The sequence below is a fragment of the Dermacentor silvarum genome, chromosome 7 (genome assembly GCF_013339745.2).
Source record: "Dermacentor silvarum isolate Dsil-2018 chromosome 7, BIME_Dsil_1.4, whole genome shotgun sequence".
Lineage (NCBI taxonomy): Eukaryota > Metazoa > Arthropoda > Arachnida > Ixodida > Ixodidae > Dermacentor > Dermacentor silvarum.
In genome coordinates, this window is record NC_051160.1 from 58353043 (window position 1) to 58425131 (window position 72089).

General features: G+C 47.3%; 1 protein-coding gene and 1 long non-coding RNA gene across 2 annotated transcripts; both read left to right on the plus strand.

Annotated features, from left to right (window-relative positions):
- The first annotated feature begins 12243 nt into the window (after window positions 1-12243).
- Window positions 12244-36696, plus strand: LOC119458891 (ecdysone 20-monooxygenase-like). Its single transcript, XM_037720752.2, has 2 exons — window positions 12244-12568; window positions 36455-36696. Exons 1-2 carry the CDS (start codon window positions 12376-12378, stop codon window positions 36694-36696), a joined length of 435 nt encoding a protein of 144 aa, XP_037576680.1. The 5' UTR covers window positions 12244-12375.
- Window positions 36697-52256: 15560 nt separating this feature from the next.
- On the plus strand, window positions 52257-57378 carry LOC125946521 (uncharacterized). Its single transcript, XR_007467639.1, has 3 exons — window positions 52257-52369; window positions 52491-52548; window positions 57277-57378. It is a non-coding gene; the product is annotated as an uncharacterized LOC125946521 (long non-coding RNA).
- The last annotated feature ends 14711 nt before the right edge of the window (window positions 57379-72089 follow it).

Consider the following 72089-nt stretch of genomic DNA (forward strand, 5'->3'; position numbering starts at 1 on the left):
TCGGCAAAAACAGTCAATTTTGATTCGCGGCTGGAGATGTGGACCAGAATTTCCTGCGTCTTTTTCTCTTTTGTCCTGTTGCGAAGGACTGTTCACGATAAGTGCTCGGAGAGACCATCGAGGAAGATCCTCGTGACTCAGTGAAGTCGTGGCCTTGAACTTGTGAACGCTTCCGGAGCACCTTATCCTCAGAGACAGTCAATACTGCAGCATTTTTGGCAGCGCAAAAAAAAATACAGAAAACAGACAACGCAGTCACTGGAATGTTGCCCGTGAGCAGATGTAGACAGCTTTCAGCCCTAACAGCCGCATTTTTCTAATTGACTCCTTAACGTGCAGACAGACTTAAGCCTAAAAATTCAGCAGTACAACGTTTTACTATTCCGTCTTTCGCAAATGCGGGCCTCTTCCTTAAATATTCCTAAAATACATTGGTACGCCACTAAAGGGTACACTTTAACGCCGCTCACGCGGCGGTGCACCTGATGAAGCCGAATAGTGAAGGTGCCATGCCCCCGGTAAAGGTAGCCTGTCCCGTTGGTAGCCGGACGGGCGTTCGTTATTCTACGTGCTAAGGGTGCCGTCGCTAACACTAGCACTGAAATACAGATACGCTCGTGCGCTACAGTGACAGCGCTTACATTCAAAGACGTATTTACTGCGGTGGCGTTCGTGCGTTACAATGCCATTTCGCCAATGCTACGAAACGTATCCCGCATTCGTATATGTAAGTGTTTCCCACAGCCTTCTCGAAATAGGTTGAAGTTTCGTTACCAAGCATAGATTTGATAAGAAAAGAACGACCGCTTAAACTATGCGATGACAATTGCAATAATGCAACTAATAATGACACTAGGCTAGCACAACGTTCACGTCGAGTGTTTGAAGTACGGTAAAACGACAGAGTTATTTGTCGCAACGCAACAAAAATACGGGTGTTTAATGATCCAGAATTGCGGTGGCAAATATTTTGCCGGGTTCGCAGGCGGAAGTTACACGGAGAAAGAATTCAGTGCGCAAAGTGACGCACACGCTCAAGTACAACAACGTTTACCGTTGTTGTAACTAACTAACTAACTAACTAACTAACTAACTAACTAACTAACTAACTAACTAACTAACTAACTAACTAACTAACTAACTAACTAACTATCTAATTACTAATTAATTAAGTAAATAACTAATTACCTAACTAACTTAATTTACTAACTGACCAGATATGTAAAAAAAAATGTCACAGTTTCGCCCTAAGGGCGAAGCAATGAATGCGATAGCAACACAGCAATGTCATACGAAGTAAGGTGAGCGGCTTTGGTAGCAACAACACGCAGAACTGTTGTCGACGCCATCGGCGTTTTGCCCGCGTTAGCTCAAAATGCGTGCGGCGTTGGTGACTGTTGCTGGAGCCTCTGATATAAATAGGCACTTGGTGCCGCAGCTAAACGTCGCCTCCCTTCCCTCCCCCTCCCCCACGGCCTCTCGCGCGTCCGAAGAAGGCGCGTTTGCTCTACATATATGGTGATTGTAAAGGAGAAAAGAGACGCCTACTTCTGCAGCCCTTAAGCGAGCACGGCGCAGAACGCGCGTTTGTTCTCCGCCGAGCGTTCACTCCCCGTGAAAGACGTGCCCCTCGCGCCCTTTCACTCGCACATACAGCGTTCGGCGCGCGGCGACGATTTCATCTCCAAATGACGTCATACGGAACCTCACGGCGACGGCGACGCCGACGGCGACGGCGACGCCGACGGCAGAAATCTGCTTTTGAGTGTCCATATAATTGCTATCGCAATAATAAATAAAATAAATACATTCATGTAAACATCAGATAAAGCCAAACTTTCTTCACCTTAACGAGCACGGTACAACGACTTCCTACTCGAGACATCCCTGCGTCGATGGCTCACAGTCCGCGTCCACCTCATTTGGAGATTGCATTCCAGCATAGCTTGTGAATGGCGTCGTGAGTATACGTAAAAACAAAACTTTCGACCTGTCCGTTTCACCAACAAACATTGCACGATATTACGCGTTGCATAGGATGAAAATAAACACACTTGTACGCGTCTCATTTAGCTGCATTGCATTTAATTCCCCACTTGGGTAAAGCTTCGCTTCACATAGATTCCAACCTATGCGTTGGATTTGCATAACATATTAATTTATTTTCTTTTTTTGCGACAGTATGCTCTGCGGCATAAGCTATACATCAAGCCGACATGTCTCCTTAGACGTCTCTGGGGTGTCATCTCGCACGTGACCGTTGTAATGAATCAACATAACAGATAATTTGCGATTCAGTACAGACAAAGATTAGTGGCACACCAACTTTGCAAACGAGCCGACGCCGACTGCAACTCCAAGAAGACAAAGAACTGCTCGCGCTGTGGCAGGCTTTGAGGATAGAGCTACCTTAAAAATAGCACTACGGCCGAGCGCGCTGTAAATTGAGAGGCTTGATTAGTTGATTGATTGATAAAAATGTCTGTGGAAATTTGGGGAATTTTATGCCATAATCATCATCATCATCATCATAATCGTGATCCGCCTAATTGGATGTTCATTGCAGCACGAAGGCCTCTCCAAGCGATCTCCAATTACCCCTGTCTTGCGCTAGCTGATTCGAACTTGCGCCTGCAAGTTTCCTAATTTCAACACCCCACCTAGTTTTCTGCCATCCTCGATTGCGCTTCTCTTCCCATGACACCCATTCTGTAACTTTAATGGTCTTCCGGTTATCTGACCTACGCTTTACATGACCTACCCAGCTCCAATTTTTTTCTCTCCTAATCTCAGCATTGTATGTAGTATTGTTTAACTGTGTTAACTGTTGCAACGTTTCACAAGCACAACGCTACCCTTGTTCGCGAAGGCACATAAGAGACGCGTAAAGCATGAAAAAGTAGGCTGTAGAATAACTGGGGGCTACGACGAACACTGTGGAAGTCACTTCTCGAGTGCGACTATAGTATAATAACTGCTGCGTGAGACTCTTTCGGGCGGCGGCGTATAGCAGGCCGCGCACGCAGGAGCCTCGAAGGAACGACGCTCACTCGTTGGGGTTCGCTTCAAGACTAAGTTTATTGTACAAAAGGCAGATAGCAGAGAAGAGAAAAGGAATAGCAAAGAAAACACAAAATGTAAGTCCCCAGTAGGCCACACCGACGCTTTCGTCCCTCTCGGAGGCGCCGGCGATTCCCACTCAGCAGGCGGTCTGCCGAAAACACGGGCCACGGATCAGGTTGCCGGTCGAGGCGCCGGCCGGGACGCCAGCCCAGCGGGGCTTCCCTCGTCCGTTCGCCGGCTCCCTCACTCTTGCGTCGCCGGGCCTCCAACCACGGGTGCCGCAAACTTGTGGTAGTCGCTTGCAATTCTCAACAACCTCCCCCGCAATGAGCGTCGGCTCATTCCGTCCCTAGTTCAAGCGGGTAGAGTGTCTGGACCGGTCGTCTCAGCAGCTTTCGGTCTGGCAGACAAATCCTGCATGCTCGTACTCGGCCATCCCTTCCTGGAAACGTTTCCACCACCCGGCACAGCTTCCACATCTGCCGCGGAACCTTCGCCTCCCCGAGGAGGACAATGTCCCCCTCTTTTATGCTCCTCTCTTTGCGCTGGGCTGTAACATGGGCAGAGCGAAGTTCTAGTAGATACTCCTGCCTCCATCTTCTCCAAAAAGAATCCACAAATGTCATGCGGTGTTGCCAGCGCCTTGTGAGCGCAGCCTTTGTAGATTCTGCGGAAACAGTTTCTCTGGTGTTAGGCAAAGTTGTTATTCTGCGCCCTATGAGGAAGTGCGATGGCGTTAGGGGTAGAAGCTCCCCCGCGTCCGAGTGAAGGAACGTGAGCGGGCGGGAATTGACCACCGCCTCGATCCGAGTGAGGACGGTAGTCAAGCTGTCATACTGTAAGGCACTTCTTCCGAGGACCTTTCTCAGCCCTGTCTTGACAGTTCGCACCATGCGTTCCCAAAAACCGCCCCACCACGGTGCTCTTTCGACTATGAACTTCCAGGCGATGCGGTTGTCGCCCAAGTAAGCTTGCATCTCGTCTCCCCTTATAGCGCGGAAGAGCTTTTCCAAGTATCTTGATGCTCGCTTGAACGTTAGAGCGTTGCCTGAATAAAATTTCTTGGGCATTCCTCGCCGGGCCACGAACCTCTTGAAAGACATAAGAAAAGATTGTGTCGTCAAGTCCCTTACGAGTTCCAGATGCACAGCTCGTGTGGTGGCACAGGTGAACAGGGCTATGTAGGTCTTGTAGGAATTTCCACGCTCGGTATAAAATATCGGCCCTGCGAAGTCCACTCCCGTAATTTCAAATGGCTCTGATTCGCGGATACGGTCGGATGGTAGGGGTGCAAACGGCTCCTCCGCGGGGCGGCTACTTTGTATTTGGCACTGAACACAACGACGAATGATTTTCTTCACGGCTTGTCTCGCTCCATTATCGTTCACAAAGTTGAGTCAGAGTGTCTCTTACTCCAGCGTGCAAAAGCCGCCTATGCTCCCTGGCCACCAACAAGCATGTCAACGGATGCACAGCGGACAAAATGACTGGGTGCTTTGTCTCTTCTTTATGTGCGCTATTCTGCAGCCTGCCTCCAACTCTCAATAGACCGTCGCTATCAATGAATGGTTTTAGACCCGCGACGGCGGACTTGCGCTGAAGTGTATCGGAAGGGATTAGAGAATGGATGTCATCCCCAAAGGTTTCGGTTTGTGACACCTTCAGCCAGTACTTCTCGGCTTGTGATAGCTCTTCCGCCGACAGGCTTCCTTTTCGCCTCTCTGTCACGTTTTGTGTGTTATGAAGAAAGCGCATAACCCAGGCGGTGACACGGAGCACCCGCGTCATTGAGCTCTTGTGCTCAAGATCCATTAGAGGAGTTTGTTCCACCAGCGTCACGGTGTTAAGCACCTGAACGTTCCTGAGCTCTTCAGTGCAGAATTCGGATTCAGGGACGCTTGAAGGCATCGCGTCGTACGTTTGAGTACCTTTCAGCGATTTAGGTCCCGTCCACCAGTTCTCGCTGACAACCAAAGTGGAGGGAAGTACGCCCCGTGTCAGCAAATCTGCTGGATTTTCTCTCCCTGGGCAGTGGTTCCAAACAGCAGGATCGGTTAGTGTTTGTATCTCCTGTACCCTGTTGCTCACAAATGGTTTCCACTTCAGTGCAGAGCTCCTAATCCAGCTTAACGCGACGCTAGAATCGGACCAGCAGTGTATATGAATTGTTGGTATGCCTAGTCGTTCAATCACGTAGCGGGCTAGGCGTGCGCCGATCAAAGCGCCCATGAGCTCCAGCCGTGGTAGTGACAAACGTTTCAGTGGGGCCACTCTTGATTTAGCCATCAATAGAACAATGTTTATTCCCTGATTCGTCCTCGATTTAATATAGGCAACTGCACCGTATGCTTTGGGGCTCGCGTCGCAAAAACATGTAGTTCCGACTGTGCGCTGTCATTCTTTATGTCCTGACCCAATTTTCTAGGAACGGAAATTTTTCTTAAATCAGGAAGCTGCTCACACCACTTGTTCCACGTTTCGAGGATGTCTGACGGAAATGGGTCATCCCATTCAGCACCGCGTTCCCATAGGCTCTGGAACATAATTTTAGTTGTGATAGAGATCGGCGCAAGGAATCCAAATGGGTCAAATATGCGAGCCGTCGCTTGTAGAAGGAATCTTTTTGTGTCATGACGTTGCCTGAAAAAGTCAATCAGGGAACTCATTTCGAATGTGAATTCGTCTGTAATTGGTCTCCACTCAACGCCAAGGATCTTAGTTACTGCCTGTGCTGAAATTCCGTGCTCATCACCTAGCTCTCCTGACCATTTTGCTGCAAGGTTTGGGTCATTGGACTTCCATTTCCTCAGATTCATACCTGCCACCTGAAGGATACATTCGGCCTCTTTGCATATGCGCATTGCGTCTTCCAGAGTATCGGCCCCTGTGACCAAGTCGTCTACATATACGTCGTTGCCTAGCATGCTTGCTGTCTCCGGAAAAATGTCCTTTGTGCACTCGAGATGGAGCTTTAGCGTCGCGGCGAGAAGGAACGGACTGCATGTTGCGCCGAACGGTACCCTCGTCATCCGGTACTCTCTGATTGGAGGGAGCGCTTGTCCCTGTTTTGGTGTACTTTCGTACCAGAGGAAACGAAGGGCGTCGCGGTCATCCTTTCTAAGCTCAATTTGCAAGAATGCCTTCTCGATGTCGGACATGATCGCCACGTTGTGTATTCGAAATCGCGTTAAGATATCCGACAGATTTGGGTTCAGATTAGGTCCTGCGAACAGGACGTCATTTAGAGAAAGTTTTTCTGGCGCTTTGGATGGCGCATCGAAGACGACTCTTAATCTTGTAGTCTCACTGCATGAACGGGTCACGCCGCGGTGAGGCATGTAATAAACGGGCCCCCTTGGGGACTCACCCAGTTCGACGGCTTCCTCCGCGTGCCCAGCAAGCATGTAGTTTCGAACCGCCTGGTCATAATCGCGCATAAGGTCCCCGCTGCCCATCAATTTCGTCGTCAATGACCTGAGCCTACTGAAAGCCATGGCCTTGTTGTCCGCCAAGTCGGCCGCATTATCTTTCCAGGGAAGGGAAACTTGATATCGGCAGTTGCTCCTTGAGACATTCTCGCGAAATTCCCGCGAAACTCCGTCGTCTTCCACGTCGGCCTCTCCTTCGTCTACAATGCCAATGTGCTCGAGTTGCCAAAACGATTTAAGTTGAGCAGCAGTGTCGTCTTGATCTTGCTCGTCGATGACAGCCACCCGCAACACTCCCACAGTGGACACGTACGTTGCGGTTGATTCTGTGGTGTGCGTTGGTCCCAGCCGACGTCGGAACGAACTGCTTTAAAAGCGCTAGTACGCTTTTTGAAAGAAACAGGACTACATGAAAAACTATAGAATAGTGCGGACAGATGTGTTGTTTTTTTTGTTCTTTTTTGTTTTATTTTTCTTCTTTTTAATCTTTTCTGGTTTTCTCATCTTTTCTGCCCTTGCCCCATCCCCCCGTGCAGAGTAGCCAACCGGACACTTAACCTGGTTAACCTCTCTGCCTTTCGCCTCTTATTTTCCTTCCTTCCTTCCTTCCTTGTCTCCTGCATGGTCCAGCCAAAGATGGTCTCTGCAGCTACGAAACCACTGTCCAGGCGCCTGACACTACCGGTTGTGACCTCCCAGTAATAATCGGATCCCAGCAGCAGTCCTATTTCTGCTTCATCTTGCGTACCGTCGGCGACTTCGAGGCCTTGCTCTTCGAGGTAGTTGATGGTAGAAACTTCCGGTGCTGGCACAATGTCACAGCAGATTTGTGGAATCTCGAGCGCCTCGACACGGATCTTTCTGTCGCTGTGTCGACTGCAGAGCCACAACTCTACTCGACGGCACTTCATTCCTGAAGACGGCTTGTCGTTTCCGAATGTCATTATTTTCAGGGTCTCCTCTCCCAATACACGGAGTTCCATCTGCTGTGAAACCTCTTTCTTGACGAAGGTACGCTGACATCCGCCGTCAATCAGCAGCCTGACCATCGCTCGCTTCTCCCTGCCCTGAACCCACGCTTGAGCTGTCTGCAGAAGGACACGAGTTCTCTTCTTGGTGCCTTCGACTTGCAGCGAAGACTGTACGATTGTCTCAGTTGGTACAGTGTTCTTTTACGACTTTCCCGCTGCTGATAGTCGATTCAGGTTACACAGGGCTGCTACGTGCCGGCCGGAACATCTCTTACATTTAAGCCATCTTGCGGTGCGGCATTCGTATGCTCGATGACCTGCCTTGGCGCACCTAAAGCAGAATCCTTTCTCGCTGTACAATTGTTCTCTTCTGATCAGCAGGTAAATCAACGTCACAGTCGGCGATTGAGTGGCTGCTTGCCTCGCATAATTTGCACTGTGTTTCAGCTTTCATGACGGCAGTTAAAACCGACGCGGACGCCCTTTTTTCAGGAATGTCCTTGCGGCTCGGGCGACTCAGTCTGTCGGTGCTCTGCTGCTGGCGGGTCCCACACTCGGCCCTCTCTCGACTTTCTACTTCAGTCTTCAAGAAATTGAGGAAACCTTGAAGTTGATATCCTGGGGCGACTGCAGATGCTGTCTTTTGTCTGCAGTAACTAAGGCAAAGCTCATTCGGGATGCTCTTTCGGAGGACTGTCAACAAAAGCACTCCATAAGTGTTCGACGCCACACCCAATGCCTCGAGGCTCCGAACCCCCGTCTGGACCTCATCATAAAGGGTCCACAGCCTCTCGGTGTCGAAGATGGTATGCACAGGTCGAATGTTGAGCAACCTTGACATGTGTTCTTCTATGATAACGTCGTCCTTTCCGAATCTTTCGACCAATGTTTTCACTGCAATTTCATAATTTCGGTCACTGAGTGGTAACCCGTCGATAGCTGCTGCTGCTTTGCCGGAGAGATAGCTCGTCAAGTACTGAAATTTGTCAATTGGATGTAGAGCTGAATTCTTGTGGATGGTCGATTCGAACTGGTTCCAGAATCTGTGCCATGAGCGCAGATTTCCGTCGAATTTGGCGATCTCCAGCTTCGGGAGCCTTGTCGTTGTCGACGGTAGCTGAAGAGTCGTCGTAACTGCATGCTCGACGGAACCTGGTTGCGCAACTGGATCCGAGTTATTTCCTATTTCTGATGGCGCACTTGACTGCGCTTCGCTCGCGGCTCCACACCTCAGTGCCCTCTTTATCCTTGTTTTCATAGTGCAAGTTTTCAAACTGTACGCAGCGCACTCTGTTAGCACGGTGTCGAGCTCCTGTAGATCAACTTTCTTTTCTAGGGCGTCGTTGACTGCTTTAAGCTCTTCAGCTTGATCGAGAAGGATATCCAAATGTTCTTCGAGCTCAGCGATCGGTGCTTCTGTCGGTTGAAGTAAGGTTCTGGCCGCTGCGATGGTAACGTCGATGGCTCGTCGCAGGGCCGCTTGCTTCCTTTGTAGTCGCTCCATGATGTAGCAGGCGAAGTTCTTTCAGACTGTAGCACTCCCGGGTTTCGGCACCAGAAAATGTAGAATAACTGGGGGCTACGACGAACACTGTGGAAGTCACTTCGCGAGTGCGACTATAGTATAATAACTGCTGCGTGAGACTCTTTCGGGCGGCGGCGTATAGCAGGCCGCGCACGCAGGAGCCTCGAAGGAACGACGCTCACTCGTTGGGGTTCGCTTCAAGACTAAGTTTATTGTACAAAAGGCAGATAGCAGAGAAGAGAAAAGGAATAGCAAAGAAAACACAAAATGTAAGTCCCCAGTAAGCCACACCGACGCTTTCGTCCCTCTCGGAGGCGCCGGCGATTCCCACTCAGCAGGCGGTCTGCCGAAAACACGGGCCACGGATCAGGTTGCGGGTCGAGGCGCCGGCCGGGACGCCAGCCCAGCGGGGCTTCCCTCGTCCGTTCGCCGGCTCCCTCACTCTTGCGTCGCCGGGCCTCCAACCACGGGTGCCGCAAACTTGTGGCAGTCGCTTGCAATTCTCAACAGAGGCAATACAACTTCACTCTTAGCCGCTTCGGCCGATGACTGGATTTTGCACGGCGAGTCACTTTGTTCGGTTTATATCTGTCACGGATAGATTTCGGCGGCAGGAAATTGTGGCGCGGCATCGTGTTGTTTTGGATGGAAGACCTCGGAAATATACACACTGTTACCTACAAGCGTTCGCACAACAAACAAACAAACAAACAAAACAAACAAACAAACAAACAAACAGACAAGCAAGCAAGCAAGCAAGAAAACAAACAAAGAAACAAACAATTAAGCAAGCAAGCAAGAAAACAAACAAACAAACGAAAAAAAAAGAAAGCACGCAAACAAACAGATAAGCAATTAAAAGAAATTAGTTAATAAAACAAAAGTAGTCTCTGATTTAGCTTAACGTGTGTCTGAAATAGGAAAAACAAATGCTTTCAGAAAGTCAGCATGTTTAGAAACACTTGAAGCCTCTGGAATGTCAGCCTCCAACCCCCTCCAACTCTTAGCAACAGTAATCATATCAGTAGTCTGCCGCCTGGAAGATAAAGCCCGCCTGGAAGGAGCTTTCAAATTCTTTCTTCCTTAAAGAAACAACAACAACAAGCACTTTTGTTTTCGAGAAGCAGAAGTGGGCGCGCACTTGCCGAGTTTTGCACCGCCTTATACTATAGTTTGGTTGTCGTTCTTAAGGCTTTCGCAAATCACAACGCCGTCTAAGATGATGTCAGATTTCGCGTTAGCTCATGTTGGAAAGCACCGGCTTCTTTCGTTCCAGCCGAGTTTCAGTACCGAGTTTTCTGTTTACGTAATCTTTAGCATTTGTTTGTGGGTGATAAGTGCTTTCAAATATTCAATCAGCACCCCGTCCTACCCACCCCCCTCGCTGAAAAAAAAAGAACGACAAAAAAAAAAACACCCAAACAAATCAATAAAATAAAATAAAATACCATAAAAAGGTGCGTCAAAAATGTGCCCTTTTAAGAAAGTTTTTTTTTTTTTACTTGATTTACAGTATTTCAATTCGGCCACGCTGGGCGTCAGGAATAACTAAAGGGGTATTAAGGCACTCTTTTACACTATATTTCAAAAGCGGCAAGAATTTAGGATGCTTCGAAAAGCACTAGTGACTTAACAAAGCGTTGTTTAATCTGTTGAGTGCTTCAAGTATAAGTTCCTTAGTGCGCAACTTATCCTTTTATTATTGGGGAAAAATACAAGCGCAAAAAAAAAAAATGCAAACAGATGTTTTGACTTGCGTTGTCAAGTGAACGTAGTACACGAGGGCCGAAGTAACGGTGACAAAAGGGGACACTATCAAGACTTTGTTTCCAGACATTAAAAGAAACATGAAACAACAAGCGAAAAGAAAACAGTAAGACAACCATACGAGGGAAAATTGGCACCCACACCACTGTATAGCGCGAAGCTCCAAAGGGAACCAAACACTGTTTTTTTTTTTCAGGAAGAAAGCGTCGCAGTTGAAGAAAAACGCACATGAAGAAAACTAATTTGCCGACACGACAAACAGAATGCGCCACAAAACCACGTCAATAAATTCAAAACTATGCTCCGGTCTTCGAAATTCTAGTTCAAGCATTATAAGCACTTAATTTCTCCATGAGCTATTTTCTAACCTCAAAATTTTGAAAGTTATACAAACAGACTTTAAAAGCTCAAACTTCGCAATTGTCTGTACCTAAACTTAGGTGACAGGAGGGACCAGTGATGAGTGTGATATTTGCAAGCTAGGTGACAGAAATCTACTTTCTAAACTAAATCACACTTGACTTGCGTATGTTAAAGATTCCCGTCAAGTCTCATAAAGCGGACCACTGGGCTAGCTTTAATATCGACATTTCACGCATTTCCCTCGCTTTTAAGAAGTAGGAAAAAATTAAGAGACGGCGAAAGACGAAAGGTACCATCGTCCTACCTGTCCTTTCGTCTTTCCTCCTATATTAATTTATCGTATTTCTTTAAAGCGCCGGAATTGCATAAAATCCCGTGAAGTCATTTTTGTTTTTGGGCCTGATTAAAGGCAGGAGCGGTGCTCCGCTTACGTTATCACTTGGATTGGCAGGCTGTGAGTGGGGGATAATAAGAAAACAATAGAACAGAGCAGAATGAATAGAATATATCCGCGTTTACTTGCATCTGCGATGAGATATTCGCGGTAGTAGGAAAACGCGCTGCTTCTCTGTCAGTTTCAAGTTCGTATGGCCTTCAGGAATGCTGATGCTCTATAAAAAAGTAGACAAAAATGTGAGCAGGCTAGAGCGCATACAAAAAATGCAGTAATCTTCCGGTTCAGAATTACATTTCATAAGGACAGATCACTTGCAAGAGAGGAACGATTAAGCTTGTCGAGTTTGTTGGGAAACTTTGGAACGCCCCACTGTGAAATGACTGCAGAACAGAAACGTACAGGTGGGCTCCTGACAGGAAAAAAAAAAAAAAGCAACAGCTGCAGCCTTTACGGAATTAGTAAGAGCCGGGCATCACGTGCTCTACGTTTCAATCTGCCTACGCCGCTCGCACTTTTCTCAGTATGTTTCTCGTTCCTGTAAGTGGCTATAGCATCATGCTATGCTCCCATCACTTCCGAGCATTACAACAGCTATGAGCCATTGACGACAACCTTGCAAGCGGTATCGGCATCGCAAACAAGAGCAGTGAATAGGAGACGAAGCCCTCGAGCTGATAAGGCTGACTATGGACCGGAGGTAACCTCCCTGATAAGTGCGGGCCACGCGAGGACATCTTCCGCCTGATAGCAGAAGCGAGTCCGTCGTGTGAATGACTCGGTGCCGGCAGGATCTCTCTGCCGTAGGCTCGAGACTCGCCGGGAGCCGTCAAAATTTTAAGAGGGTGCCGCTCTAAACTAGGAATGAAGCTCCTAAGTCCATCGTTAGGTGCGGGGCGCTACGCGGCTGCACTCGCGAGGCCGTACTCGCAATCCGTCGTCGCTTCCGTGGAAGATGTGAAACCGACAAGTGTCAAGCCTAAGCCTTTCAGCGAAGTTCCCAGGGTTCCCTCACTGCCGTTGGTTGGAAGTTCATGGATGTACTGGCGTCTTGTGGGTGAGTGCTACTATTTTTGGTTTCACCGTACCTTTTCGTGCAGTTGAACGTAAGTTTCTATGTCATGATGCGTGGAAGATGCTGAGGAAGGACTTCATTCCGCAAAAAGGAAAAAAAAAAGACTCTGTGCGCTATCTTATAATTCACGAGTCTTCATATAATTCGACTCACCGTTAACATGGTCATTCACAGCGCATCAGTAATAAGGCATCTTATTCTCAGCGACACAAACAGTGTCGTTGAGAATGCCTGTCAATCATGGTTTTGCACGAAAATGTCAAATCGCCTGGGAGATGGTTTCTGTACTTTACATGCCTAATTATTATGACGAGCCCTCGATCAGGCTGGAAGATTGCTGGACAGCAGATATTTTAAATCTTTAAAATAACAGAAATATGCATTTTGTTTCTTTACGCAATTTGTTACCTACATTTTTCCAGCAGAAACCAAGGCCATGTTGTTTTACCTGAGCGTACTTAGATTGTACTAGTGAAAAAACTAGCTTTTTAACCGCGCTACACTCACGCCACTCAGTGCATGCCATGCTAGGCCATACATCTGAATCGCTCAAGCATACAAAATCGTTTGTGAGTATTACTACACATGATAGTACCCTGTTCTCGTTGGGGAATGTCCTGAGGTTCAATCGAGTTCCACTAAATCACCTATAGTATTCTTGCGTGATACAGGCCTCAACGAGAATCTCTAAATAACTTTTGTGTTAGTGCATTTTGTGTGCGTGCTGTGTTAGCGTGTGCGTGATTTGTTGTTTTTATCTCACTTGCTGTTTTTCATCCCTCATATTACCCTGAGAAGCCTGTCGCTGGGCTAACCTCTCCAGATATCATTAAACTTTCTCTGTCTCCGCCGGTCACATGTATAGAATGGGTAATACTAGCTCATGTCATCTTGTTACGAAAATAAGTGTTAGTGTTCTAAGCAACAGTATAAGCCTAGGTGGTGTAGATAATAGCAGTACTTATACTGAAACAACACATGTACACTCAACGGAGACTTTCGAGAAAGAGCATCGACAACCACTGTTTTTCAGTACGAGCATATCGCTCATATTTCACTTGTTTCAGATGACAGCAGAATTTGTGTTCTTGGCCAGGATTAAGACGCTTACCTCGATTCCTAAGCCGCTACAGGCTGCACTGACAGATGCTTTTTCAGGTTGCATATGATTCATGCTGCTTGTCGACACCCATGGAGGTTTTCATCAATCACGGATAATCACACACGATGTAATATTAAACGTTATTCCAACAATGACTTGGTGTTGCAGTTCCCAGCTTACCCATTATTGCACATTTTAATGAAACCCTCGGTTAACGCTTGAATAAGATATTATGTTGCCGGCCAGATGCGGCAGTTATGAAAGCGTCATATCCTCCTAAGACCCCTTGCACAATACAGTGCACATTGCCTTCAACTTTTTTTTTTTTTGAAATTCACTCGTAAGTGATTACGCAAAATATTTATTCTGAGTACGAAGACCGCTTAATGTGTGACTGTAAAGATGTGGTTAACTCATATTCTTGTCATCCGCTTTCGAGAAATTTGACACTAAACTGATCTAGACCTCCGTGTCGTCCTAGACGGCCGGAAGCAACCTTGAGGTATGTTTCAAACTCATTGAGACTGTGTGGAAATACCGGATGCAGCAGCAACCTCCCAATGTACTACACGTAGTTCCATCTTCATCTCTGCGTATTAGCATTGAAATGCAGTTTTTACCTTAGTAAACATGGAGACACAGCTTTAGGCATTTAATCGTGGCTTCTATAAATTCTAAACATTGTTTTTCAATTTCGTCACATAATAGTAAACAATGGAAACCACATTGAAGAACGATTGTGTTCGGGTCCCAGGAGGGTATGGTACGGTTATTATCGCACATTATTGCCTTGAAGCGGTCAGAAGCAAACAGACATAGCTGTTAAATAATAAATATTTTTATAGGTGCCTTCTTAAGCAAAGCTATGTCTCGGTCTGCATATTCAGAGCAATCGACACAACACGCATACCCTCCAGACACTCCAATCCACCGTCGACAACACTCTCAGACTGCTCGGCCGCGACTGACACGGTGGTCTGCGGGAAAATGATCTTCTCCGAGTAATACACGCCTTTGACATCACAAAGGTAACTTACACACTCCCATACTTACACCTTCTCAGAAAGGAGACTGACAAGGTCAACACCCTCCTTCGCAAAATCTATAAATTCGCCCTAGGCCTCCCACTATAAACACTTGAAATCACAAACAAAACAATCTGGAACGGGCAGGGATGGTGGAAACAACTTGTCATGCATATTGACACGTATACATGTTTATCTTTCACCGGTGGCCGCTTTCCACCGGCTAACAAATGTTAAACGTTATCGCTCGGCGCAGGACGCGCCTGTATCGGAAGTTTATAGAACGTTATCGATGCTTCTTTTCGTTGCCTGTTTTCAGCGACGCTTATGATATCTGATTGTGTGACCGACGCGAATTGTCTAGAACTTTCTGGAAGACACGCGGGCATCAGGGATTAATCTGGAACCTTCGATGACTCAGGTATAAAAGCCGACGCGTCTCGCCGCTGATCAGCTTTCGACGACCACCGACTGTGTTCGCCGCTTTCGTTGTGCTTCGAGTGTAGCTTGCTTTTGTGGGCACAGGTTCGCCCAATAAACAACCAGTTTCGTCATACACAGTTTTACTACTGTTTACTTCAGCGTCACTACTACGTGACATCTGGTGGAGGTGCGGGGTACGTTCATGCAGCGAACGCCCCCGCAAAGCCGTGATCCAAGCCCGAAACCGGAGGACAGCGCCAACGTCGCCAAGGACCAGCGAGCTAGCCGTAGGCAGCAAGGACTTCTGCCGGAGTACGGACTTCTTCCCGAGAAGACCACAGCGACCAAGAGGACAAAAGTCACCACCTCGGCAGCAGCTACCATGACAGCCCCTGCGCCAACATCTGCAATCGTGATGCAACAACCCAGGGAGCCGCCGACTTTCCGCGAATCGCCATGTGAAGACCCCGAAACCTGGCTCGAGACATATGAGAGAACCGCGACGTTCAACAAATGAAGCGACGACGACAAGCTGCGCCATGTTTATTTTTCATTGGATGACGCTGCTCGGACCTGGTTTGAGAACAGAGAGACCACCCTGGTGACGTAGGACCTATTTCGTGAGAACTTCGTGAGGACCTTCACGAATGTCCTGCGAAAGGAAAGGGCCGAAGTTTTATCAGAAACCAGAGTGCAACTGCCGAACGAGAACATCGCGATCTTCACGGAGGAGATGACTCGCCTCTTCCGCCACGCCGACCCCGATATGTCTGAGGAAAAGAAAGTTCGGTTCTTGATGCGGGGCGTCAAAGAAGCATCGATAACGTTCTATAAACTTCCGATACAGGCGCGTCCTGCGCCGAGCGATAACGTTTAACATTTGTTAGCCGGTGGAAAGCGGCCACCGGTGAAAGAAAAACATGTATACGTATACATGTATATATCTACAAGGCAGTACAATTTGCTTTTTAATAAGGATACCAATATAATCGTCTTTTAGGACCTGCGGTGCATGATGCACAAAGGCTTCAGTTTGGCTGAGGAATGCATATTCATATTTAGGTCAAGGATAATTATTCCTAACTATAGAAACATTGCTAGTAGAATCATCACAGAGTTCTGCGATACACAGATGTAGTTCTGTAGATCTCCGATCTAGCGAACTCTCGGTTTTGTTATTAAAATAATTAGACTGCTATCAGTAGGAAAAAAGTGTTGCTTTATATAGGATTGGTGTGGGAACATATTGCACTAAACATGTGAAAAAAAGAAAAAGCCGTTAGCCGTCGTATCAAAGTACAAGAAGACAACGACTGAATTAGAGAATCTTCAACAACCGTAATTCCAGAGCAGACTCATTTCTCTCACTTGTTTCGGTGTCATAATTTTTATAAAACGGTGGGGCAGCTTTTCCTTTTCGCGGTAGTTGTGATGAGTAAGGAGTTTCATTAGGTCGGGAGGTCACCTTTGAGCTCGCCTAATTATTTACGTCGTCATCCAGACAGGAGGTCAGCTTGTATTCTTACCTGCGCACTCAATGTTAAAACGAAACACGAATGTAAATGCTTCTATGATAGACATATGCTATCATCGTCTTAAGAAAATATATTGGTAATAACTAACGTGGCCGACATCGGCGTCTTGAAACGTTCCCTTCTAACCGCAACACACAATACACAGCTATTGTTTATTGTGTACAAAATGCTGGAGTCGTACAAACCAAAGGGACGAAACAATCTGTACATAAAGCTGCCTCAAAAAAAAAAAAAAAGCACAATTAACGGAGTCACGTGACGTACATGCCCACTTGGACTTTCACCTTAACCTTAGTTTCGCAATCTACCCCACTGGTTGTTCCAGCGCCAGTATAAGCCAGGTAAAGGTATAATAATCGAGGCTCCACTATGTTATTGTGCGCCAATTTAAACCTTCTCGTTTTTCTCTCTCATGCAGCGCTGAACGTTTCGAGACGCGATAGCATCGACAAGTGAACCACTTCAGTTACGGATGCTGATTTAGATATGATTGCAGTCATAGTCATACTCTGGCTCACTTAGAAAAATACATGCCTCCCTTGCAGCCGTACATATTGCTTTCTGTCGCTGTCGAGAGGTCACAAGGGTAATATCAGGTTGCTTCGTAGGTTCATGAAGGTAAAGGGCTCTATGCCTAAATCATGATTGTCCGAAATTTAAAAAGCAAGAAGTTTTCTTCGTCCATTGTTTGTTTCATGTATGTATGTATGTATGTATGTATGTATGTATGTATGTATGTATGTATGTATGTATGTATGTATGTATGTATGTATGTATGTATGTATGTATGTATGTATGTATGTATGTATGTATGTATGTATGTATGTATGTATGTATGTATGTATGTATGTATGTATGTATGTATGTATGTATGTATGTATGTATGTATGTATGTATGTATGTATGTATGTATGTATGTATGTATGTATGTATGTGTGTGTGTGTGTGTGTGTGCGTGTGTGTGTGTGTGTGTGTGTGTGTGTGTTTATGTGTGTGTGTGTGTGTTTATGTGTGTATGCATATGTGTAGAGGTTAATTATATGGTGACATTGAACTGTCTAACTATTTATTATAATAGGTATACATGACTGCGTACCCGAAGCCCCGCGAGCGCATCTGCTTCCTTCGAACTCGTCTCCTCTCCACGTCACCGCGTAACATCATCCAATATTTATTTTGCCCGCGACCTCCGGCGGCATACCGGGACCACTCGTGCTTGCAGACGCCAGAGGCGAGACCGAAACTCGCGGAACCGAAACTGTGTGCTTCCATACCATTCCCCTTCCTCGTAAAATGAAGAGACGAGTGTATTAGGCAAGGATGTCGGCAGCACAAGTATAGGCGAACAGTCAGTCATGTCCCAAATCGCACAGGTTGACACACAGTTCTTCCAGCACCCGTGGTTCACGGATGTGCGTATCTTGGGCATGACTCAGTGTCTGTGTTGTCAAGCTGTTGCTCTACGCGCGCCTGTTTCAGTCGGCCCACGCAGATGCCTTCGGATTGTCCACAAATTTCAATTGTGAAAGTTTTCTGGCTCCGACGTTGTACTTCTAATGGGCCGCCGTACGTGACTGAAGGGATTTTTACAGCATCGCGGAGCAGGAAAACGTGGGTCCAGTTATCCAAGTCCTTGGACACGTAAACAAGAGTAGTCTGCTTCGCTCGAGTCGGTGTGGAGCGGATGCTGTCCATCATAGTCCTCAAGCGACACACGTACTGGAGGGCAAGGGGCAAGTGCTCGTTATTGCTCGCTTCTATAAACTGGGCAGAGAGGTGAAGGGTGGTCCCATAGAGCAAGTATGCAATGGTGCATTTCAAGTCTCTTTTCAGCGTTGTGCGCATGCTGAGACCAACAAGTGGTGGTACTTCGGTCCGTCGAGGTGGTTTTCCGTAGGCAGTTATAGAAGATTTGAGCTGCCGTTGCATTCGCTCAACCAGGCCGTTAGCTGCAGGATGGTACGCGGTGGAGCGAATACGATGTGTGCTGAGGAGAGCGAAACGTTCCTTGAAAATGGAGGACTCAAATTGGCGTCCGCGGCCTGTTGTGATAGTGGATGGTGTTCCGAAGCGTGCAATGCATGTCTGCAGGAATCTCTTTGCGACGGTCTCAGTCGACATATCTCGCATAGGAACGGCTTCCGGCCAGCGAGTGGAGTGATCGACACAGGTAAGAATGTAGCAACAATATTGGGAAGGTGGGAAAGGGCCAATTATCTCGATGTAGACTTCTCTGCACCGGGTGTCTGGTGACAGGAAGGTTGACGGTGGAAGCACGGTGTGAGGTTGTATCTTTGAACGTTGGCACTCAGTGTATGCTCGAGAACAATGTCTGATGTCTTTATTCATGCCTGGCCACAAGTATCGCGTGATCACAAGTGCTTTAGTTGTGTGGATTTCCGGGTGCGAAAGAGAGCGTAAAGAGTCAAATACACAACGGCGAAAAGATTTCGGTATAAATAGGCGTGGCGTGCAGTGGACATGTCACATATGAGTAGCTGCGTACATGTTGGCAAGGCCACGTATTGAAATACGAGAGTCGTTGAAGGATTTCTTAGCTCTCGGCGCTCTTCATTGTCCCTTTCTTCCAAGGCGATTTTGTCAAAGTCGATCGAATTTGCATGCAACGTTACATTGCTCATTTGTTCACGTGAGAGCGCCTCAGCTACGGCGTTTTCAGAGACAGTGGCATGGCGAATATCAGTCCAGAGTTCTGATATGAATGCGAGATGCCGAATTCATCTCCGTGAAATCCACCTGATTTGGTCGTGAAAGCGTAGGTCACGGGCCTGCGATCAGTAAGAATATGGAATGACCTGCCTTCCAAAATTTGCCATACAGATAGCGAGTGACTCACGTCCGTAGGTGCTGTAGCGGTTTTGTGAAGGGGAGAGCGTTTTTGAAAAGTATGCGAGAAGCTTCCATTCATCCACAACGCATTAGTGCATTACGGCACCCACACCATTCCTGGGAGCGTCTAGTATGACGCGGGTCGGTGCCTCAGGCTGCGGATGAGTGAGAAGAGCTACAGTCGCCAGATGATCCTTGATTGTGTTGAAGGCAGCGTGAGCTTCGTCCGTCCACTCCAATGGTGCTGTGCCTGGTCCGGGTGTTGACAGAATATCATTTAACGGTTCAAGTGTGCGCGCACAAGGTGGTATGAAAAGGCGTTGGAATTTAACCAGTCTAAGAAATTGTCGATGCTTTCGCTTCTTGACCGGAAAAGGGAAGTTTTGAGCAGCTTGGACTTTGTCATTCAGTGGTTGTATACCGTCGGACGTGATGCGATGTTCCAAAAAATCTATTTCCGCTGCTCTGAAGAGGCATTTGTTTGGGTTGATCACAATTCCATATTCGTCCAGGCGAGATAATGGTTGCCGGAAATGGGTGGCATGTTCTTCCGCCGAGGTGCTAGCGACCAGGTTGTCGTCGACGTATGCATAGCAGAACTCCAAGCCTCGAGTCACCTCATCGATAAACCACTGAAACGTCTGCGATACATTCTGCAGTCCGAAGGGCATTTTGGTGTACTCAAGTAAACCGAAGGGTGCCCTGACTGCTGTCTTGGGACTATCAGCTTCTTCCACCAGTATTTGGTGATAAGCTTTGATGAGGTAAATTTTGGATAATGCATCGTTCCGTACAGTGTTCCGACAAAGTCATGCAAATGGAGTACTGGATAGCGGTCCAGCCGTGTTATCTTGTTGAGGGAGCGGTAGTCGCCGACTCGCCGTATGGGTTCCATTCACCGGGAGCAGACTTTGGGGCTAGGTGGAGATTTTACGTTCCTAGTCTGGGACCGATTGGCTCGACAAGGGCTTTTTTTTCTGTCGCACGTCGTCGTGCAACGTAGATTTTCTGGTCGCCGATGTCACCGACCGGAAATTTTCCGCTGTGAATGGGGCATTAAGGCTTTTGTTGTATTGTATTGGCTTTTGTTGTAGGTCTTTTGTTGTATTGCTAAGCGTGATTAATGTTATATTGATTTTTAGTTTTCTTCGTGCTCTGTTTAATTTGTTTTAATTTTGCGCCATCGTTGATTCATGGTAACAGTGATCCGACAGCTGGATGTTTGGTGGCGCATTTTTTCTGGTTCATTATGACGGCAGCGAAAAGGGACGGTGACTCGGAGAATAAGGAGCACTCAGGGCAAGTTCTGAGCTAAAAACGGTAAGTTCCAGGTGTTAGTTGAGCGCCTGTCCTGTGTGCTTTTTATTGCGATAGCAATTATATGGACACTCAAAAGCAGATTTCTGCCGTCGGCGTCGCCGTCGCCGTGAGGTTCCGTATGACGTCAATGGAGATGAAATCGTGGCCGCGCGCCGCCGAACGCTGTATGTGCGAGTGAAAGGGCACGAGGGACGCGCTCTTTCATGGGGAGTGAACGCACGGCGGAGAACAAACGCGCGTTCTGCGCCGTGCTTCCTTAAGGGCTGCAGAAGTAGGCGTCTCTTTCCTCCTTTACAATCACCATATATGTAGAGCAAACGCGCCTTCTTCCGATGCGCGAGAGGCCGTGGGGGAGGGGGGGAAGGGAGGCGACGTTTAGCTGCGGCACCAAGTGCCTATTTATATCAGAGGCTCCGGCAACAGTCACCAACGCCGCACGCATTTTGAGCGAACGCGGGCAAAATGCCGACGGCGTCGACAACAGTTCGGCGCGTTGCCGGTGCTGCTGCATGTCCAAGTTTATACAGCTGATAAAGCTAATATCATTACTCCGTATATCTCTCTACAAATTTGCTATCGCAATTGATGCTTCACCTTTCAGGTGAAACTGCGACAACTTTTCTTTTCTCGATGCCATTGTCCCTTTGCGCTACCGTGGCAATGAACTTCAAGCAACTAGCCCAATTTTGAACCCTGTAGTATTTCCCTCTTTACATCGGCTGGCAAACAATAGCCGAAGGCTGTAAGTAAAAGCTGCTAGACTTGCGTGAAATCCGCCTAGTTATTCCTACACAGGGGTAGATCCGAAGTTCATGATGTGTAAACCGTGACATCTTTGTGTAATAGACGTGACTTTTATGACGCCGCTGACGTCTATGTGTAAACATTTTCATAAGGACAAAATGAAAACACCGCCCGTAACACAGGGCAGAATGGATGGCTGCTGTGCCAGGAATTATTGCTGCGAGTTCGACCAGAAAATGTCCAGCCCCAAGTGAGGACCCTCGACATTTAGGCTGCACTAAACAATGGTTGTCAAGCCGGCCATTTGCCTAAGGTATTGTAAACAGTGATTGGACGTACTGTAACAAGATATAGGCAGCAACACTCTCCCACGACATTGTGCTATCGCTGGCATGGCGTGATTAAGATTCAAATAACTGTGGTCATAGCGTAAAATATGTAGAAACGGGTGTATTTTTGAAACTTGTATATAATAATGTACATTTATTTGAATAAAAGATATCCGGTAAAAAAAAACATCTCGACGGTTCAGTTAGATTATGTGAACGCGCAGAAATAGCCTTTCTCTAACGTGTACCTAAACATTGAGAGAACGCTTAAGCTTCGCTTTTAAGAGTGGAACGCGATAGGGTGCCTACATGCAACGGCGTTGCATGTAGGCTCCCTAGAACGCGATAACATTCAAAGATCCCTGAATGCTTCTCATGTTTCCCGACAACTGCAGCTTAAGCAGCCGTAATGGTTACCGGGAAACACTGGCGGCGAGCGCTATGCACCAAGGCGAGCTTTCTGGTAGAAACGCGGCCTCTTGCGTGGGGCGATCCCGGAGATATTGCAGAGCGGCGCCAAAAAAATTGCATAATTTACAGGTTTCCCTTTTTGTTTTGTACTTTTAGTATTTCAGTCTGAGAAGATTTAACATAAAATGCATGCGCTGTGGGTGTTTTGTTTCATGACATTTGTTTGTGGATTGTCATTCTCAAAAGTGCGAGGAATAGCTTTGCCAAGAATGTAAGACAAGGTATGAAGGACACCAATGACCGAATGGTGTGGCATACCTAAATATATTTGGAGGGCTTTCGTGGTTCGGAATGATTTTCTCGGCCGCGGGCGCCAAAGCCGAGGCCGACACCGACGCCGACACCGACGCCGGATTTTCTGAGACGTGGGGACCTTAACGCTATCGCGATAGAAGTGCATTTGACGTTTGTGAACTGGTGCTTTTGTATAGAAGCTTTAGGGTGCTCGAAAAGTTACTATGCAGTGTGAAAATAAACAAAAATATGATGACAATCGTAAATGACGTCACAGTTTCGCATACAATATCATGGCACAAGACCTGTAGTTCATATGATAACGTCTGTAGGGTGCACTGAAAGGACGGGTGTACGAGAACGATTATCAGAAATTGTAGAAGCTACAGACTCCCATTATTCAGCCTATTGCATCAGTAACTCAGCACATTGCGCTGACTGTTTAACAATACGCCCGTATTCTGTGCCATGTGCACATATGGCTTCAAGGAGGTGGTGGACGTTTGCAGCATTTCCTGTATTGATGATCACTGCACTGGTGTAAATAAAACGTCAAATATTAAGAGCACCATTTTCACTGCACCGTTACTTTTCGGTCATCCATTAGAAAACGACTATCATGGTTTCTGGTCCTTCTTCTTTTGCCCTGATTAATGGCAAATACATTGCCCATCTATGGTAACACTACTTCCCTGTACTTTACGGTGTAAAAATTAAAAGGCAACTGTCCTGGGCTTTCGGTTGCTTATTCTAAACACTCGTTTCATGAGGCGCATCACAAGCCTGTTTTGGTTCTTTCAGCTGGAGCAGTCACGCCCTTGTACCCTTTCTTAGCAATATGAGAAGGAGAAGTGTATTGCATTTACTGTGCGAGGCGTGCGATCATAATTTTCTAATTATATCAGTGCTGACATGTGACTTTCCCTTAGTAGCTGGCTTAGCTCATGCTTTCTAAAGGGTTCGTCAGTCAGCGGGATAAGGTTATCCGATAAGCGCTCTGTGTGAAAATACCGGAACTGGCAAGGCCAAGTGATAAAGATAGAGGGTGGAAACATTTTGTTCGTACCAATACCCGTCATTCACACGGAATTTCAATTAAACGTCTCCTTTTCTTCGCTGCTGTCGAACACAGAACTACCGGTATGAGAAGCTTCACAGTACATACTATTATTATTGCGGCATTCATCTGACTGTTATCATAGTTTTTTAACGACGAATAGAGTTGCCTACTGAATTTACAGAAACAAAGTTTTGCATGCGAGGCACGCGCCAAACGTCTCAAAAGGTTAGTTGGTTTTGGCAGGAGAGAAACGTATCCCTGGAAATTAGAAATGTGTTTAAGAAATAGGGTTGGGGAACAGCAGAGCAAAATGTGGCGCAAAGTGATAAATCTTTAAAGAAAAAGTGAAAATAAAAGCATAATAACGTTCATATGCGCATTCACTAAAGAAAACAAAACAGAAGAAAGACATAATGGAAGAAAACTTGCAGCAGCTCATAAAACCAGAATGCATACGCACAGGCAAGCATAAAGATTACATTCGGTAACATAAACCAGGTTACAACTATTTGATGCAGAGTGATATCGAGGTGCTTTAGTGACTCAGGCCAAGGGATGAAAGGTTGATGACGGGTGAAGCGCCTGTGAAAAACACCGCATATCTACGAAGTGAATGATGATGAGTGGGCGTAGCACCGGGGTAAGCGGTGCTTCGCCCACTCATCATATATATATATATATATATATATATATATATATATATATATATATATTGAAAGGGGGATTTATTGAGACTCGTCCGAGGGATCGCAAGTAGCTTTGTAGGCACAGTCCTAGCTGTTGGCATCCGTAGCTCGAGCTCGGGTCTCGCGCCGAAGCGATGGCAATGCCCACGGCGCCTACATGCATATTCCCCACTACAATTGCCCCCGCTGCAAAGGTGAGCCATCCTGGCGACCTAAGGTGATGACACGATGAGGGGGTCGTGGTACGGCTTCAGGCGGCTGATGTGAACCGTCTCGCGGCCGCGGCGGCGCTTGTCCGAAGACTGGTGTCACCGGTTCGACCACGTAGTTGACAGGCGATGTACATTCGACGATCCGGTACGGACCCTGATATTTTGGAGCAAGCTTTGGGCTAAGGCCTGGAGATTGGAATGGCAGCCGAAGCCAAACGTGAGAATCCACGGCGAAGGACTGTGTTGGCTGATCGTGGTCGCGGCGATCTTTTTGGATGCCTTGGGTATCCGATGTGAATGAGCGAGCCAGTTGACGGCACTCTTCAGCATGTCGAGCAACTTCTGAAAGCGGGGTGAATTCAGAGGCGTCCGGGTGATACGGAAGTACGGTGTCAAGGGTAGAGGATGGTTCACGTCCATAAAGAAGAAAAAATGGTGAGAAGCCTGTGGTAGCCTGAGTGGCGGTATTGTACGCGTAAGTCACAAAAGGGAGGACGTCGTCCCAATTGGAATGATCCGACGCAACGTACATTGTGAGCATGTCACCAAGAGTGCGGTTGAACCGTTCCGTTAGACCGTTAGTCTGTGGGTGATACGCCGTAGTGGTGCGGTGAATAGTGCGGCACGCTGCCAGTAGCTCATTAATAACGTCCGACAAGAAGACGCGGCCTCGGTCGCTGAGCAGCTCTCGCGGTGCGCCGTGCCGTAAAATGAAATGCCGTAAGAGGAACGCTGCGACATCGCGAGCAGCAGCCGAAGCAAGAGCAGCAGTTTCGGCGTATCTTGTTAGGTGGTCTACTGCGACAATTATCCAACGATTGCCGTGAGCAGTGCATGGAAGGGGCCCATAAAGGTCGATCCCGACTCGGTCAAAAGGACGTGCAGGACACGGTAAAGGTTGCAGTGGGCCTGTCGTATGAGGAGTTGTCTTGCGTCGCTGACAGGCTGCACATGACCGAATGTATTTGCGCACATAAGAATACATGCCTCTCCAGTAGTACCGCTGGCGGAGCCGCTCGTACGTTTTCAGGACGCCAGCATGTGCTTGTTGTGGGTCGGCGTGGAAATAAGTGCATATGTCGGAACGCAAATGGCGAGGGATGACGAGCAGCCATTTGCGACCGTCTGGCTGATAGTTCCGGCGGTACAAGATGGCGTTCCGCAGCACAAAATGGGTGGCTTGGCGGCGAAGGGCTCGAGGGCATGTATCCGTTGAAGAAGTAGTTAGAATGTCAATGAGAGACGCAATCCACGGATCCTTTCTCTGTTCAGAAGGCATGTCAGAAACAGTAAGCGCAGCAACCGGGCAGTCCGTGGATGCGGGTTGCGTGTCGTCGGATCGCATGGGTGACCGGGAGAGGGCATCCGCGTCAGAATGTTGACGCCCGGAGCGATAGATGACGCGAATGTCAAATTCCTGGAGTCGAAGAGCCCAACGTCCAAGACGCCCCGACGGGTCTTTCAGTGACGCAAGCCAGCACAGCGCGTGGTGGTCTGTCACAACGTCAAAGGGATGGCCATACAAGTAAGGGCGAAATTTGCTTAAAGCCCAAACTATAGCCAAACACTCTTTTTCTGTTACAGAGTAATTGGTTTCTGCCTTTGTGAGGGCACGACTAGCGTAGGCAACCACATATTCCGGGAAGCCAGGCTTGCGTTGCGCAAGGACGGCTCCAAGACCAACGCCGCTGGCGTCCGTGTGAACTTCGGTCGGAGCACTCGGGTCGTAGTGACGGAGAATGGGCGGTGAGGTAAGTAGACGACGCAGAGTGATGAAGGCTTGTTCACATGCCGGAGTCCAATCACGAAGGTCACCAGGCCCAGCCAGGAGCTTCGTCAGAGGTGCGACGATGCAGGCGAAATTGCGCACAAAGCGACGAAAATAAGAGCAGAGACCGACAAAACTTCTGAGCTCTTTCACTGTAGTCGGCCGCGGAAATTCTGCGACAGCACGAAGCTTGTCAGGGTCGGGGCGGACGCCGTCTTTGGAAACGACGTGACCAAGTATGGTCAACTGGCGGGCTGCGAAGCGGCACTTTTTCAAGTTAAGTTGAAGGCCGGCGGTGGCAAGGCAAGTCAGAACTTCGCGTAGACGAGTGAGGTGAGTGGTGAAATCAGGGGAGAAAACTACTACGTCGTCTAAGTAGCACAAACACGTCTTCCATTTGAGGTCTCGCAAAAGATTGTCCATCATTCTTTCGAATGTCGCAGGTGCATTGCATAGGCCGAATGGCATCACCGTAAATTCATACAGGCCGTCAGGCGTAATGAAAGCTGTCTTCGAGCGGTCGGACTCATCCATCGGGACTTGCCAATAACCCGATCGCAAGTCCAAAGAAGAAAAGAATTCGGCACCATGTAGACAATCCAGGGCGTCATCTATACGCGGTAGAGGGTAGACATCTTTTCGTGTAATCTTGTTAAGGCGACGATAGTCCACACAGAAACGAATCGAGCCATCTTTTTTCTTAACCAGTACCACGGGAGACGACCAAGGACTACATGAAGGTCTGATAACGCCACGTTCAAGCATGTCCGAAACTTGCTCAGTAATGACACGACGCTCGGTGGATGACACGCGGTACGGTCGCTGGCGTAATGGTGCGTGTCGCCCCGTATCAATGTGGTGAGAAACGGTACTTGTGCGGCCTAATGACGCTTGGTTCAAGTCAAAAGAGGCGTGAAAGTCAGTTAAAAGGGTAAGTAGGTGCTCACGTTGTGTCGGGTCGAGGTCATCGGCAATAGAGCGACAAAAAACATCTGGTGAGATCCGGTCAGATGGGACATGGGGCGTCAGTGCTGTTACGTTAGTTGTAGCCTGGTCGTCGGCAGCAGGGAAAGACACAATAACGTCATCGTCCACAGTCTGGATGGTGCCAATAGTCTCGCCACAGCGCAAAGCCAAAACGTGCGAATTTGGGTTAGAAACCAGTATTTCCGCAGCACCATGGTGAACCGTGAGGAGGGCGAAAGGCAACGATATAGGGTGGCGGCGACTGAAGATGGCAGCGGGTTTGAACAAGACCGTCGCGTCGGCAAGCGATGTGCATGAAAGAGGGACAAATACAGCACTGTGTGGAGGAAGGTCAGTATCTGAAGCTACACAGATCCTGCTAACATCAGGAACTTGCAAGTCGTGAGTTGGCAAATCGCACAGAACGGAGAACTGAACCTCAGCACGTGCACAGTCAATGACGGCATGATGGCGCGACAGAAAATCCCAGCCGAGAATCACATCGTGGGAGCAACAGGTTAGCACAAAGAATTCAATCGAGTACAAAATGTCTCGAATCAGCACCCTGGCAGTGCACATAGCGACGGGCTGAACTTGTTGAGCGGTGGCTGTTCGAAGCGATATTACCGAAGGCGTCATGGTCACTTTACGTAATAAACGGCAAAGCTTTTCGCTAATCACGGATATGGCGGCACCTGTATCGACGAGCGCAAAAGATTTGATGCCATCCACTGACACTTCAATAACGTTAGCGGGGGAGAAGCGAGGACTTCGATTTTCCGACGACGACGCAGTTCGTGCCTCAGGAACTGCGGAAATCAGTTTTCCGCCTCAGTACTGGCGCTGGGCCGACGACGCATAGGTGAGAGGGAGCGGCGGCGAGGGGAAGGCGAGCGACGAGCACCAAAGGGCTGGTACTCCGGAGCTGGTACGTCATCAGCAACGTAGACTTCCGGTGGCGGCTGTTGTGGCATACGAAATGGTCGGAATCCGTAGTTGGGGGCTCGCGTGGTGCCCATGAAGGCCGGGAAACGCCGGCGGCAGAAGCGCGCTACATGTCCCGGGGTGCCGCAGGCGTAGCATATGGGGCGGTTATCAGCAGTGCGCCAAGGATTTGTATCCTGCTGTTGTGCACCGAAGAAGTGAGCCGCCGGCTGCCGAGGCAAAGGCGCAGGAGAGAACAGCGGCGGGCGAGGCGCTGAAGGCGGAGGAGAGAACACCGGTAGGCGAGGAGCCCGTGCAGCCGCCTCAGCATACGTCAGAGGTGCGGCCACGGGAGCCGGCTGAGACGAAGATGGAAGAGCTTCGGTCACTTGCTCTTGAATCATCTGCCGGATCGCTGGAGCCAAAGAGTGAGAAGGCTTCTCCGTGGTCGGCAAAATGGAGAGCTGTCGCGCAACCTCCTCCCGCACAAATTCTTTTATCTGAGTCAGCAAAGTTGTCTGGTTGTCGCCAATAACCAATGCTGCTAGCGAATCTTCCGTGGGTGGTGGGCGTCGAGCTAAGATGCGTTGTTTCCGTAGCTCGTCAAAACTTTGGCACAAGTTGATGACGTCAGCCACAGTACGCGGATCCTTCGCTAACAACATTTGAAAGGCGTCCTCATCAATGCCTTTCATAATGTGTTTTATCTTGTCCTGTTCAGCCATTGACGAATTCACCCGCCTACACAGGTCAATGACATCTTCGATATAGCTGGTGAACGTTTCACCGTGAAGTTGCGCGCGCCCACGTAGGCGTTGTTCAGCGCGAAGCTTGCGCACAGCGGGACGCCCGAACACTTCTGCAAAACTGGTCTTGAATGCAGTCCATGTGGTGAAATCGTGTTCGTGGTTTCGGAACCAGAGGTTCGCGACGCCGGTAAGGTAAAACAACACGTTATGCAACTTGCTGGCGTCGTCCCACTTATTGTGCCGGCTTACCAGCTCGTACGATGACAACCAATCCTCCACGTCATGATCATCGGTGCCGCTAAAGACGGCAGGATCACGCTGGCGCAACACACCAGAAACGATGACCGCTGGAGGCTGAGGTGTATCTTCCTGGGCGGTGTCGTCAGGCATGGTCGTAGCAGTGGGGAGCGTCCGGCTTCGGAGTTCCAGTTTTCGAGGTTACCCAGCACTTCCACCAAATGAAAGGGGGATTTATTGAGACTCGTCCGAGGGATCGCAAGTAGCTTTGTAGGCACAGTCCTAGCTGTTGGCATCCGTAGCTCGAGCTCGGGTCTCGCGCCGAAGCGATGGCAATGCCCACGGCGCCTACATGCATATTCCCCACTACAATATATATATATATATATATATATATATATATATATATATATATATATATATATACAGGGTGTTTCAGCGAACACTTTCAAAATTTATTTAAGGTTGCCTGTGGCAGATAGCCCAATTCTAGTTAATGTCCGTGTTCTAGTTAATGTCCGTGGTGTTCTAGTTATGTTCTAGTTAATGTCCGCCTCTTTGAGGTCTACTCGAAGAGGCGGACATTACTTGCACAAAAAATTGAAATGAATAATCGGCTAATTAACAAAAATCCACTAATTATGTTTTTAACTAATTACCTGATGGTCCTTATTGCAGTTTAGAAATTGTAGCCGTGGAGTTCGCAAGGCGGATCCACTTGGAATTAATTCTCAGGATGACACCAGTTTCGAGATGTTAATTCCCGAACTTTGCGGAGAAATGCATTGGCGTTCCAGATAATTTTGTGCTTCAATGCATAAAGCGACGTTTTGTTAAGAACCTAACTGGAACGCCCATGCATTTCTCCGCAAAGTTCGGGAATTAATATCTGGAAACTGGTGTCATCATGAGAATTCGTTACAAGTGGATCCCACTTGTGAACTCCACGACTACAATTTGTAACTTGCAATATGGGCCATCAGGTAACTAGTTTAAAACCTAATTAGTGAATTTCTGTTAATTATTCGATTATGCATTTAAATTTCTTGTGCAAGTCATGTCCGCCTCTTCGAGTAGACCAGCTCATGAACTAGAATTGTGTTATCTGCCGCAGGCAACCTTTAAGAATTTTTGAAAGTGTTCGCTGAAACACCCTGTATATATATACACATCTTCCGGAAGCCGGAACCAGAAGCCGGCTTCTGGTTCCAGTAAAACGGCCAGTAAAACAACATTGTATATACTGTATACATGGGTTGTCACTCATTTGCACGTTCGAGTGGGCAATGTACGGGGGATTCACGGTTACCCGAATGATCCCCCGGTGCTTCGCCCACTCCTCATGATTCACTTCGTGGATATGCGGTGTTTTATTGCGATAGCAATTATATGGACAATCCAAAGCGGATTTCTGTCGGTGTTTTGTTTCGTGACAATTGTTTGTGGGCTGTCACTCATTCCGAGGAATAACTTTGTAAAGAATGCAAGAGAAAGTGTGAGAAACTTAGATGGCATACGTGAATATCTTAGCAAACATCTACAAGGATTCCACAGCTACCTTGGTTCTCCACAAGAAAAGTAGAAAGTTACCTGTCAAGAAAGGGGTCAGGCAAGGAGACACAATCTCTTAGAAGAAGTAATCGCTTAGAAGAAGTATTCAAGCTCTTAGACTGGGAACGCTTAGGAGTGAGGATCAACAGCGATTATCTCAGCAACCTTCGGTTTGCAGATGACATTGTCCTATTCAGCAATAATGGAGAGGAATTACAGCAAATGATTGAGGACCTTAATCGAGAAAGGGTAAGAATTGGGTTGAAGATGAATATGCAGAACACAAAGATAATGTTCAATAGCCTGGCAAGGGAACAAAAATTCAGGATCGCCAGTCATCCTCTAGAGTCTGTAAAGGAGTACGTTTATCTAGGTCAATTACTCACAGGGGACCCTGATCACGAGAAGGAAATTTACAGATGAATAAAATTGGGTTGGAGTGCATACGGCAGGCATTGCCAAATCCTGACTGGGAGCTTACCACTGTCGTTGAAAAGAAAAGTGTACAATCATTGCATTCTACCGGTGCTAACATATGGGGCAGAAACTTGGAGAATAACAAAGAAGCTCGAGAACAAGTTAAGGACAGCACAAAGAGCGATGGAATGAAAAATCTTAGGACTAACGTTAAGAGACAGGAAGAGAGCGGTGTGGATCGGAGAACAAACGGGGATAGCTGATATTCTAGTTGACATTAAGCGGAAGAAATGGAGCTGGGTAGGCCATGTAATGCATAGGATGGATAACCGGTGGACCATTAGGGTTGCAGAATGGATACCAAGAGAAGAGAAGCGCAGTCGAGGTCGGCAGAAAACAAGATGGGAAGATGAAGTTAGGAAATTTACAGGCGAAAGTTCGAATACGCTAGCACAGGACAGGGGTAATTGGAGATCGCACGGAGAGGCCTTCGTCCTGCAGTGGACATAAAATATAGACTGATGATGATGATGATGATGATGATGATTATTATTATGATGATGATGATGATGAAAGAACCCCAGGTGGTCAAAATTTTCCGGAGTCCCCGACTACGGCGTGCCTCATAATGAGATCGTGATTTTGGCACTTAAAAGCCCATAATTAATGAAAAATAATGAAGCGAAACTTTAAATAGTTGCTGCGCAAAACGGCACACAGGTGTAAGAAGCTGCCGAGCACGAGGTCGCGGGATCGAATCCCGGCCACGGCGGCCGCATTTCGATGGGGGCGAAACGTGAAACACGTTAGATTTAGGTGCACGTTAAAGAACCCCAGGTGGTCCAAATTTCCGGAGTCCCCCACTACGGCGTGCCTCATAATCACAACTGGTTTTGGCACGTAAGACCCCATAATTTTTTTTTTTAATTTTAGGTGTAAGAAGCGCGCAGTCGCTTGTGGCAACGAGCCCGTCCCCAACGTAACTAGCTTGAAATGGCAGAAGCTGCGACGGCTCACAGAGAGCAAAGATAAACGACAAATTGATAACAGTGGTAATCCTGTGGAAAGCGGTTACTTGAAAAAAAAAAACATGTTGATATACTACTAATAATAATTACTATGCTTTTACGTTCCAAAAGCACGATATGATTGGGAGGCATGAATTAGTGGGTGACTCTGGATTAATTTTGACCACCTGGGGTTCTTTGACGTGCACATAAATCTAAGTACACGGGTGTATTTCAACATTTAGCCTCGATCGAAATGTGGCCGCCGTGGCCGGGGATCCAACCTCCGTCGTCGAGCCAGCAGCGCGACACCTCCCCTGCTAAGCTAACACACTGGGCGATGTTCATGTGACGTGGCGCACTGATGACATCGCGGCAAACTTGTTTCGATATTAGCACAATAAGTACCTGCATCTGTCACGTTACGGGCAAACCATCTATAAGTAAACGCACCGGGACCCACTTTGGGCTCGGAGTGTTGCTCCCATTCTTTTTTATACTTTCTCGCATACTTGGCCCACTTCCCCATGGTTACATTCTCCTCTCCGAGGAGGATTCGGTCTTAAGTCTAACCTACGGAAATGAACCTCTAATATAAGCGCAAAGAAAAACTCATCTCACAGGGAAAAGAAAATGGCTATAAAGCTTAGCGTGAGAAACGTGAAGCAGGTCGAAAGCTGTGCCCGGTGCGATAGTTCACCAAGACGCCATGGCCGTGAGCATGCTGGAGCGGGTCCTCTACCCGTGCTTCTTTCATGTCGGCGCCACGATCGCCTGACCACATATTATTTTTTTTTTGCTCTCTGAGCATAGCGATGTTAGTACAGTGTACTGTGAAAAGCCCTCTACTCCCAGGCTCATCCCGATGCACGGGGATCGGGTGTCTCACGGTGTAGCGCGATGTAAGTTTAGGTACATCAATGATCAAAGCCGCTGGCTCAGACAATGGCGCAGAGAATGGAGGGGGAGATGGGGTGGATGGCATTTCGCACATGCACACACGCACAGGCGCGCTGCAGTCGCAGATTTTCAGTAGCCCAAATATAGCCACATAGCCAACTCCTCGAAGTCGACGCCAAAATTTTTTTTCGGTAGCCCAATTTGGCTATATATAGCCAAATCTGGCAACACTGACTCACGGTCATGAGATAATTTGTAGTACGTACTTTTGCCAGCTAAGGCTTCCGCAACATAAGGGTAGCCTCAATTTGCGCAACGAAGCACTGATGTCTTTAGAGTCAACTTTATGTAGGCACTGCTAACCTACGCCATCTTGAAAAGCCTCCTTCCTTGAACTGGTTACAACGCTGATTTCGGCTGCATATTTATTTAGCTTTATTTGCAACTACAAAACAAAGATGAAAAGAAAAAAATGTCGCAGTTTCAGCCGAAAGGCTCAGCGTCGATTGCGACAGCAAATTAGTGGTCAGCTATACGAAGTAAGGATAGTTTTATCGGTCGTATAAGGTTGTAAACACAGGCGTACTAACTAAATGAACAAGCATGCAGTCACGAGCGCACAAGCAAACATGAACGCATCTCACTTGATGGCCCGGAAACTCGCTGTCAAAACGCTGTAGTGAGTAAGCGCGGAAACAGCAGCAAGCGAATTGACCTTCGTGCATGCCGCCACTCGAATCAATGCGAACTAAGCCGCGAAAGCACAGCGCAGGGAGGCAGGTGTCTGTCACCGCCGCAGACGGCTTTCAACATACAGCCGCCAGGGCTGGCGCGCGCGGCGTAGAACACGCCCCCCTCACCCTCCGCTTGCGTGGGTCTCCGCAAGGCTCCGGAAGAAGGAGCCTTGCGGAGCCTTGCCGCACGGCGGGCGCACAGTCGCTCGGGCCGCGAGAAATGGAACTATGGAATATCATCATATGAGATCCAATGAATATCGTCGACGTTTGTAACTTGAAGTGTAGTGTCCACCCTGATAAGAACCCCGCATGAACCATGATCGAGTTACGGCCACACTAGAAGTGAACACTTCTGTTCCAGCGGGGCTGCGTTGGGGTACGCCCACAACCGACGTTGCTAGAGCTAAAGCTCTATACGCGTGGACAACGTTCGTGACTATGAAGGGAAAGCTACGGGGGCGGAACTTCTGCTCATGTGTTACCGCGTGCTATAGAGCGATTTCGGTTCCTTAGAGAAGATACTGAATCGGCATAGCTTTAACGTACGATGTTTTCGTATCTGCAAAGACGCGAAAAAAAAGCCAGTAAAATTAATGAAATGCCAAGCCCAGTGGTGTTCTTTTTTTATCTTATTCGGCTGTTGTAAATAAGGTAATAATGTTTTCTCTTTCCCAGCTTATTATACTAAGGAGGATGAGGAATAAACTAACGTGAACGAAAATGTCGGACTTTCTTCAGAAGCACTCAGATTTGTGCGAGCTTTGCGTAGCTCCCCTTTCATTATCCGAGAAGTTGTCCACGAGAATAGTAACGTCGCACACAGCTTATCAGTTGTAACACTAGTGTGCGTGCGCACAACAAACATGGTAGCAGCGGAATGCAGAATGCTTACCCGGCACCGTAGCAGAGCTCATTGAGAGGAGCGTGAAGGTGCTTAGACTTGCGTCACTGTTTTTGCAGCCAAACGCGCTACGCATTTCTTGCGGCTCTGGAGGCCATGCGTCACCCATACTGCAACAGCACGGTGTTAACGGCGCTATGCGACAAAGGCGCATGCGTGTCTCGAGTGTCCATATAATGGCTCTCGCAAGAAACATTGCTTTACCTAAACGAACACAATAAATTCATAAGCTATTGAAATGTGAGACATCCTTATTGAATGGCTTGAAGTTATCTTACAAAATGTTTGTGGTTCCATGAATTCGCTGAGAAACTGATGCCTCCAGGCATCATTCGTGGTTGTCCTGCAGCAGAATTCCTCGGTACAGTCTTCGCTTGCGTGGGCATTTTATAGCGTTAAAACGTTTATAAATTTGGCGCCATGCCCCATCCGCCGCGAGGCAGGTAAGCGAGACATGCGAGAGAGACGAGAGAAGAACCAGAAGGGGCGTGCCGCCACCAATGACAGAGGTTTGCCGCGTGCACTTCCACCAATGAGAAAAGATTGTTCGTTGACGTGGCGCAAAGCTTGGTTCCCTTTCACACCACCAGATTATATTGCACTTCACGCATCAAGGGCGGTGAAATTCGCTGATTGACCCGCTGTATCGCTGAAAAAAATCCTTCCAGCTTCACGTCATCACCCCGCCGTAATTCTGTTGTAATTATTCAATAGCGAACATGCCGTCCTCATTCCTTGTCATACCATCGTCGGGAAGCCTTCGTGGTCCTTCCGTGGTCGTCATTCAAGTTTCGTCATTCGGTATTCGTTATGTCGTCGCCGTTGTCATGCCAAACTTTGTTGTATTGTCATTGTCATCTATGCAGCCATATTCATGCCGTTGACGTTACAGCGTGATCAACTGTCAACGCTTTCAAACTATCATCCTCATACAATCGTCGTCATGCATTTCTTCTCACGCCGTTGCCGTGATGCCGCCATGGTCGTTCCGTCGTAGTCATTCCAGCTTCGACATGCAACTCTCGTCATGCGGTGGTCGTTACGTCATCGTCGTGACACCACCGTCATCCCTAGTATCGCCATGCTGTCATCTGAGAGGAGCGTGTAGTAGCGTAAACGAAAAGGCTCTAACATATGTTTTACAGTGAAACGTCATGGCGGAAGCGGGACCGTCAGACCCCCCAAGTGATTCTCGTGGAGCACGATATCGGAAGTGAAAACGCCTATAGCCCACACAACAGCCAACGGATAAACATTCGCATTACACACTCGTAACCACGCCGTGAGTTTTTCCCCATACTAGACTGTAATAAGTGTTGTCTTGTCTATATTCGAAGATAAACGGATATTCAACACTTGGAATAGTTAATTTGCGAATCCATCATGAATGAAAGAGAAAAAATACCATTCGAATCGTATTCAAAATAGCCAATGCTCGCACGCCTTTAAGAAATAGGGATGATAGTTTGACTAAATAGAATGCTAGACAATTTAAAAATCAGACAGGTGAGAACGCTTGACTTTCTTGAATTGGGAACGGTGGTGCTACCTTGAAAATTGCCACGCAAATTTCGTAGAGCCTGTGTTGTACTCCCTGAAAAATGGTACCTTTGTTGCCTGATTATCCTGGCGGAGTTAATAGAAACCGTCTTGATTCGCTTAACCTCCCACTGTCATTTTACGAGGCATTGCTAACTCGAAGCCTCTAACCAATGCGCAGGCAAGTACCACCCGGACCGGCGCCACATCGCGGCCGCGGACATGTACCGCAAGTACGGTCCGGTGGTAGCCGAGCGCCTGCCGGGCCGCTACTCGCTGGTACACCTCTTCAGTGCCAACGATTTCCGGACGCTGTACCAAGAAGAAGGCAAGATGCCCTTTCGTATGGGGGCCACAGCATTCAAGCGGTACCGTGAGAGCCGGCCTCAGTACTACGACAACATCGGTATCCTCAATCTGTAAGTAGCGTTCTACACTTATCTTTTCCGTGAAGGTAGCTGATTATTATACTTTTATTTCAAAGCGAATACCTTTGTCTTATGTCATCTTTCACTACCGCATGCGGCGGTGGGAGCGGTTGGACTTTCACCGCTGACACAAAGGCGTCAATGCAAAGGGCGGGTGCTCTCGCCAAACCGAGTTGGAGGGCGCGTTTTTTGCCGACCTCCAACTATTGTAGCTCTGAGACATGCGTACTGTCGCGTGAGAGCATTGGGGCTTCTGAAGGCTTATATGCCGCCGTGGAGCGTTAACGGTTGTCGTCTCTACAAAAGTGCGCAATGACACAACGAACAGTACCTACATAAAAAAAAAAGAAAAACGGTGAAAATCTTGAAATACAATAGTGTATGTACGCTGAACAACTCGAACAAAATTTGCATACATGTGTCAGCCAATTACATTCGCTTATGTCCACTACGTCAAGCGGTTTTTCGCGTTTAAAAAGGCTGTTTTCTCCGTACAGATCTGTTTTCGTATGAGTGGTTTTAGGATGAAATCTGAACGTCTTGGCAACTTTTATGGGGTGATTCTGATATCAGTGCGATATAAAAAGTAATAATTTGGAACAAAGAACAAGCTTATATTTTTTTTTTCAATTGGGCTGACATTTACATTACCAGAGCAATATCATAAACTTGTAAGTGAACTTCAGTTGGCTCGGCTCTCTATCAGAGATGACGGGCAGATGCACTGCGTTTTTGTGGGGGGAGCTTGTAATCAATTCTTAGGTTGTCACCGACTAAAATATCTTCACTGCGGCAAATGTACGCGTCCAAGCGCATCATTGCATAAATAAAGCGCATTGTGTTTGAGAAGCCTTCTGATATTCGCTAATATTGACAATTGTTCTCGATGGTTCCTGCATAATTTCTTTAGTCGTCCTTTTACATGAGTAGGTCGAGGGCCTGTAATGACGTCACACAGGTGCCGCTACACTGCCCGTAATGAGCCCCACCACTAAAATTACGCCCCATCAGGTTTGGACACTGACATTGTTTGACACTTTTAATATTTAATAGTCCGAAAAGATTTCAGATAAAAGAAGAAGTAGTAGTTTATTGATTTGAAAATGTCGAGAGGTCGGCCGGAATATAGAGCATCTGGCTTGCTACTCTACGTAAGGGAAGGGGAAGAGGGGAAGAAAGAGGTTCACAATGGGGGATGATAAAGGGAGGAACTAGGTGAAAGGATACATTGCATAAATGTTATCACAAGCGTGAGTCCAGATAAAAGGTTTGCGCTGTGGATGGTGTGTTTCGTGACATGTGTCGGTGGGCTGCCATTTTAAAAATTATGACGACTAATTTAGTCAAGAATGTAGGACCGGCTATGAGCAACTTTAGTGATTGAATAGTGTAGCAATATAACCCGCCTGTATACAGCATGGGCAAGCCTATAGCATACAAGTACCTAAATATATGCGTGGCACCACGGAGACGCCGACGGCGGAAATTCGGCTGGAGGGTCCATATAATTGCTATCGCAATAGAATAATTGCTAGACTCAAGTTGACATCTATGGCAGGCCACTGAAGCGCTGAAGTGCTTGCACAGCTCGGCTGCGGTAATGCGATGCGTTATAAGCATCTCAGAGGCAATGGCTTGCACACCAGAAATTATTACGAGTGTTCAATTCTGCCTTCGAGGCGCGCGTCTGTTTCGTAATGGTTGCAGTACCGGGCCTTTGTGCTAAAGGTCCCCGGTTCGAATCTGGTCATTGCACATTATGATTATATATTAGATCCTGCATATAGTGCAGTGTAGAATTATGGGCAACTGGGGCCACTGTGGCCACTGCCCACATTGATGTTCTTGTGGGTTCGTTTGTCCCGGATATACAGCTGTATAGCTGTCCGTACCGGATATATATATATATATATAGTAGTAACTGAAACTGGATTTTTCAATGGGCCAAGCGTATTTAGGAAAATCAGAAGCACAACTTCGCGGTTATCTTAGGTTTATTATTTACCAAACAGTTTCGGTCGGTGGACCGACCTTTTTCAAGGGATACAGGAAATTCTCGCAACAGTCTTTTTATATCTTCAGGTAGAGAAAGAAGGCGCCAAAAAAAAGTGAGAAAGGAGAGATAGAGAGAGCAAACCACAAAAAACATAAATAAATAAATAAAAATCCCAGGGAGAGAGCCCTTTTTATTTATTTATAATTTTTATTTATTTATGTATTTTTTATTGTGGTTTGCTCTCTCTATCTCTCCTTTCTCACTTTTTTGGCGCCTTCTTACTCTACCTGAAGATATAAAAAGACTGTTGCGAGAATTTCCTGTATCCCTTGAAAAAGGTCGGTCCACCGACCGAAACTGTTGGGTAAATAATAAACCTAAGATAACCGCGAAGTTGTGCTTCTGATTTTCCTATATATATATATATATATATATATATATATATATATATATATCCGGTACGGACAGCTATATATATTAATAGAGTCATTGTCATGAGCAAAGTAGGGAAACATGGTGTCGGGTGGAGTGTGTAACGAGGTGGACGAGCATAAAGAAGGAAGAACGGTGAGTAACCGGTGGTCTCGTGTCTCGCGGTGTTGAAGACATAGGTGACAAATGGTACGATGACTGTATTACCAAGTTGCTCTGTCGAGCAGAAGAAGCGCGACGCATTGCTCGGCTACGCACCTTGGCCTCGCAGGACCGGTCAAAGATGGGCTACGACGGTCGCCGCCTACATGTATAATTCGATCCTGGCGACCTTGTGTGGCTCTGGACGCCTTTACGGAAGCGTGGCTTGTGCCAGAAGTTCTTGGTCCACTATGTTGGGCCCTACGTTATACTTGAATGCCTGAGCGAGGTCAACTATCGCATTTCACGCCTCACGAGCACTGGACGACATTCGGCCAAAACCGAAGTCGCTCACGTTGCCCGCCTGAAGGCTTGCAATTCACGAACGACTGACTGGCTTGCTCGGCGGGCTTCGTCTGCCAACGGAGAAATGTCACGAGCTCTCATAACAGAGGGCAGAAACAGCACGAATGCCCACGGGCACTGTGGGTGGAAAGGAAGACGACGTTCGGCTGGTTGCTTTTGTACCGGCTTGCAGCACGCCAACCGTTCTGATTTATCTGCCCTGCAGATTTAAATAAACGCTTCATGGCGTAACAGTATTACTTATAAGCGGGAAGAAGGAGAGAAGAAGAAGGAGGAGAGTGATTGTGTGTGCATTCGCACATAAATGTTCACTCAAGTATGTGTTCACTACTGATGAATGTTCACTCACGACCCTCACTATATTCACTTCACGAGGAAGACGACGAAGTGATTCAATAGCTGAACGCTTGCACTGTTGTCTGCGTTTTCGCTTTGTTTCGTTGCAATCTCTGGGAGCTGCCGCTCCCTCGTTGCGGCAATGGACGAAGATACTTCCGAGGACCTTCCTGGCGCGCAGCCGTCAGGCCGGCTTACGTCCAGGAAGCGCGGGAGCCAGTCAAGTGACACGGACAGCGAGGCCACCGAGTTGTACTCGGACAGCTACGATTCCTCGGACGACGACTTCAAGGTTGTCATGAGCCGAAAGGCAAAAAGAAGACTGCTGCGAGCGTCATCGCCGGCAAGTGTCTCCACCGTGAAGGATACACCACAGCACTGGCCGCACACTGTGCTCTTCTTGCCCGTGGACCCCACGACCAATCTGCGGCTCCTGAACAGGCAGGTCCTTTCAACGTTACTCGAGGGTATTGCACCGAATGAGATTAAGGATGTGAGAATCAACTCACGGAAGAATGTCATGGCTGTAGACGTTTTCCATCGTAGCGCACTACAAAGCCTTCGGAATGTCACAGAAATTGACAAAGTACAAGTGCGACCACAGATTGCTACTGGCGGTAACGGCACTGTTGGCGTCATTTATGACGTCGACATTTCCATTTCGAGCGACGACTTGCCAATATTAATAAAGCCAGCAACTGAAGGCACGCTCATCGCTCATCTTACCAGACTCGGAAACACACGCTGCGTGAAGCTTGTGTTTGAGGGAGATTGCCTTCCCTCTCACGTCAAAGTTGGTCATGTCCGCCATCCAGTTCGACCATACATACCGAAGCCCCTGCAATGTCACAAGTGCTTCAAGATTGGCCACATAAAAAGCGTTTGTGCTAACAATGCCGTGTGCCCACGGTGCGCTGAGTCACATTCGGAAGACGCCTGCCGCGCGACCGTCCTGAAGTGCCCTAATTGCGGCGGTTCCCACGAAGCCTCATCGAAGGATTGCCCGCGGGTGCGGAAGGAATTCGCGGTTCTAAAGCGCATGGTTCGGGATCATTCCACACACCGCGAGGCTGCCGCTACACTTAGACGGCGACGGCATCGCCACCGAAAAGCGCAACGTAAAACCGCACAAAGCAACACAACGTCTTCCGCCACAACGGCTGCTCCATCAAGGCGTAACGCGAACATGAAAGATGCCACGCAAGCGAAGAAAATGTCAAGTGTCGATCATCCTGAAGAGTGGCCCGCACTTCCAAGTGCACAACCTGCCACGGAGACACCTCGAATGCCACCTCCATCGACACCCTCACCAACCACTGCTCCAACGACGACTGATGATCGCCAAGTTATTATAATGTTGCGGTCACTGATGGATGCTATGCGAGTTCTACTCAACAACATGAAAACCCCTGCGGCGCAGAGCGCGCTGCAGGTGCTGGACGCCCTGGGTCCAGTGCTTGCGGCCCTAGGGTAAAGCAATGGCCCGCCAGAAGTCATCGTTCAGAGAGGAGGTCCAGAATGCATCTGTCTTTGAATGGAACGCCAGAGGACTTAAGTCGCGTATGTCCGATTTTCGACAGTTTGTATTCGTAAATCAGTTTCCCATTATTGTCATTTGTGAGCCAAACCTGTCATATCCCATCAGACTGTCCGGGTATGAGTGCATTACGTCTACCACCCAGGGGCAATGGAGCAAGGTTATTGTTTTCATACGCTGTGACTTGACATATGTTCATCATCCAGTGCCACCTGACACTGAAAACCAGTACGTGTGTTTGACTGTGAAGAAGAGCAAGGTCACCTTCACAATTCTGGGAGCCTACCTATCACCATCAAGTCGTCTAAACTGCGAGCGCTTACGGAAAATTTTGACAATGACTCCACAGCCATGGGTTATCACTGGGGATTTCAATGCCCACCATTACCTCTGGGGGAGCTCCAAAATTAACTCGAGGGGCAGAAGATTGGTGTCGATTGCTTGTGAACAAGAACTTTGCTTGTTAAATGACGGAAGCCCCACCTATCTGCGAGGAACGGCGTATAGTAGCTGTCTTGACCTCAGCTTTGTTTCGCGCTCCTTTAACAGAAGAGTGAAATGGTTCGCGGACTTGGAAACGCGGGGAAGTGACCACATCCCAACTTATCTCACGATTGAGGGGCTGACTAGCTCCAAGTGCTCCGGTGCCGTCCAATCCATCGACTGGCCGAAATTTAAATCAATCCTGGAAGACCGCTGTCGAGACGAGATGCCATCCAGCCTAGGGGACGCAATAAAAGGTGCCTTACAGGTTGCCACACATTCGACTCTGAAAAGCTCCAAACGCACCGAATTCGACATCGAGCTAGAGAAACTTCGTGCACTTCGACGCCGTGCGGAACGAAGATATAGGCGCACAAAGTCCATTCATGATTTGAGATTGGCCAGACGCACACAGAAGAAAATACAGCGTCGAATGAATAAGCTGGCTTCACAACGATGGGCGTCTTTCTGCGAGTCTCTGGATCCGCGAAAGCCTTTGTCTCTTATATGGAGAACTGTTCGGGGCCTCCGTGCAACCCCTGGACAGCACCACCCATTTAATTCCCTCGCCCTTTACCTACAATGCAGCGAGATTGAAGTCGCAGAATCTTTCTGTAGGAGGATTGCCGGTGTAGCAAGTTCCACTGGAACGCAGACTCCTGACCACTCACCATCCTCACGTGATCCCCGTATGGAGTGCCCTTTTTCTCTGGACGAACTTGAAGCTGCGCTCGCTTTATGCAGGCGTTCCTCAGCCCCAGGACCAGATGGCATTACATACCGCGCTTTGTGTAACCTTGGTGAACGAGCTCGAATGGCACTCTTGCTCCTGTACAACGACTCGTGGCAGACAGGCACCGTTCCCCAGGAATGGAAATCAAGTCGCCTGATTCCGCTCCTCAAAGCTGGCAAGTCGCCTTTGGACATTTCGTCATACCGTCCGATCGCGCTTGCAAGTTGTGTAGGCAAAGTAATGGAACGGATGGTTCTAACGCGACTGGAGTGGTACCTAGAGCACTATCAAATTTACCCAGACACGTTGACAGGATTCAGGCGCGGCCGTTCGTCTATAGACAACGTTGTCGATTTGGTAACGTATGTCGAATTCCAGAAGGCCTGTAAACGCTTGTCTGCTGCCTTGTTTCTAGACGTTAAAGGAGCTTACGACAACGTCACCCATGAAGCCATCCTTAAAGCGCTAGAAGTAATAGGACTTGGTGGCAAGACATACCTCTGGGTTCGCAGCTACCTACAGATGCGATCATTCTACGTGCTCACCGGGGATGGCCCGACACCCCAGTATTACAGTAGCCGCGGAGTCCCTCAAGGCGGAGTACTAAGCCCGACGCTTTTTAATCTGACCCTTATTGGACTAATCGAGAACCTGCCAAGCACCGTTCGACTCTCTATCTACGCCGACGACATTTGTATCTGGACGTCGGGGGTGACACGGCTTCAGCTTCGCGCTCGGCTTCAGAAGGCGGCTTCATCGACATCATGCTACCTTCGTAAACAAGGACTGGAGGTGACGTGGGAAAAGTGCGCAGTGGTGGCATTTACGCGGAAGCCAATGTCTGCATACGGCATATCAATCAACCGACAAGTGATATCGTTCAGCAAGAGTCACAGGTTCTTGGGAGTTGTGATTGACAGAGATCTGTCCTGGACTCCTCACGTCAACCACGTGAAAAAGCGCCTGATGGCTATTTGTCATCTGTTCAAGTTCCTTGCAGGAAAGAACTGGGGGGTATCCACACAACCATGTTACAGCTATACAGGGTGTTGTTTGTTGGGTTCCTCCGGTACAGCCTACCTGTTATATCCAACACCTGCAAAACTAATTTGCGTACAATTCAGAGCATTCAGGCGCAAGCTCTTAGGATATGCCTTGGAGTACCACGCAGTGCGTCAACGGCTGAAACTATCGCCATTGCTCAAGATTATTCTATCACAACGCACATCGCCATCGAGACAATGCGTGCACATGTCAGGCACATTGCCCGGACTCCTTGCCACCACCTCGCCGCACTCACCGTGGAAAGACCCCGCACGTCATATAGCACAACTGTCAGTGCATATCGTGCCTCGATTACATCGGGGTACGCACCTCCGGTCAGGCTGGTGTCTCCTCCATGGTGTTTGTGCCGCCCTGAAGTCCGACTTAGAATTCCAGGACTGCAGAAAAAGTCAGATTTATCACCGTCTGCACTAAAGCAATTGAGCTTACTTCTGTTGTACGAGAGATACAGCAGTCACGTGCACGTCTATACGGACGGATCAACTACATCGACCAGTTCTGGCGGTGCTGTGTTTATACCGACGAGAGGATTAACAATGCGATTCAAGACCTCACATGTCACGACGTCCACGGCTGCAGAGCTCACGGCTCTGCGCAGTGCACTTCAATTTATAGACGCAGAGAGTCCTGGCACATGGGCCGTGTTTTCCGACTCGAGACCGGCTTTACAAAGTATGCAGGCAGTTCTCCGACGTGGAGCTCACGAACAACTAACGTATGAAGTTGTCAAACTTCACCACGACGTCAAACAGAAAGGCCACGAAATTATTTTCCAATGGCTACCTGGCCATTGCGGGATCAGTGGAAACGATCTCGCTGACAAAGCTGCCCGAGAGTCACATCAAGAACAACACAGCGTTCCCATTCCTCTTTCCAGGACAGACGCTGGAAGGCAGCTTCGTCACCTGGCACGCAAGCTCTCTCTATCAGAGTGGAACACCCCAAACATAAGGCGCACGAGGCTACACGAATTGAACCCTTCGCTCCAACTCCGACCTCCACCCGGGATTCACCGACGTGAGGCATCGCTTCTATACCGGCTGTGGTTGGGAGTGGCTTTCACGAAGGCGTACTGTGCTTTGATTGGAATGACCGAAAGTGCCACGTGCGACGACTGCGGCAGCGAAGAGAACATAGAACATGTATTGTGTCACTGCGTTCGATTTCAGTCGGAAAGACAAACTTTATCGAACGCATTGCGACGACTTGACGATCGACCGTTGTCTGTGCAGGTGCTCCTTGAACACCGTCCCCATCGCTCGTCAGCCCACAAAGCTGTGAAGGCACTGTTGTCTTACTTGAGGACGACTGGCCTATGTGAACGCCTTTGAATTGCTCAGGCCCTCCGCGTGCGTGCGCGAACTCACCGTGTCCTTCCTCCCCCCCTCCTCTCTCTATCTCATCTTTCTATTCCCTCTTTCCCGTCCCCCAGAGTAGGGTAGCCAACCAGACGCATTTCTGGTTAACATCCCTGCCTTCTCTTTCTCTCCTCCTCCTCCTCCTCCTTTTAATGCAATTACCATTCTTTTCCAACTTCATCTGGCTCGCAGCACGTTTGTTTGTTTCTCCTTCCGCATTTGCCCTCTTCACGTCTGCTTGGTTTACAGGGTAGTCTAAGGTGGAATGGGTAGTGCTTTTAGCGGCTGTGCTGAGAGAAACGGTTTCAAAACCAAGCGTCGTGCCAACTTTGGTCACTTAGTACGTACCACTCTTAAATGAAACGATTTAACGCCAACTTGGGTTATTTCGTACGTACCACTAGTTATGCGCCGGTCATCACTGAACCTATTACACGCCAAACTGGGTGACTTTCCTCTAGTCCATGGCCAAATGCTTAGAGCATCGCGCTGCTGCTCGGAAGAAACCGGTTGTGAAACGTACCAACCGTCGTACCAACTTGTGTCCCTGGTTATGTGCTGCTCTTCAATGACCTCTTTCACGTCAACTTGGGTCACTGGTTCCGGTGACTGGTTTAGGGCGGAATCGAAGACGCGTCAGATGGGTTCCTCAAGCACAGTGGCATGACGCTTTAGCGAGTTGCCCCACGAATGCCCGCAGTTAGCGAGTCAGAAATTCTACGCATTCGCACGGTATGTGAGAATGTAATGAGCATTCTTTATATGCTATACAATGCATGCTTTGATTATTCTGGTGTTTTTTTTGTTTTTGTTTTTTGGGGGGGGGGGGGGCTAGATATACCTAGGTAGCCAATAATCGCCCTGTTTATATTTTGTCTAAAAGTAGGGTTACATTTGTGCACGCCTTGTTAGCACAAGATAGTAGTGAATAGTTGGAGAAACCCAGGCGGGCGTTGTTCTGAGTGCGAGTGTCCCAACGCGTTGGAAGAAACGCGGTTTGGCTGTAGGTGATTCAAATGGGGCGATTTTATCTGTAGGATATGTGTGCTAGGGTTGTGATTTGACTGTCGATAGCCAGATACAACGTAAGAAGATAGGAGAAGCCCCGCACAGATGACCTGAAACGCGGCAGCCGATTGCCTCCACGACTAAAGAAATAGTCCCACTAAAAAAATCGTGCATCCGAAACGCCTATTTCTCGGTATAATTAAGACTTTTGTATCTTGATGGCTGGTTTGGCAGATCTCTCGGGATGGGAATTCTACAGTACATGCCGTATCACGAGAGAAATATAACCTCATGCTTCTTCAAGGTGATACCGCAATGCGGTTGTGATACAGCTTCGCTGGTATCACCAGCGAAGTTCACCAGCGAAGCTGCGGTACCACCTGATCTAATACACCAATGTGACGTAGCCTTGAACTGGGCTACGTCACAACAGAGAAGTGGCAAACATTTCAAGAGATGGTTGTACAGCAGCATGATTAATCAGACTGATCAGTATCTGATAGTCCTCAGAAAAAAAATGATTTTAACGCATAAGTGTTTTATGCCGAGTTTCACGACTGATTTCGGCAACGGATGTAACGGATGTGAACATCTGCTCCGGCGGCGCCATCTAGGAGCGGTGAAGCGAAGCACTGCATTGTGACGCTAACGAGCGCCGACAGGGAGCGCTTCGGTAGTCACTGCACCGCGGAGGGTCCTGCGCGTTGTAGCCATGGAATAAAGAACCAAGTGTAGCCTCGTGCATTGAATTTCATACAATAATTATACAATAAATAATCATACAATAAAAAACGTGATTAAAATTTTCTGATGGAAGGATTCCAACAAAGGAACTCTAGCAGAGAAGTCTGATATTTAAACCATTACGCCATGGACACATGCATCGACAGGCGACATAAAACGCCTTTATGAATTTATTGCGGGCAAGCCAGTGCATTGAGAGGCTTGGCACGTTTCGATTTGGCCACCTCGACAAGCTGAACCGTTGTAATTAGTAGCGATTGTGCATGTTAGCAGCGTCTTCTGCACTTCGAAAGGTATCAACGGCCAATACATGCATATAAAGCGCAAAAAACAAATCCACAAGAACGTCTAAATGCACAAGCACGAAGATCAGACAAATATATGTACTTCTGTGGACTTGTGTGGGCAGTTAGCGTCGGCTTAGCCTGTGCCGCCTCGTCGCCTACGGAGTGAGTGAGTGAGTGAGTGAGTGAGTGAGTGAGTGAGTGAGTGAGTGAGTGAGTGAGTGAGTGAGTGAGTGAGTGAGTGAGTGAGTGAGTGAGTGAGTGAGTGAGTGAGTGAGTGAGTGAGTGAGTGGTGAGTGAGTGAGTGAGTGAGTGAGTGAGTGAGTGAGTGAGTGAGTGAGTGAGTGAGTGAGTGAGTGAGTGAGTGAGTGAGTGAGTGAGTGAGTGAGTGAGTGAGTGAGTGAGTGAGTGAGTGAGTGAGTGAGTGAGTGAGTGAGTGAGTGAGTGAGTGAGTGAGTGAGTGAGTGAGTGAGTGAGTGAGTGAGTGAGTGAGTGAGTGAGTGAGTGAGTGAGTCGCAGCTCGACTGGCTGCCGTAGCCATTACGGAGCCGGACCAGGATGCTCCCACCTTCGCCGAAGCCACTAGCCAGGAGGCCGGCGTTCGCCAACAGGACGCCGTGTGCTAAGCAAACTTGCAACACGGTCGCCGGCCCGCAAATCGTGCGCCTTTTGCTGCAGTGAACCGTCAGTTCACGAAGCAAACATGCAACAGCTTCTGTGAAGACACATTTCACTTTCGTGTTCTACCGATTCCTATGAAAGAGGGATCAGTCATAATTTTTAAACAATTATTGCACGATGGAAAGGGTGCAATAGTGAGATTGTGACGTTGCCTTGTGAAATAACCTGAAAAGAAAGAGAATAATTTATTGAGGTTTATATTATAGTGTCAGTTAATTAATTTATATTAACATTTGAGACAAGAAACTATATTTCTTTCACCTATGGGCGGAACATTTGCTCTTGCTAGCAATGCACTTACAGATGTTTGACCGTAACAGTTATAAATTAATAGCCTATCAACATTTTAGAGCCTGCATGCAAACAAATTTTCCTAGAATGAATGGCGGCTGTATGGCGGTAGCTTTCCAGAAATGTCAAATAAATGCTTGCTAAAAAGATCAATGACTGTGGAAAAAACAAGCTGCTGAAGAACTTGTATGCCATAGACACATGTAAACAGGGCGCGAGACTAAATACAGACCGCAACATCGCCCAATTGGTTAGCAGTATAGAAAACATCATGCTGGCAACTCTGGGCTGCTCACCAAAATTAGCTCTTTCATGTACCCAGAATGAAGGCCGAAATTCCCTAGTCAAGTCGACCAGTTCAACGGGCGAAGTGAAACTCGCTGTGCATATTTTTTCGCTGCTGCCCATATGATTAATGATGGACCCGCCTATGTGTATTGTTCTGTTTATAATATTTTCTGTGTTTGTTTTAGCCAGGATTGCGTTATCTCGCGAGCGCTCACATGAATTCACGGGGAGATTGTTAAGACTGTCAACAACTTCATCTTCGGCGATGCCTTATGTCTTGTGTAGCATGTGCGATCATTTGGATGAATCGTCTTGGTGGCGACCCTTTGTATGTAAGTGATCGATTGTGCGTGATAAGGAATCGGTTAGTCGCATTAACCTGTGTGTGTTTATTTGACCAGAAATTTAGTTCGCTCCGCGGTAAAGCTTCAGGCTCTTTCTGTGTTCTCAAATTGCGCAATCTGTTCACATCAGTGCACCCACTAACCTCATGATTCCAAAAAGTCACGTTAGAAACATGATCTTTCCGTTTTCTTGAACCAGTAAGCTGTTGCCGGTTAGAGCTACGGGAAGTCCACGTGGCAGGTCTTTGAAAAAGTAAGGCGATCGACTGTTGCAATGCACCTGTAGATCGTCAGCGCGTTTGTCAACGCAAGTTATAGGCTAACTTGTGGATCGATAAGTCGTGAAGTGTGTGCTGCTATGAGATGCAGAATATGCAAAGGCACAAACGGAACCGAGATCGAGTTTTCTCAGACGTGCAAAATTTTTATAATAATCGGTTCAGGTCAGCCTGCTAGCTGGAACCATGCAGTGCTGATGACATGCTGATTGCAAAATAAACTGCACCGCCATAAGTTCAGCAACTGCCTTGCGGAATAGATAGCATTACATTTGCTAAATGTGTTGAGCATCGACAAGATCGAGCGACCTACAGAACGCTGATTTGCGCACAGCAAGGTATGTCAAGGACGGGTGGGCTGGGCCAGAGAAGCTAAGAAACCGCCACAACAAACAGGTGCAGAGGGCAGGTAGGTGAATGGCTTTGAAGTCCACGCAGAAACAAATATAGGAATGCTAGGCGCCGCCACGCCGTTCAAAAATCAGGTGAATGTTGAAGAGTGCGACAGTGACTAACGTAACAGAAAATAATTTTAAGAAGGGGGGGGGGGGGGGGGGGGGGGTAGAGGGGCGCACAAAAGGCGTCAAGAGCGAGTCGAGAGAGCGTCTCGTCACTGCCCGATCGCTCAACACCAGACGGCCGTGGCCAGTCGCCTAGCTGAGGCTCGCCTATCCTGTCGTAACACGTGCTAACTTAGATTTCTCATAAATAAATGCAATTTAGTTTCATTTATCTTCAGAATAAGCTGCAAGTGTAAACCTTGCGCCTACGTTCGTCTCCTGCATGCACACGTTGAAATCTGGCGCACGCACGTACGAGGAGGGGGAGGCGATAAGAAGGCGAGCGCGGCACGCCGTCGCGTGACTTCACTAGGGACATCTCCGCCTCGCAAATCTAGGGAACCGCACAAGACGATATCTGGCAACACTGGCGTGTTCTGGTGGGGATTTAGTCGCTCCCGTAAACAGGGCCTGTTGCAAGGAAAGCATCGCTGGTTGTAGCGTAAAAGACATAACTACACGATAGATTGCGAAAAACCATAAGTGACAGACCGTACATCCGCAGCTGCCCGGTAATGAGGACGTAAACGCTTCTTGCGGATAGAATGGATTAGAATTGCACTACCTACGTAGGCGCATGCTGCCTCTGAAACAATGATGGATTCAAGGCGTCTGTCGTACTCGCTACTAATCATCGATCTGAAGTCCAAGTCGATAGCGCTATCCGAAGATCATCTTAAACCACCGGAGAGCTCTCTGAGTAACCACAACCATGCATTGAGGATGCTTGAGGAACAAGCCAGCATCCCGCCTCGCTCCAGTACAATCATTTCAGTCGGCACTAAAACACCGGCAGACGTAGAAGGCGTCGTCGAGGGCGACCAACTGCTGCTAGACCGCGAAATTTGCATCGCAAGAGGAATCGCTTGACTGCGTCGAGGAAAAGAGAAAGTAATGCTGACAAACTTCAGCCAGGAGTACAAACGCACGACGATCGCATACATCGAGGAAATTGTGGAAACCAGCAATGCGTTTGTCCTCTCAGATTCTCCCACGTCTACCCCTACGGCCATAGTTCCCGAACCAGCATTTGACATCAATCCGAGTCTCTCCATGAGTAAGCCGCAACAACTCAGAAGTCTTCTCCGACGATGACTGCGTTTCGATTTTATCAACTATTCGACAGGCGCCAGCTGCCGAGCGTCGCATAATAACCGAAGAATGCGTTCAGTCACTCCGTCAGAGCCCGCGCCGAGTTTCGACGCGGGAACGAGAAGAAATAAAGCAACATGTCTATGAGATGCTTCGCGACGGTATCATCCAGCCTTCGAAGAGCCCGTGGGTGTCTCATGTTGCCTTGGTTAACAAAAAGGACGGAGCCCGGCTTTTCTGCATCGATTATCGAAGGCTGAACAAGATCACAAATAAGGACGTATTCCCGCTCCCACGGATAGACGACGCTTTGAGCCCGCTCTGCAACAATAAGTATTTCTCACCGATCGATCTCAAGACTGGCTACTTGCAAATAGAAGTCGACGACAGGGGTCCCGAGAAGACCACCTTCATTACGCCGAACGGCCTCTAAGAGGTCAACGTCATGCTTTTCGGACTGTGCTCGGTACCTGTACCCTTCCAGCGCGTGATGGACACGGTATTAGCAGGGTTGAATTGGCCGACCTTGCTTGCTTCCTATCCCATGGCGCATACCGACTACGGGGGATTGGCCAAGTAGCCGGCGGTTAAACGGGTGGGGCGGGGGGAGAAAGCTTGAGGGAAAAGAGTATTGTGAGGGAACAGTTGAAATTATTCAATGAAACAAATTTTGTAAAATAATAAATAATAAATCAGTAAATTAACTAGGTATTCTTGTATCACCAGGGAACTCGCATACGACCCTGCATACGTTCCTGTGGCTAAAACCCAATGTAGATGTCTCAAAGGAGAGATTGTTTTCCGCGTTTATTGCAATGCCTAATTTCGGAACGGAGAACTGTCTCGTCTATTTGAATAATGTCGTTTTCTTCGCCGGGAAATTCGGCGATCACCTTAGGCGGCTTGGGACAGTACTGGAGGCCATCAAGTCATCAGGGCTCACTCTGAAGCCGGGAAAGTGTCGCTTTGCCTACGATAAGCTTGTGTTCCTGGACCACTTCATCAGCAAATCTGGAGTCCGTCCTAATCCGCAGAAGACATCTGCCATCGCTAACTTCCCACAACCCGTCGACAAGAAGGGAGTGCCCAGATTCCTTGGCCTGTGTGCTTATTACAGGCGCTTCGTCAAAGGACTTTTCACGCATTGCCGAGCCATTTACATACCTCACAAAATCCGATGACGAGTTCAAGTGGGAATGTGATTATTAAGGTTATTTGTATCGCCCACTCTTGGCACATCCTACGTAGTGGGTACGTAACATATGTTATGTCCAAAAAAAAAACAGGGACAACGCTCATTTCTTATTCATGGCAGAGTACACCGTAATGCAAGAAACATTATCTGATTTGTGATCGGTTTATTTCACATCTTTACTGATGTTTTTGTTATATTACCACCCGGTGCTTGGCCTAGCCCACGCAGTGGGTTGGCTCCGTTGTTGAAGGAATCTTTATCATCATCAAAGTGACCCACGGTTACAACTCGTGAAGCTCGTGGCGCTCGTGCACTTGACGCGGGCAACGGATATTCGGTGCCCTGAGCGTTGAAGGGCAATCTTGCTTTTCACAGCAGCAAGACCGAGCATAGTCCCGAGGCCGTGGTTCGATCTCCTCTCTTTTGCTGCTTGTCTTGTGTGACTCGTCCTTGCAGGTAGGGGCTAATGACCTTCGATCCTCTTTTCGCGAGAAATGAACTGCTGTCCCGGCCCAGGGCCGCACATTGCATGCTCTGTGTGACTCGCTTTTTTTAATTTTTTTTTTTACTTCCCTAGCGGTCGAGGGCCGAGATTGCGCTTGACTTCCGATTCTCGTCGGCGACTTCCGCACCAGGTAAGCAAAACTTCAGATGCTACACACTGCATGTTGCAGAAATGGGTTCTCAGCGAAGCGTGAAAGTGTCCAAACGAATGAGACATTATTTTTTGCGGTCTAACTTTGGGACACTCCTGCGTCACCGTTAAGGGAGCGTCTACGGTACGACTTATTCACTTGATGTAGCGCTGCCTTTGGGAATGTTTCAAATATGCGACGCGACACGCTTGAGTTGCGAGACGTTTTCTGGGCAGTGGCACTGCCCTGGTTCTGAAATGCGTCCAACCAAGAAGCTCGTAGCATTCCTGCGGTGTACACACCTGAACGTGGCACCGTAAGGAACTTTCGGGCTAGTTCATCTTGCGCGCGTGTTTGCTTTAGTGTTCGTCTGCATACAGTTCTCGCTCCCTTAATTTCATATTTCGTTCTATAGCCAAGGGCAGCTTGCAAGCCAGTCGCGGAGATAACATCTGAGGATGCCATTGAACTGTAGATCTATCTAGGCCTACTCGGCGGCTTTCCATCTCTCTAGGGAGTAGAAATGTCGCGCCACTGCTTAGAGTATACGTTTGGGAAGTAGTAGTACTGCCACGTGCAAACACTTTGTTAGGGTGAGTCTATTCTCCCGGCAGAATTTCTTCCGACGCTCACCTCCGATTGGCGCTCGGAAGTCACATGACAACCTGCCGGGGGAAAAACGGCCTGCAGGTGCGCCCTAACCTAACCTAACATAATCTAATTTCACCTAATCTAACCTAACCTAACATAACATACCCTAACCTTCCAAGAGCCAATAGGAGGTGAGTGCCGGCAGAAATTCGCTGCAGAAGTTCTCCCGGCTGCCGGGAGAATAGCCACTGCCACTTTGTTAAGCTTCTTGAGAATCTCGGTTGATCTGTGCACGGCTTCGGTTCCGAATTCAGGTTATATGCTTTCTGAGAAATTTACAACTATCGTTAGCGCGTGATACTGCGATGTAAGCAAGCTTATTCAATTTGGCGCATGTACTTCAGCTTCCCTCTTGTTACTCTTGTCTGGTCGTACGTCTACAGTCGCTCGCTCCGCTTATTCGCGTCGCTCGGTGCTCTGGCGTCGCGTTCTCCGGCGTTACGCCTTTCGCCGTCAGTCGCTTCCTGTGGTGTCATCGGGACAGTGCAGTGAATTTTCCAAGTCGCACAGTGTAATGCACTCAATGGCGGTGTTTTTCATTCCTCCACCGACGGAATTCCTAAGGCTCGACAGCCATCCTTCTATAACCACTTCCATCGAAGCAGCTTATGTTTGACTTGGAGTCCTGCAAGCTTATGTATCATTAATATATATCCATATTATGAGTGCTATAAGTCATATGTTCTACATTGCGTGTATATGATGTGCGTGTTATATTTACTGATTTGTACTTACAAATATGCTTTAATTGCACGTCAGTTCTTTTGTTTTCTTATGTCCTGTACCCCACCTATGTAGTGCCTATGTAAGCCTTTAGGAAAAATAAATGAAGTGAAATGAAATAACTTCTAAATGGTATTCTGGCTGTAATATTCTTCATCGTAAGGTTCGTAACAGCGCAACACAAGACAGGGAAAAAAGAAGGAAAAAAAGACAACACGGCACTGGGTCTGAATTGATATTTTATTGAAGAATCGTCTGACATTTATAGGAGCCAAGTTCAAAGAACCATGACATGCGTGAGAGGCAAGAGGTACATCAGGGCAGCCGTGACGAACTTACGCATAAAACTGCTTTATTCGCGGCTTATTAAATGCCAATGTATGCTCGCGAAATCGAAAGCAACGCGAATTGATCACGAAAGCATGAAGTAACAGCTCAATATTGAATAACGAACAGTACGACATAGCATTCTCACCTTCCACTTTGTTCACTGTCTCCTGCGCCCTCGCCTCATGCTTTTTGTTTGCCTCTTTTGGCTGTTAACGGGGTTGACGTGTATTAAAATATGCAAGCATTTAACATAGCCACGTCAACACGTCATGCTGTCGTCACGTTGTGCGCTCCAAGTGCGGCGGATTCACGGCGTTCAACGTCCCAATACAACGCTGGTGGCCATGAGAGGCGCTGTAGTTGGGCACAGCGGATTAATTTGGACCCGCTGGAATTCGTTAACGTCCACCTACGACGAAGTACGCGAGCGTTTCTCAGTTTTCCGGCATCACAATGCGGCCGCCATGCCAGCGAATCGAATCCACGACCACGTGATCTGCAGAAGGCCGTCATAGTCACTGCGCCACCGCTGGGATTGATGTGGCATAGGTGAATAGCGACCAGCCGCATCGATTACTCGCGGTATACCTTTTGTAGCTCTTAACTACTTTGCAGACACGTGCAAATCGCGCGCCACATACCTTTTTTATGCGAAAGCATTATATGGCTCGTGAGGCGTAAAATCCGGCGATGTCGCCTACGATGGTCCAGAAGTGAGGCCAAGTGAGCCAATCGATGCAGTTGATGACGTCACTTAAGGCAAAGCTAATTAGGGCAGGGTTGATCAAGATATAATTCATTACGGGACTCGAGCCGACGACCGTTGGTGTTAATTAAGCCACGGTTAATTAGGATACAGTTAATTGGAGCGCTCGAACCCACGACCTTTGGGGGAGTAGAATCCTCGACTATTGGTGCAAGTCGAATCCACGACCATTGGTGTTTAGGCAAAGTTAATTAAGGCACAGTTAATTAAGGTAGAATTGATTCGTGCACAGGTTTAATCAAGATCGACTTCATTACGGCATTCGAAACACGACCTTTGGTGCTAAGAGGTAGCTTTAGTTCGGGGGCTCCTATCTAAATACAAGGCCAAGGAGAAATCGTTTTTCTCTACCACCACTGCAGCAAATTTGGCGAGGTTTGTTGTATTTTAAAGACGAAGTTAAAATCTAGTGACTGCTGGAAGCGGATTTTTTATTGAGGCCGTCTATGTCTTTATAAGAAATTGTCAGAAATTGCAAATATGCAGAAAACGAAACTATCAAGTTTACAACACTAACACAGCAATAAAACATAATATCAGATTTCCGTGAATTGCTTCTAATAGTACATCTGAAGCGCACAAAATTGATATGCTATACACTGCTCTGCAGTATATTGTTCTTGTGCGAGTATGACGTTCGCCAAACCCTTATAAACATTATATCGAATTCACGTAAGCTATAAATTCACATATCAAATTTGTCGGCTTTAGATGCTCTCACGGATGCATTTAACACAACTGCCACATCTGCTCGTGGTGCAGAGCTACGAATTTGTAAGTTTTGTGCTTGTATACTTTTTCAAACTTAACAATTTTCTGGAAATTCAGTTTCAAAATTTCAAGTCCTAAATCGAAGTTCCGCTTCCAACAGTCCCTAGAATTTAACTTTCCCTCTCAAGTGCAACCGCTTTCATTAAAATCGGCCCAGTGTTTATTGTAGAAAAGCGTTTCTGCGTTTTACACGTATTTGAATAGGCGGCATCGTAGTTGGGCCCAAACTAAAGCTTCGTCTTAAGGCGAAGTTAATTAAGAAACATGTAATTAACGCAGAGTTGATTAGGGCACTCTAACCCTCGTCCTTTGTTGGGAGTCGAACACTCGACCTTTGGTGCTAAGGCGTCACGACCTTGCTTTGTTCGCACCTTGTGACGGACACAGTTGGTTGTCGCAATTAGGGCGCGTTCACACTGAGACATTCGGCGTCTGGAGCGGCGCGGAACCCAGTTCGGCGGCGGCGAGATCCGCCGGAATAGCCCTTTCCGCGCCGATCGCTCCTGGACCGATTTTTGCGGCAGCTGCCGCCGGATTCCCTCACCGCGGGCCAATCGGAGCGCGAGTGAGAAATTCGAAAGATGGCGGCCAAGTCCGACGCGCTCGTCATGCCGCAGTCTTCAAGGCTCGTCGCGACATCGGAAATGCTCATCGAATAGGTGCGTGCATACCCCATCATTTTCGACAAGCACCATGTGAAGCACAACGTGACCTGACAAAGTGGCGTGACCCAGCTTCTCGCAGTCTTGCAGGACGAACCCCCCGCCACCGCTGGCGTCGTTGCTTTGGCGAATGCTTCTACGCGTCGTGCATCGCCAGCAAGGTGTATGTCAGCAGGCTTAGCATCATCGTCGTTGCAAGCAGTGACGAAGAGCCGCAAAATAAAAACATGCCAACTCTACACGAGAGGAGATAAGTGCGTAGTTTCAATAGAGTGTATAGAAAGGCGGAGTGAGTCCAGCGAACGCCTTGGCAAGCGCCCATAGGCTGAGGCGAGCTCACAGGCTGAGTAGCTGTCGTCTGCTCGACGCACCGTCTTTGTTGCGTCGTTCGCATCGTTTCTGTCACGCTTTCTCCATTTAGTTGACCGCATTTTGTTGACAAAGTCACTGTTTCCATCACCGAGTATGAAAACTAGATGCAGCAGAGTGAAACGCCTGTCAAAGCTCCATGCTGCTGCGGGGTAGGGTCTGCGACGCCACAAGGCGTCTGGCCGACGTTCCGGCGGCGCGGTAGGCAAGCAGTATGAACGACGCGAATTTCGGCGGCAGGAGAAATCCGTTCGCTGTAGACGCCGGATTCCCCAGTGTGAACGTGCCCTTACACAATGCATCAAAACGTTTCGGTCATGTAGTTCCTCAACGACTGAAGAGCATGGGTATCGCTCGGCGGTCGCAGTGCTTTCGCATTCGTCCACGTAGGGATAACTAAGTGCCCCTTGAGTTATTTCTTTCCGTCTTTCTGTTTCTTCACTTGCTCACCAACAGACTTCTCTGAAGGGTACTCCATAGGCACCGACCACCGTGTGACCCCGAGTTCTTAAGCGAGTCTCGAAAGGCAAGCCACTTCACAGTAGCAATCATGGGTGAGTAGATATAGCGCTTTTTGACTCGCGCGCTCGCTTTTTTTTTTTTTTAGGATGTCGTCTGGAACAGCAGTTGACATACAATGCGTTGGTTTTGTTTTGCTTTTTCAGGTGACCCATCGCACTTCAGCCATGGTAAGCGCCTATGGTCTTATATTCGCGTTTCGCTTGCAACTGGTAGCATAGGGAGTTGTAGTCGTTGCTTGTTCATTTCCTCCGTAATTCTCGCTTAATTTCTCCTTAACATGCATCCATTTCTATTCCTTGCCTAATGCGAGGCAGCGAACGGGATTGATATCTGGTTAACCTAGCTGTCTTTCCTTTTTACCTCCATCGGGTAACGGTGATTTGTCCGACTGTGAGGCTATGGTATGTATATCATATCCTGGAGCAAAAAACACACAATGCTAGTACAATATGAGGCGTTTGCTTTAATTCAACTCCATTCCCCAGCCTAATTATTTTAAGCGGTCAGAGTAATGAAATGAATTGTGGGATTCATTGACATAATATTTAGAAATGAAAAAAAAAAGAAAACGTTAAACAAATGAAATAGAACTGTAACCGCAGTGAAATAAATATTATCGTTGGCATTTCGCTAAGGCGTCATCTCTTTGTGAGTACTTATTTACATCTTCACACGCATTTCTTTTCTTCTTTCTTTTTTTCGTTGTTTTTTTTTTTGTTTTGTTTTTGTTTTTTGTTTTTTTCTTTCAGGCACACGTTCACACATGTCTGGCATGTCTGGGATGTCTGGAATGTCTCAAATGCAATCAAGTAAGTGTTTCTGGTTAATGCCATCGACACTCTTTCTTTTTTTTCCGTGTATTAGAAGAAAGGAAGCGATTTGAGGTCAATTTTCTTTCTTTGTTAAGCTGGTGTAGTTATCATGTATTCTTCGCAATTTTTTTTTTTCATTTAACTCAACACAGAACCTTTTTGTTTTCGGCGTCAATGCACCTATTGTAAAATTTTCCATCATGAATCTGTTAGTACCAGCAGGTACTTTGCTGCACCCTCAATCTCTCGCACGTATCGTGCAGTCGTAGACATGGGACAGGTCATTTTTGAAGTGGCCATTGGCATCACGCCTCGAACGAATGTCGCAGCAGGAAAAGTCTGTCACAGGCACAAAGATTTGCTCAGCTAAACGGGACATCCTCTTACCACAACAATTTCTACTCTCTCGCAGCGACAGCTATTTTTACCGCAAACCTTACTTATTGTCACGACAGAGTGTGTCGTCGTAAGGTCCGCGGTATTAGACACACTTTTCATCTCTTTAGACATCAGCGATTTGTCACCGTGATCTCCTTCACCCGAGTCCGGTGCAGCCTTTTATTCATACAGAGGTTCTGCTAAACATTCGAAACCTGCCACAATTCTCTAATACATTATGGTTAGGTTACATAGGACCTAAGAATAAAGCAATAAGCAAAAATATAGTAATGGGGGCCTACATTCACGAAAAAAAAATTTCTTCCGCTCGATTTTTTCGTATGAGAACATTTTCAGCAGAACCTGATGGTGGACCTAATAATATCGAAGGCGACTGGATATTCCCGAATAGCAGTTCCGAAGAAAAGCTTTGCCAGTTCTGCCCTTGGTACCAAAAGCTTATCATTATTAAGTTCTCTTTGTCGTTGTCTGGCGGCCTTCGCTAATCAGGAATGGCTTGTATCTGCTCTTACGAACAATTCTCGATTAAGAGCTTTTCGTAAGTACGGGTCTGTACGGTCTGTAAAACCAAAAGCCCGTCTACGCGACGTTATCCTGTGTTTCGGAGACGTGGTAACGTAGCTGTGCGCACGGTGGAACGCTCTGCGCAGGAGCTTAAGTGCACGGTAAAAGTCGAGTTCGTTTTAATGAGATTAAATTTAGAGCACCACAAGTATGGATGGTCAAGATAACTTCTGGGAAAGTGGGCTCATACTGGTTTTAAGAAACGCTACTATAGTAAATCAATTAGGGTGCTCCTAGGCGTACCGATATTTTTTTTCTATCGTTTGGAGACCGATGTCGGTCACTGAACCATTAATACTAAAAGTAAAAGAAATGACATATCAGCACGCCTCTTTAAAACTCCCGGGACCAACGAGTCTGGTAAAGATCACAACAGACACACGGTAGGAAGAAGTACTGCCTAAGTATGTTATATGCAGCAGTTATGATGTCTTTTCTCTTCACCTTCAGGCGCCTTCGGCTCAGGTGCCTCAAGTAAGTATCTGCGAAGCGTCCACAGCAGTAGAACTTTCTTGATCCAAGAGCCCACGTCAAATTCTCCGGGGCTGTAGCTCCCTGACCACTATTATACAATTCTTTAGAATGCAGTCACGGGTGTCACCGTCGAAGATCGTCGGACTGTTTCATCGGCCAGACGTATTAGCGTATGTCGTAATACATGCTCATCGGAAGTGCGACAGAAACGATTCGCGAATAACACCGAGCACCTCGCGATGATGGAGGCGTTAATGACGGCTAAGCCAAAAGTTGCCCTAACATGTAAGCTGCAACATACCTTGGACAGCCGTAGTTTCAGTTTAGTGTTCATGTAGCGCAGCCTCCATGCAACGTTCAACGTTTCAAATACGACTGGACGTACCACGAAAACTTTATACTGTTTTTGATACCGCAACTACACCAAATATAAATATCCGCCGTTATCGCCCGACTAATATGACCCGGCATGACCTCCGAGATCTGGCTGCAACCACGGCACACTGAAAATCTCCGAGGTCATGGTATGCCTGTGTTACCTGCTTTGATACTATCTGAAGGCGGTTAATGAGACCAGTTAATGAGATAGAAATTTACAGAAGAATAAAATTGGGTTGGAGTGCATACGGCAGGCATTGCCAAATCCTGACTGGGAGCTTACCACTGTTGTTGAAAAGAAAATTGTACTATCATTGAATTCTACCGGTGCTAACATATGGGGCAGAAACTTGGAGGTTAACAAAGAAGCTCAACAACAAGTTAAGGACCGCACAAAGAGCGATGGAACGAAAAAGAAAAAGTCGCAGTTTCGCCCTATAGGCGAAGCATCGATTGCGATAGCAAATTAGTAGACAGCTATACGAAGTAAAGATAGTAGTTTTATCGGCCATATCAAGTTGTAAATACTCGCTTACTAACTAAATAAACAAGCACAGGTAAACATGAACACATCTCGCTCGATGACCGCGTGACCTCGTTAAAACGCTGGAGTGAGAAATCGCGCCAGCGCCAGCGAGCAAACTGACCTTCGCGCTGGCTCTCGCTTCAATGCGAACTAAACGTCGAAAGCGAAGCGCATACGAAGGCTACCGGCACTCGGCGAATGCCCTTTGGCCCGTCGCAGATCGCTTTCATGATAGCTCCATGAGCAGCAGCCGTGGAAGCAGAAAGCACCCTCTGCCTCCTCCCCGTGCCTCACGCGTGAACGAAGACCGTGCGCTTCCGGCCGCCTTCCTCTCTCGCGTGCGCGAGATTAGGCTGCGGTTGCCGGCTCACCCTCGCAAGCTTTCACTCGCACACACAACGCACGGCGCGCGGCGACGATGTTATCGCCGTTGGACTTTATACGGAACATCACGGCGACGACGACGACGACATAAATGCGCTTGGAGTGTCCATATAATTGCCATCGCAATAAAGTGTTAGGCCTAACATTAAGAGACAGGAAGATAGCGGTGTAGATCAGCGGGAAAGCGGGGATAGCTGATATTCTAGTTGACATTAAGCGGGAAAATGGAGCTGGGTTATCCATCCGGTTATCCATCCTACGCATGTAATGCTGTAGGATGGATAACCGGTGAACCATTTGAGTCACAGAATGGGTACCAAGAGAAGGGAAGTGCAAACGAGGTCGGCAGAAAACCAGATTGGATGATGAAGTTAGGAAATTTGCAGGCGCAAGTTGGAATACGCTAGCGCAAGGCAGGGGTAATTGGAGATCGCAGGGAGAGGCCTTTGTCCTGCAGTGAACATAAATAGGATGATGATGATGATGATGATGATGATGATGATGATGATGATGAATGAGACCACTAGATAATCAGCAACAATACAGCTTTTTCAAGATTGCTTCAACAGTATATATTACTCAAATATTCATTTAGCCGCAGTAAAGCGTTCTTACAGTTGGCATTTAGCACTTCGGAGTGAGACCCAGCGACAAATTGATTCGAATAAATTCATTTGGACACCTAACGCACTGCTTCCAATGAGAGTAAAAAAGACCTTAAGCAAGTGGAGCTGGGGCTCTGAGTCTGACTATATTTTTGGACTGCTGGTATAGACTCGCTTTCGCAAGCATCATCAGCACAAGCAGTGCGAATACAACATGATAGGCTGTACATCTGGATGGGGCCTCACACGTTCCATGGACGACGTACTAGTGCTTCATCATATTAATAATGGAATGGAATCTTGCACTCCGTGAGACCGGAGAGTTATTTCGGTAAATAGAGGGCTTCGGTAAATGGAAAACAATTTAAAGACCAGTGCAACAGAAGGTCTAATTATTAACAGCAATTATTGGGGACAGCAAGGACCATGTCCTGATTCTGTTCCTTTCTCGGGGTTTCCCGAGCGAAAACACCAGGTGTCCATATTTTCCCCTGTTTTGCCCATTTTTTCATGTGGCCACTTTGCTCAATCGCTAGAGAAGCAGTGTTCACTTCCCCGCTTTGCAAGTTTTCAACGCATTAGATTCTATGACTCCGTCGAGGAATCGGACGCAATTTGTAAATGGAACGTTTTGTAATATAGGAATTCATTATATTGAAGTTTGAATGTAGAAATGACGCCGCCGATAGAAGGAAGTCAGCTCTCAAATCAAATAGGACATTATGCATCAAAATAATGTGTAATCATTGGGTATTTACGGTGATACCAAAGGACAAAGGCGTTGCTGCTTAAGAACTAATTGTACACTGATGTAATTTTTATCGAGAATGTCTGAAGCGAGTGTAGTGTTCCATTTTTCCTAGCAAGTAACAATTGTGGTTAAAGAGAGGATTTTTCAGTAACTTGGCAGAGCTTCAAGGGGAAAGCATATTTCGACTGTTAGCGTCATTTCAGCGATATGTATTTGCTCCGCTGTTTGTGTTTCAAAGGCTAAATGTCCGTATTGGTATGGTGTTGGGAACTGATCTTGTCCTAGATTTCTCAGCACATGTATTGAACACGTTATATAATTTTGCGGTTTCCGTAAAAAATAGTGCCGTACTGTTTTTGTCGAATCCGAACTGTCTTGTTCGGATTGGGGAACAGTGATACATTACGTTGATAGCTTTGTCGGACTGCCCGTGAAAATTACTCAGTTCCACAGTTCTTAATCGCGTCTGTTCTTTTCTCATTCGATCCAGCTGGCGAACAGTAAGTAGATGCTAGGTATATAAAATGACTTAATACTGAGACTGAGTTTGCCAGGAAAGTGATAGCACTCTCCTGAGACGTTCGTTTACTTTTGATGCTCACGGGGAACATTACCAATAAGCTTTACCTCGTGGCCTACCCTGATTTTACTATCCAAATACTTATGAAACGTACAAATGCTCTCTTCAGACAACTGCTCAAATTATTGGAATAAACCTTGTTTCATTAAAAAAGAAAGATGCTGATTTTACCGACTGTAGGAAGTAGAATGGTACTTTAGGACTTTTCTCATATTTAAAAGAAAATGTGCCAAAAACCAATGTTTTATAATAATATTGCTGCACGAATGTTACAAGTATCTAAGTCTGCACTTAAACCTATATCGATCTTCCGTAACATGCGATCTGTTAGAGCCAATGGCCTCTAAAAGACACAAATTGGATATATTGGTTTACAGATTTCGTGAAATTGTTAAAATGCTTACAAAGGTCTAGCGAAAGCCCAACTCAGAAATTAGCGGTACATTTCAGAGCAATGTAATATGATAGCGATTTTGTACATTTTAGATGTATCGATAGATCTCGTCTACTTAGTAGAGATATCCTTTATTGCTGTGTGACAGTGTTTGAAATGCTCGTTTCTCAATTTTGACATTTTCAACAAACTTTGTAAAAGAATTATAGCCAAAGTGAGAAATCATCACGCCATAGTCGGTATATATAAATATATACTGTGCAGCAAAGCCGCGTCAAATCGGTGCAGTGGGCACCGAGCAAAACGACTTCGGCGTTCCAGCGTACTTACGTACATATATAGCAGCCTCGACGGCGTAAAGCTTCGTCATAAGTTGGGTACGGTTTTACATTTTCGCGCTGGTTTGGCTTTCTGTACATGAGGGCTGTTGAAAACGTAGCGTCTTTCGCGCATATTGCATGGTACGGAAAACCATACAACATAGTCAACCACTGTGTTTCTAAAGGCCTAAAAATAATTAGGGAAACACACATACAAAAATACTGTACAGTAGCATGCTACTTACGTAAAATAAATCTAAGGAATTTTTATGCGATGGGAGAACAGTAGTTCTGGTGATCAGCCGCACTGGCTCAGGGCACACTCTTATTCCAACCGAGATAAAAACTAAGATTTCCTATTGTTAGATAACCTCTGAACTGATTTGAGCGAAATGTGTAGCTTTCGAGAGAAAAGTTTGGATTCTAGGAACTGTTTAAAACATGATTTTCCTTCAAAATGTGGGTTACAACCTATAAGGGACAGATAAAACACGGAAGTACTACCACATGACCTAATTATATTTGCCTCTTTGTCAGAATTACACCAAACTAATCATTGAACCAGTGAATTTCGTCGTATTTTGTCACAACAGCCGCTGTTTTTGGTGTTCTTTTATGATAAACATTTTAAAAGAAGGTTCTGCACACGCGTAAGCTTTAGTTTCGCTCTAATTTCGCATCAAGGTCGTGTTTTATGGACAGCATCCTCTACGCCAATGCTTGGCATTGTTTCATCCCTGCCTTCTCGTGGTTCCTTCTGCACTTCCTCGAGCACTTCCTCGTGGTTCCTTACGTCGCACCACCCAGCACTCGAGCACAGTAATTGAAACCACTTTCGAAGGCTCTGCTTTACCTTAGAGCAAGCGTCAGAAGCAAACCGACAGCGTCATGGCTGCCATTTTTGTTCTTTAATCTTGCAGCGATGAGTGAAAGAGAAGACGACTTCGCTTCTTTTAGGGCGCAGCTCTTAAGCGCCTGTGGCGAGCGTCGGCGTTGTGCCTCGTAACCGAGCGAACGAGCACAGCGAAAGGTGAAAGCGAACGCGGAGCGCAGCTGGGAGATGAAAGACGGCGATAGCGAAGAGAGCGCGAGGAGGAAAGCGGAGGAGGAGGGTGCAGCGGAAACATGAGGCGGAAAGCAGAGGAGGAGGGCATGGCGAAAGCGTGAAAAGAAAATCGTAGTGTCGGGAAAGACGGGCTTTGCAGCGATAATGGCTACGAGATGGCGCAAGAGTAGCGCGCGTCGTCTGTAAGTGAACAAAGCGCTGCATTATCGGAGGTCTGTCTGCGACGGCTTCTGTGAATCGCGCCCACGCGTCACCCACGCGCTGCCTCTCGCGATAACCCGATTAGTGAGGCAGTCGCGCCACACTTCGCTCTGTTCGCAACGTGCCGCGCGAGACAGATTGTCCGCGCCAGCCAATATATCGCGAAATGAAAACACCTACAGAGCTGCGCTCCAATTTCGCATTAAGTATCGTAATCCTCGGTGAATTATTTTTTTCTTCATAAAACAGGGACGTAACAGCGCCAGGTTTTATATTGAAAGATCCGGATCATGAAAGGCGATCTTGGGGCGAAATGGCGCGAACGCTAAGCAAACGTACACGCAAATCTTCTTTTTTTCTTTTGTCAGAATAAAAAAAAAACTTCGGCCGATATCATTGATAACGATCGCCACGGACAGCCTTAGCTTCTTTGAAGCACACTAGATTTACGTTGTCACAGCTTCGCAAGAAAACCAACGCTAAAAAATGCGAGTCGCTGTACACCTAGTGCACGGAGGTTGGCAGTGAAGCCAGACGTAGTGAAGAGCAGATTTAAGTGGCAAAGCCTCCAAGCAGGCTTCTCTGCTCAGTTGACTTATTTTCGCTGCACCTGATTATGCACGCAGTGACTCGAGCTCGAACACGTTTGCGATCATCGTCATCGCGATCATCATGATCTTCGCAATTACTGCTGTAGTCACCTTCCTTCTTCTCGGCGATGAATGTGAGTATGCGAATGCTCCCTCACTCTTAACACTGCCAGAACACATGTATGAATAAAGAGAGAGTAGCTCTTTTAGCCGGAGTAACCACGCGTATCGAACGCCCGCATCTAATCTGACCAAGCGGCGATAGCTCTCGACGACGACGTTTGTATAACTGGGTGTTTCACGAAATCGTGTCCGAAATTCCGTTAAGAAAATGAAAGGGGAGATAATTAAATCATTTTCTCTTGATTGATTTTACCACAGACTTATACAGCTGAAAATTACTCGATGAAGTAATTAAACAAACAAATATACAAATTAGATTGCGTAACTTCATAAAACGTGCTTTAATGAGGCTATTTGTCTGACATGCTACTCCAGTTGCTGGGTGATGGTTATGATATATACAGTGATAAACATTTCACAGTACTTACAGTCACACGCACACACATATTACACTATTTTACAAAGTTTTGTTAGGACTCGTAGCCGGCAAGAACGTTAGCAGCGCTTTCGTGGCGCGCAACGCGCAGGTGGTGCTTTGCCATGGGCCGAGAATATGCGGCATTTCCAAGCTCGAGTCCTGTTTAAGGTGTAATGCCGCCTTTAAAGACTGTCTGCCTGACGCGTAGCGGCAGCAGTCACACAGAGCATGTTGCAGGTCTTCAGGAGCGTCACATTGAAAGCACATTGGAAGGTCGGTCAGTTTAATGTTGCTGTTGAAGTAGTTCCTGTAGGCGACATTTCGTCTGATGCGGTGTAGGCAGGTTTGGTCTTGTCTATATTGAGGCCCCAATTTACATGCTAATGACAGGGACACCCCCCGTTCGGACATTAAAGGAGAGAATCGGGTCATGCTTGAGCATCTTCCGCATACTATCAAGCAACACTGGTGGCTGCTCTGTAAATGCTCTGCTACGCATGTATACGGCTCTCTGTGAAGGTCTACGATACAGCCTTCCAGTGCTACAGGGCATTTCCCAAACCAACATAAATCACTCACCGGTGCGCAAGCAAAAGCCCTGAGCGTGTGCCTCGGCCTGCCGAGAGAGAGAGAGAGAGAGTAAAGCATCTTTATTATTTATATTTGAACGGAGAGACAAGCGTGGGAGGAACCCTCAGTCCGGGGTCCTTAAGATGATTCTGGTGATGTTTCGAGCCCGTTGTATCATGGCTCGGAGGACCTCGGGAGGTCCGTCGCGGAGGGACTCGGCCCACAGCTCTTTGTTTCGTAGAGGGTTAAAGTAGAGTTGGCAAGGGAGAAAAGTGCACTCAGTCGTGACGTGGATGATTGTGGGCGAGCTGCCACAGCCCGGGCAACGGTCTGTATAACAGTGTGGGTAGAATTTATGGAGAGAGACAAGATTTGAAAAAGTTCCGGTTTGCAACTGGCGTAATGCCACTGCTTCCTCTCGCGAGGAGGACGGAGGTGGTGCGCCATGGGTGCGACGAATGTGTGTATAATGAAGGAGGATGTTTCTAACGGAGCAAATGATCTCCCCACCCTCAACTAGTCACCTCACCACGCCGAGCCGCCCGGAGGGACCTTTCTCGGGCAATAGCATGTGCGCGTTCGTTACCCGCGGCAGCGAGGTATGACCAGGGGTCCAGAGTAAGTGGATGCGGGGACATGTGGTTGATGAATTTTGCGGGATCTGTTTGAGAATTTGGTGTGCCACTCTTGGGATGCCATGTCCTGATAGGAACGCCCGGCATGCCTGTTGCGAATCGTCAATATTGTTACGGGGAAAAGAAGTAAGAAATATATTAACACTGTATTTACAAGAACGACAGCGGCTGACAAGATCATAGTTAGCTCGCGAAGTCCAGAGCGTGATCTTCTTCAACTCATCTCAAAACATCTTCTTCATCACTCTGCCACAATATACATGCACTTCATCGGGAACACGGATGGCGTATCGTCGGCCTGCCGAAAAACACATCAAGTGTCGGAACAAGGGAGCCTACATGCAAGCGCTGGCATGTAGGCTCCCTAGTCGGAACCCTTGCAGAAATCCGACGCCTATCGGCTCCAGTGCTTCTGCAGCAGGATTTTCTCCGAGTCCACATGCGCTTTGCCACCAGAACGCCGGGTCATCCGCTTGCTTCAGACAGTGGACCTGTGGTGCGGAGCTTGCTCCCTCTGCATTATCAAAGCGCATCTATGCTGATGGCTCGGGGTCAATTGTCACATTCGTGCCTGGGTTTCAGAGCAATTGAAATACACCTGGACCAGCGCTGACTTATTTCGCTCCAGAGCAGGTCAACACCAGCTACAGGGATCACCGTCATATTTGCACTGATGGCTCTGTTACGCCTACATCATCTGTCATTGGTGCGTGGATTCCGTCTGCGAGTGTTACCATCTCTGCCACTCTCAGTCACCATACTTCATCTACAGCCACTGAACTAGCTGCTCTGCGGGCTGCTTTTCATTACATCATAGACCAGGTAGCTGAGTCTTGGGCCATCTTCACCGACTGAAAAGCGGCCCTGCAGTCCCTGAAGTCCCCACGCACGGAGGAACAACTCGTAATGGACATCAGACGCCTAGGCAACAAAGCCGGCGAACTGCATCACAGCATTGTGCTGCAGTGGTTACCAGCCCACTGCGGAATACAAGGCAACGTCCAGGCTGACCACGCTGCCAAAGCTGGACACAACACTTCGAGAAATGGTCCAGATACCTTTCTCGAGAAAAGAAGCGCCGACACTGGTCACACACTTGGCGTTTCCAGCGATCCATCTGGAGAGATGCAAGTCACCAGTACGAACCCCTATACGAAATTGATCCATCGTGTGACTTCTACATGCCCCGAAACAAAAAAGCCACGCAATCGATCTCAATGGAAGACGAAGCTCGCCATCCGAGGAACTCGTAACCATTTCCAGAGGTGCAAAAAAAAAGCTCGCGCTGCTAATTTTGATGGCTTTATGAACTGCGGTCAATTTAACAAGGAAAAGCAAAACTCAACTGAAGAGCACAACTCGCCCATCTTTTGTAGACGCCCATGAGTGGCGTGATGCCTGTGCCTCATAGATGGGCGATGTGATGCAGCTTCATTTTCTAAGGTTTCGAACGGGTCCCTGAGGCAGAACCCCTGAGTACCCAATCAAGGACAAAGCCGTTCGTCCCAGGAAAACACACCATCCTTTTAATAATCCCAGGATGAAAAATTGTTACTAAACACTTAATGAAATAGTAAGATCAAAAGGCAACTGCAACACATATCTACAGACTAACAACCAAACAAAGCTGCGGCACAGCACGTCGCGAGCGGGACAATGCCGTATCGTCAAAGGACATGAGTTCACTGGTGACTGACGGCGGGCGATGCAATGAAGTAGACAGTGGAGTTCTCAACAAGGCAACGGTCGTGTTGGGTGACGGGTCACGGATAACTGCCTCGAAGTAGTCTCTAGCTGGTTGAGGAGACGCCGGTGCCGCATCAAAGTCGGGGAGAGTATTCGGCAGGGTTTAGTGACGTGCAAGCCGGGCAGCTGTCGGCTAGCTCGAGCCTGTAGCCCGACCGCTTGCCTTTTCTGCCCACAAGCACTAGAGTCCACAGACCTCGTGGTTCACGGTCTTGTCGCCACAACCCGACAACACGTCCTCAGCGTCCACTCCGGTGGCCGACCTCCTTCCGTGGTTTCCCTGCGACTACTCCCTCCAACCCCGCGAAAGCATTATATGTCCCATGAGGCACGAAAGCCAGCGTTGTATCCAACGCGTGATACCAAAAATTACGACATCATGTGACGTCATCAGCGTCTTGTATGACGGCAGTAGTAGTTCATAAGATAGTAACTGGTATAGCAACGTTAATAAGTAGTACCTATGAGTAATTCAATTAAATTATAGTGAATTATAGTAATTGAAGTAAATAAGGTGAATTACACTGAAATAGGTTTAGAACTAGTTAGAGTAAGGGGACTTAAGGTGGAATAAAGTGAATCAAGCTGAAGTAAAGAGAACCAGGGTGAATTGAAGTGGGGATTAAAGTGGATTAAGGCGGGTACAAATTAGAACAATGTGGATTAAGGTGGATTAAGGTTGGTACAAATTAGAGCAAGGTGAATCAAGGTTAGTATAAATTAGAGCAACGTGGATTAAGGTGGATTAGGGTGGATTAAAGTGAATTACGGTGGATTAAAGTGGATAAGGTGGATTAAGGTTGGTACATATTAAAGCAAGGTGGACTAAAGTGGACTAAGGTGGATTAAGGCAAATGTTTGGTGTAAAGGTTGGCACAATTATAAGAGGAAGTTTCAGCTCGGGCGCCACTCCGACGCGGCCTATTCAAATACATGTAAAACGCAGAAACGTTTTTCTGGGATAACCCCTGGACCGATTTTAATTAAATTTGTTGCATTTGAGAGATAAAGTTAAATTAAAATGACTGTTGGAAGCGGAATTTCAATTTAGGACCTGACTGACTTTTCTTGAAGAAGTTTCAAAAATTCGAAATTTCGAAAAAAAATGGAAGCACGAAGTTTGCAAAAATAATATCTATGCGTGAATAACAGATGTCGCGGTTCTATAAACGGCATGCATTAAATCATTCAAAGCGCACAAATTTGATATGTGAATTTATATGTTCCATGAATTCGTTACGTTGTGTACAAGGGTACTGCAAAAGCTGTATTTCCATATTACTACATTTTTCACATTTATCTGCAACATATCAATTTTGTCCGCTTTAGATATACCATTAGATGCAATACACAGAATTGTGATATCATTTTTTATTTCCGAGTTCCAGAGTTGTGAACTTGATAGTCTCGTTTTCTGAACATTAGCATTTTTGAAATTTTTTTTATTGACGACCTAAATAAAAAATTAAAAACCAACAGTCACTGGATTTTACGTTTTTCCTTTTAAATGCAACAAAACTCGTCAAATTTGGTGCAGTGGTTGCCGAGAAAAACGAATTCTCCTTTTACATGTATTTGGATAGCAGCACCCGAGCTAACGATTCCTATTAAGGTTGATACACGCAAAACACGCGTACCAATGTACGGGTGTTCTCGTGCTAAGGTGGATTAAGTTGGATTAAAGTGGATTAAGGTGGATTTAGGTTGGTACAAAACAGAGCAAGGTGGATTAAGGTATAGTGATGAAGTACACGTGACAATGTATTACGTCACGTATCATGGTCTCGTGATGATTATAAGTGAAATTGATTTCGAGATGCTCATGTATGACGTCACGTCACGTGTCTCTGGCCCTTGTGTCATTCCAGGATTGGTGATCTTCGGAGCTCCGTGTTTTGCAATCCTTTGTTAATTTTTTCCTTCATTTCTTTACTTGCGCAGCGCTCTTCTCGTGCTTAATGCTCTTCGACGTCCTGTTCTTTTGCCTAGCTCGGGATTCACGTCCGGACGCGCACTCTTCGTTGCCCTCTGCTCGCCATCCACAGCACTTCTGTTTCGCGCACTGCATTCATCACAGGCGAACACCAAGCGGGCGTTCTTACCAAGCCGCGATCTCGATTCCTTCATGCTCGCCCGACGCTGAGGCGCAAACAGTCACGTCACTGATGTGCGTCTACAAAGAGGCGTGTCAGTTGCGGTCTTCGGCTGCTCAGTTTTGCTTTTCCGTGCGGGCACGCTGTAAAAATGAGCAGCGTTAACTCTTTCCCATTTCTGGAACGTTTCTGAGCTCCTTGGATGATGCTCCGAGTCTTTCATTAGGATCATTCGCATGGCTCTATTGCATAAAAATGTTAAGTAGTCTAATTAGCATAATCACTTGTTTAAGTAAATGTTTGAGCCATTTTTATATGTATGACTCTACGGTAAAAACGAATCTAGAGGGAAGCATTTAATTGTGTCACCGTTCCTAAGAATTTTCATACACGTTTCGTGAAGCACCCAGTGTAGGGGGGACGCGTGGTCACTATCGCCAAAGAAGCTGCCAGCATACTATTTTTTTTTCCTTAGAGTGCATTACAGTGACAGTGACATTGTGCTTTGTGATGTCACATCACATCACAACATCTTTAATGTCCTTTTATCTAAGGCGCAGTAGCTCAATCGTTATAGCATTCGGAGCCTGAACACGACGTCGCAGGTTCAATTCCAGGCCCGCGGCAATCGTATTTCGACGCAGGCGAAATGCATAAACGCTTATTGCATTTCGCAAATGCATTTCGGCACTCGTTTAAGTCTGGGCTGAAAAGAAATACATCTGGATCTTTCCTCAACCGAGCCCCTGACAACAACCCAAGTAAATTCGCGACGTTAGCTCCGCCTCCCGATTTCGGGCGTCTTTAAACCAGATACAGATTTTTCATAGCCATTGCACCACCTACGAGGACCCGCTACATTTCTGCATAATATTCTGCAGACATATTTAAAACGCTCTACCTAATTATGGCAATAATTGCATGCGTGTTCTCATCAGGTTGTGGCCGCCCGGTAGCAGCGACGTCAATTTTCCGTAACCGCTCGTCAAATCGGCTCTTTGTTCCAACGACGCACTCCGCTGGAACGAAGGCGACAGTGAATTTAGCAAAAATAAATTGGTAGTTCTCGCAGCGATGAAGTGCGCTCGAAGGCAACCAGTGAAGCGTCATGTACAATA

Bases quoted from the DNA above. Each gene is read 5' to 3' on its own strand.
- LOC119458891 (XM_037720752.2), top strand. From the start codon at position 12,376: ATGAAGCTCCTAAGTCCATCGTTAGGTGCGGGGCGCTACGCGGCTGCA. The intron at 12,569-36,454 runs GTGAGTGCTACT...ACCAATGCGCAG, and splicing joins GATGTACTGGCGTCTTGTGG to GCAAGTACCACCCGGACCGG.